General features: G+C 33.6%; 5 protein-coding genes and 1 pseudogene across 7 annotated transcripts; 4 read left to right on the top strand and 2 right to left on the bottom strand.

The window, feature by feature from the left end:
- Positions 1–6,682: 6,682 nt before the first annotated feature.
- On the bottom strand, positions 6,683–10,367 carry LPAT5 (lysophosphatidyl acyltransferase 5). 2 transcript variants are annotated; one of them, XM_085702467.1, is made up of 4 exons: positions 10,069–10,367; positions 8,024–8,786; positions 7,520–7,650; positions 6,683–7,209 (listed from the first exon to the last, which is right to left on the bottom strand). In XM_085702467.1, the coding sequence occupies exons 2-4, from the start codon at positions 8,593–8,595 to the stop codon at positions 6,794–6,796; spliced, it is 1,119 nt and encodes a 372-aa protein (XP_085558593.1). In that variant the 5' UTR covers positions 8,596–8,786; positions 10,069–10,367; the 3' UTR covers positions 6,683–6,793. The 2 variants fall into 2 exon arrangements, with proteins under 2 accessions (XP_085558593.1, XP_085558595.1); XM_085702469.1 differs by having other exon boundaries at positions 8,024–8,806; positions 10,069–10,263.
- A 17,572-nt stretch (positions 10,368–27,939) lies between these two features.
- Positions 27,940–28,602, top strand: LOC146930975 (AT-hook motif nuclear-localized protein 17-like). The gene has a single exon (XM_085707625.1). The coding sequence runs from the start codon at positions 27,940–27,942 to the stop codon at positions 28,600–28,602; it is 663 nt and encodes a 220-aa protein (XP_085563751.1).
- Positions 28,603–30,532: 1,930 nt separating this feature from the next.
- On the top strand, positions 30,533–30,907 carry LOC146930974 (AT-hook motif nuclear-localized protein 28-like). The gene has a single exon (XM_085707624.1). The coding sequence runs from the start codon at positions 30,533–30,535 to the stop codon at positions 30,905–30,907; it is 375 nt and encodes a 124-aa protein (XP_085563750.1).
- A 3,553-nt stretch (positions 30,908–34,460) lies between these two features.
- On the top strand, positions 34,461–47,360 carry LOC146930973 (transducin family protein / WD-40 repeat family protein). Its single transcript, XM_085702466.1, has 21 exons — positions 34,461–34,951; positions 35,873–35,976; positions 36,113–36,181; positions 36,516–36,576; positions 36,683–36,822; positions 38,160–38,349; positions 38,650–38,711; positions 38,848–38,936; positions 39,052–39,121; positions 39,211–39,270; positions 40,191–40,337; positions 40,449–40,487; positions 40,599–40,636; positions 41,455–41,541; positions 42,324–42,489; positions 42,653–42,730; positions 43,355–43,491; positions 43,882–43,958; positions 45,155–45,224; positions 46,137–46,202; positions 46,811–47,360. The coding sequence occupies exons 1-21, from the start codon at positions 34,563–34,565 to the stop codon at positions 46,943–46,945; spliced, it is 2,274 nt and encodes a 757-aa protein (XP_085558592.1). The 5' UTR covers positions 34,461–34,562; the 3' UTR covers positions 46,946–47,360.
- Positions 47,361–53,760: 6,400 nt separating this feature from the next.
- Positions 53,761–58,267, top strand: LOC146930972 (cytochrome c biogenesis protein family). The gene is made up of 8 exons (XM_085702465.1): positions 53,761–54,198; positions 55,322–55,541; positions 55,627–55,738; positions 55,896–56,168; positions 56,336–56,601; positions 57,184–57,340; positions 57,437–57,520; positions 57,755–58,267. Exons 1-8 carry the CDS (start codon positions 53,820–53,822, stop codon positions 57,911–57,913), a joined length of 1,650 nt encoding a protein of 549 aa, XP_085558591.1. The 5' UTR covers positions 53,761–53,819; the 3' UTR covers positions 57,914–58,267.
- Positions 58,268–58,387: 120 nt separating this feature from the next.
- LOC146930971 (4-hydroxy-3-methylbut-2-enyl diphosphate reductase, chloroplastic-like) lies at positions 58,388–63,536 on the bottom strand (annotated as a pseudogene). The gene is made up of 11 exons (XR_015006547.1): positions 63,262–63,536; positions 62,604–62,804; positions 62,041–62,220; positions 61,795–61,926; positions 61,619–61,693; positions 61,432–61,537; positions 61,235–61,329; positions 60,378–60,565; positions 60,203–60,288; positions 59,816–59,910; positions 58,388–58,613 (listed from the first exon to the last, which is right to left on the bottom strand). The product of XR_015006547.1 is annotated as a 4-hydroxy-3-methylbut-2-enyl diphosphate reductase, chloroplastic-like (transcript).
- Between the last annotated feature and the right edge of the window lie 8,553 nt (positions 63,537–72,089).

The following is a 72,089-nucleotide window of genomic DNA, read 5'->3' as shown; positions in this document are numbered from 1 at the left end:
CTTGTCCCTAGTTGAAAAAATATAATTTTTTTGTGTAAAGTCATATTTTAACATCCTTAACATATCTGGAAAAAATCATGAAAAAATCCAACCTCTATGTCACTTTTTTGGACTACGCGTATATTATAGGTCAAAAATAAGAATAATATCAAATTACAAGGCTAGAATATATGTTTTTTATTTTATAGAGTCATTTTTCAAACATAGTGTATATTACAGGTCAATTTGAAGAGGTTAGTTGAGTTACTCAATCCACTTAACACAGTTGTATATCTCCCCGCTAATTTTAACAAGGCCTGTCATTTTTATTTTTATTTTTTTGAGTTCGCAAGAGAAATAAAATTTTTCTAAAAATGCATCTTCAATGGCAAAAATAGATTGAGCAATGTTATATATCAAAAAAGATTTTATCAAGAAATAGTCTCGAAATTAATGTTAGCCAATAAAACCTTAATCCGGCCGAAAATCATGAGGTGTGGATGTTATGTATTTTTTTTTTTTTATGATGAAACGTTAATAAATAAGACTAAAATCTAAGGGTGATTATTTTGTCATGTCTGTTTTATCTTGGTTTTCGGGTGTCAAACATTGATTACGTTTGAACCTTTTTAACCGGTGATATCTCATTTTTTCTTGGGAAGGGAAAAATAAGCAAAACCCTTGAGAATCGAGGTCCGGGAGTTGTTTTCGCTACGGGAAGGTGTTAGGCACCCATAACGACTATAGTATCTTATAGGAACCGTCTTTAATTTCTACGCGCGCGCTTTATTTTTACATGCTATTTTGAAAATGATATTTACACCTAAGGGTTTACTAAGTCAAGAATTGGAGGGAGAAGAAAGTGTTTGAATTTTGATTTTATTTGAATTGAAGGAATTTTGTTCCTTGCCTACGTACCCGTTTAAGGGATCAAATCCACCGTAGTTCTCTTCCAAAAATGTTTTTGTTTTTGTTGGTTGATTTTAAGTTTGAAAATGGGAGTTTGAAGAATGGAGATTGAGAGGCCTCAAGGGCATGGGATTATGAAATTGTGAGGTTGAATTAGTCACTTGCAAAATGTGGTCTAAGTATTATTAAGATTCATTAAGATTTTTGTTTAAGAAAAGAAAAGGAAAATTCAATGGGATTTTGATCCCAAGGTTTATTAAGAAAAAATGTTTGAGTGAAGTTGTTCATATTTTTTGGAAAATGATTTTTCTAAGTATAAAGCCTAAACATTCATCTAAACATACAATCCTAAACATACATCTAAACATGCATATTCTAGCTATATACCTAAAGTGATGTGTGTGCATGTGTCGGTGCTTGTGTCGGTGTACATCATTAGAGTCCATTGTCCTTTACATCATTGGCCTAGATACATTCTATGGTCTTGCAAGAAATTTAAAGACATAAAGTAAAATATTACAAAATTCCTAAGTCTTTACATTCTAAACTTTGCATGAATTGAAGTGCAAGAATTTATAATGCAAGAAATAAGAGATGGAGATATGATGTGAGATGCTATGGAAATGAGACATGAAAAAAAAAGAGTTAGTAGTACCAATGATATAGAAACAAAATGACAAATGCATAGTAAAACAAATATAATTTGCAAGTAAAGTAAACTAACAATTTTAGTAAAAAAAAAGTGACAAAGGGACTTGAAATTCAATATACTTCTAGAGCAAGTTTGAGACCTAAATCCTCACAACATTGGAAATTTTAGGTGACTTATTTCAAGGAAAGAAATATGAAAATCAAGGAAAATCGACATGCTAAAGATTATAAGATTTTCAAGTCCTTTATGCACTTTACTTCACAAGAGTATTTCACATTATTTACAACACAAAGTTCACAAAAATCTAACTCAAAACAGCAAGCACATACCACATTTAATAGGCAAATTCACTCCAAGAAATCACATGTTCAAAGCCACAATTATGTAACAAAATTTCAAGTTCAAAACCACATCAAAACTTCACAAAAATGTTGATAAGGAGCAAGCAAAAACAAGAATATATCCTACATGTTTTTGAAATGAATTTTTTACATGTAATTGCCTTCCAAAAGATAGTCTTCAAACACCAAAATTACTTACAAGAAAAGTCCACAAAATCTTCAAAGATTTTTACAAGTTTTTAGCAACATTTTAACAATAAAAAAAAAATGAACAAAATATTTTTCCCATACGTTCTTAACCAAAATTTAACATACAAGAATTATCACGAATCAAAATATCAAAGTAAACTAATAGGCATTTTTTTTTAGGATTTTTATTATGCAAGATTAACATGGCAGGCGGTGCAATTCACAGTTTACAGTATGCAAGTAGCAAAAAAAAGTCACAAAAAACGAAATTGACAACACACAAGGGCCCAAGCCCATATCTAAGGGAACAACTGGGTCATCAGGAGGCACCGGGATCGTTAGATCGATCCAATTGGATTGGATCCAAGATCCAACGCTCAAAACATGCGCAGGCGCCCAGGACAGCACACAAAACCATGGGAGGGCTCACAGTAGCCGTTAGATCAAAGATCTAACGGCTCGATTCAAAGAGGTGCATAATAAGCGAAACACGTACGCACACCGAAACAAACAGGGGTATATAAGCCTACTAACACACAGATTGTTCAATCTAAACCTAATTCTCTAAACGGTCGTTCATACTCTCTTCTTCCAATCGTTCCTTTCTTTCTTCTAAACACACAACACCATAGCACATACACACACAAACCTCACATCACTTTTCTTCTTCTATCGAAAATACCATCACATAGGAACAAAACGCAGACCTAAGTGCCAACACATATGCTTCCACCAAGACTCGACGTCGAATCAAGAAAATGACGAAATCAGACACATACACCAGCAACAAATTGGACTTAAAACACGTTCATGAGCGCAAAACAGATGGTAGATCGGAGAAAAGGAGAACAACGATGATACCTGAGTTAAAGGTAGTGAACACGATGAAGCTTAAGCCGAAAAGCTTCTAGCCAAACCTCTGTGTCGAACTTGCTTCACGTCGTTGCTGAACGAATCGATCTGGTTCTTCTTCACCATTTCATGCCGTAGTTCCTCGCGAATCTGGATCCAAATCGATCCCTCAGTTATGAATGGAGACAGAGTGATTCTGTTCCAAAAAGCTTCGATCTGTTTCCAAATGGCTTCGATATGAATACGTCCTGCTCTGACCTGCTTCTCCTCGATTGAACTGGATTTGTTCCTGTTTGTGTGTTTAGATCGTTTTTGGATGAGGTGAATTCGATTTCCAGTGTTTTTTTTTCAGTTTAAGGTGCACAGAATCCGAATTGAATGTGGTGATGATGAATTGGTCGTGGATTGGAGATTGGTGATGAAGATTGAAGGTGGTTTAGGTTGGTTAGGGTGGAGAATTGGTGGTTGGAGGTAGTTGGGAGGGTTGGTTACGGCGGAGAAATGGTTGGTTACGGTGGAGAGAGGATTGGTTACGGTGGGGAGGGTTGAAGAGAGAGAGAGAGAAAGTTGTTAGAGGTGATGGGGTGATGTGTCAGAAGAGGAGTGGGAAAAATGGAAGAAATGAATAGTGATTGGTGACTTGGATTGTGATGACTGGAATTTATAGCTGACACTTGTGCACCCTGGACCAATGGCTGACTGCCACGTGGACTGTAAATGTAACAAACTTTGACCAACTTTGACCTGTAAAAATAACAAACTAAAAGGACCAAAATGCAAATAACAAAAAGGACTAAAAATGTAATTAAAATAAAATTGGTAAAAAACGTAATTTGAAAATAACGTAAAGTGAAACGATTAAAATTGACAAAACGGACTAAAATGAACCAACTACTTAAATGAGGTACTTTAAAGTAACCTCTCTCTGTCAAAATTTCGTGTGAAATGACCAAAATGCCCCTGGGGCTAAAACGACTAAAAATGACTCAGATGCAAATTTTAAAATGGATTTTTAACAGAGATTTGAAACAAAAGTTTATTTAAACCAACTTGAAAGACTCAGAGACAATTTTCAAGATTTGAACAGAGTTTTAACACATGAAAAGACTAAAATGCCCCTAGGGGCAAAACTGACTCAAAATGACTTCAAATGCAATCTTTGAAATGGATTTTGACATAGATTGAATCAAGGACTTATACAAACCAATTGAAGAGACTCAAACAATTTTCAAATATTGAAAGAAATTTTAACATAGGAAATGACTAAAATACCCTTTTTCATGAATTTTGCAAATAATATTGAAATAAAATGCAGAGAAAAAATGCAACTGATCAGAGACATATCAAATGACTTGAAATGCAAGAAAAGAAGAATTGAGCTAGTATTTTTAGGTCCAAAATTAGGGTATAACAATGTCATTCTTGAATCCATTGTGATTTTAAATTCGCTATACATAGCATTATGCAAATAGATTATGCATTTGATAACAACTTGTGTGTGTATGTCTCTGCCTCGTGTGCATGTGTGTAGACCAACATTGTCCAAATGTGATATTTGAATAGGATTGATTTCCAAAATTATTTTGGTTAAAATTGATTTTAAACAAAACTCATTATTATGTTAGATGTTTTTACTCTAAATTAAAAGTGCAAATGAATTCCCTTTCAAGTTGATCAAGTCCAGTATAATAACTTGAAGAATTGATGTAAGGATTTCTTAGGATTATTACTTCAAGAGACTCAAATTTTGATAATCAGTCTAAATTAAACAAGTTAAATACTTCATTTGATGTTAAGAAATTGCTATCTAAAAGGATAAAATCTATTGCCAAGGAATAGTAATCATTTACCATGTATATGTAGAAAATCACAATTTTAGCTACTTGTTCTTCATATTTCATAAAACTATATATGAATGAAAGTAATCAATTATGCAAATAAAACAATTAAACATCTATAATGTAGATGCTTAATTATCTATAGCTGCTTAAAGGAGCCAAGAGTTAGTGCACTTGGACTATCTCCAATCCATTGCATGACAGTTGAGAGCACTAATTAGGTGGATCATACATTACCCACATAGGACAAAAATATTTCATTGCAATAAAATAAAGTTTAAGAATAGTCCTTGCATAAAAAATGTGACAACTAGATATGAGAGATAAACATAACATGTTCTTTTGGGATATCAGTTCTAATGGCAATGGGGCGGGGTGGGGATGGGTTTTACCTTCCCTATCCCCATACCCTATTCTCATGTACTTACCCGTACCCTACCCATATCCAACGGAGATGAGAAATCGAACCTCATCCCCGTCCCTGACGGGTTCGGGGATCCCATCCCCATCCCCATACCCGTAGTGAATTATTTTTTAATAAAAAAAAGTTTTTTTTCCAACCCCAATGGCAATTTTGTAAAGCATTATGTTCCCTTTAACATTTCCTTAACATAATGATTTGGTTGCTCCTTTAAAAATCAAAGGCAATTTTTATAACATGGGAATTATTAAACCAAATAACATAAAATGATCTAGGGTTGTGCTTCTATTTATATAAAAAGGGGTAAAAAAAAAATTACATTTGGGACGGGTATGGGTATGGGTTCGGGGTGGGTACATATAATCCCGTTACCCGTCTCATACCCGTGTTTTGAAATCGGAGAAAACCCAAACTCGTACCCAAACCCAGTCAAAGCGGGGAAAACCCGTCAAATCGGGGTGGGTTTGGGCGGGTACCCATTGGGACGGGTATTGTTGCCATGTCTAGGCTACTCCAACTCAACATACTTCAACATATATCTCATTACTATATTTAAGAAACATCCAATCAAGATTCTCTTGCATGAGGAACCAACAAGAAGTGGGGTCTTCTTCTTGGTATTATCTTACTGGTTCTATTCTTTGTTTCATGGATAACTATGTTATTGTTTATGCTAATTACTTGAACTTTTTGTGCTTGTACATTAGCTATAAATTACAAAATAAATTCAACGTGTTTTTAGAAAAGGTAATGATATTTAGACACCTCATTCCTCCATTCTACACCTCAGGTGGATTCTACATTCCCGTTCTCTAAGACAAAACAGAAGGAGAGAGAAGAGGTGTGAATAAGGTGGATGTGGCGTCTACTAAACTTCTCCCTTTTGAAAATAAGGAATCAATCAATTGCCTTGTCTAAAACTTGCGGAATTGGATTAAGTGCAGTCAGGTGCAGCCAACATCTCAGATCCGTCCGATCAAGATCGGATGGTTCAACAATTTTTATTTTTGTTTAACATAAAATTCCAAAATTAAAATTTGGACCGTTTAATCTTGATCGGACACCTCAAACTTACCGACCGCATGACTGCACCGATTTTTGACAGCACCGAAACCTGATCCAAAAGTTGCATTTTTTAAACTTCTGATGAAGACAAACACTCATCCAAACACCACATGGTGTGTATTTTTCAACTTATAGGCAAAGTTAACTTTTATAATTTCTTCTCAAAATAAGAAGAAGCTCAACATAAAAGGCAAGTTTGGGAAGCTCCAACACTCCTCTAAACTGATGCAAATGCATAAGAAAAATAAACTCCAATTGTTCTAGTTCATTTTCCAGAGAATTGATGCCTTTTTCGAATTCATGTTTGGCGGTTGGGGCATATGGTTGAGCATAATAGAGAGACAAAACCAATATTTCGAGTCTTAACCTCGAACTCATACGGATTGCATGATTCAAAAATCACAACATTTGATGAAACATTCTCCAACATCAGGGCTAAGGAAACAATCTTCGGAACAGATATTATTACAATGTTAATATTACAACTAAAATCAGACATAAATCTCAAACTCATCGTATATTCAAGTATTTGAGATGTGCAATTCAATCACATCTTAAAAACTCCAAGAATGGGTTGTGGCCGAATGTTGAAATATGTAGCCGGAACCAAATAAGCGACGACTACAGACACGTAAAGTTTAAACCAGACAGAGGAAAAAGTGAAGTACATGCATAAGCCAGTCAATATAATCACTGTCACACAATTTAAAATGCCCTTCACAGCAGGGAGGTCCCTCTCTTTTGCTTGATCAGGAAACTGGCCTTGAAATTGAAAATTGTAAAGCAACTTGTCCTTAAATCGGAATCTATCCATCAACCACGTAGAAATTTCATCTTCAGATGTTGGGATACAGTGGATGGGAAAGCGGCAGATATGGATATGAACTTCGGAAGGATCCACTCCAAATACATTGTCCAAGAAAGACGGGCAGCGGTATTTGTAGCCAATGGTAACATCGTAAACTGAAAATTTAAAATTAAAAGCATCTTAAATGATAAGATAATATGAATTTTGAGAATTCTACCTTTTTAACCTTCTATCAATCTGATATCATTACAAGTAACAAACTATACATAAAGTTATTTATCAATCTGATATCATTACAAGTAACAAACTATACATAAAGTTATTTTCTCTAAAATGAAAAATAAAAGTGCATGCAATGATGCATAATCCTTGGTTGAGTATAAGGTCTAACAAGAGATAAAACTACTGTGACATAATTAACCAATAATTGCATATACATGGAAATCAACGACAGAGAGAACCAACCTGCATTTAGAGAGCCTCGCAACTCTTGCAAACAGGTACAAAAGCCCTTGGTTTTCGGCAGTAAAACATTTTTCAGAATCGGTAACCCGTGTTCAGCCGCATATTTTTGACTTCGAAGGCACTTCTGCTCACTACAAGAAGAAAATGATAGATGGCTAAGAATCAGCAAAAGGATATACACAAACAGTAAAAGTTACATATGCTACATCAACTCGAACTGAAGATAAAGAAAGTTGTGCTACAAAGTCACCATTCGAAGTATGGGTGATAGCATGTTCTTTTACATCATATTAACATTTCCGTGACAAAATCATATGATTCCAAATACAAGAAACCTGACTACTTCTCCAGCATCACGATGATCATAAGCAAAGATAATAACGAATAAAAGTTTTACCTCATTAACTATTTGAATTGTGTTAACTACTTAAAAAATTGTCTGAATTTGGTTGTATAAAAATCATTTCTCAATGTAAAATGAAAATCTATTAAAAAGTGGCTTACGTAAAATCAGTGCCTTCAGGGAAAATAGCAAGCCAGAGAGGATCTTGGGGATCATTGAATGTAGAAAGCATTCGACGCATATTTGACTCATCAGCTTCCCACTTCCTTTCCACTGGGATGAACTCTAGTATGTGAAATGCCCAACCAAAAATTGGAAGTCTCATCAAGCTGCTCTTAAGTACATATTTAATGTATCCAATGCATCCCTTCCGCAACGCAAGGTCCCATAAATACATCCAGTCGACTTCAGTTCGGTGATTTGCGATCAGCACAATCCGTTCTCTCGAAGGAACAATATCTCCAGAGAACACAACTTTAGTCTTGTTGATTTTTTCAAATAGAAAGGGCCACAAAGTTAGCCAAGTACCAAAGAAAAACGACGTTGTTTTCCTGCTGTAACTGATGCTAAAAAATCGCATTATAACAGAACTAATAAAACCGAAGAACACCAATGTTACAAATGCTGATGAAACCAGCACCAATAGACACACCAAACCCCTTAGAAATCTAAAAGGAGCTAGAGCACGATACTTTGCTCCAAGTTTTGAAGTTACACGCGTAAGAACCGCCATATATGCTATCAGAAACAAGCGTAGAACGACATACAATATATTAACAAGCCTGGATTGACAGAACGGAATATCTTCTATGAAAAATTGGTCTAGCCTTGGAGTTTGTTCTGCATATCACTCTGCCAGTGGCTTTGTCCTTGTACATGATACGATAGATCGCACCTAGGGGAAAGTAGACTGGATGAGTCACCCTGAAAAATGTAATGAAGGACTGAATGGTATTAAGTATCATGAAACATAAGAGTTGAACAAAATATTGTATTTGTTTAAGAAAGCCTAAGCATACATAATAGGAGAAGAAGGGAAAAATATTTGTCAAATATATCAGCACATAATAAATGAAAACTGAAAAGCTATCATTGCTTATAATAAAGGGTACAACATCATTGAACTCCAAAAGGATCGAAGAGTGAGTAAATTTTGTTCGATATTCTTAAGAAAACCAACATTTTTGCGATATTATGTATCATGGAAGGCTATTGCAATTCAGAGGTGTGATATCAGAGTTATCATTTTTATTTTTTCTTCTGGGTTAAAACCATTCAATTGTTTGACATTGGCACATAAGATCAGAGTATTTTGCATCATGTGTCAAAGTTGTAGTGAAATTGGAATTGTTACCTCAAAATTCAAAAGGGATTTCCAGTAGTAAGAATCAAACAGCATTGCTATCATGAATCAAGATAATTCTACCATTTACTGGATTATTAGGAACATGAAATTAACATCTCTTCCACATCCTAAAAACATGCAACAACAATAAAAACCACCAAAGTCCTTTTCCATTAAGTGAGGTGAACTTTTATATCCTAAAGACATGATAGACTAGAATGTGGATTTCACTGCCAACTGAATTACATACAAAGTAAGCGCTAACACAGACACAAACACCAAACATCACCAATAATAATCCGAGAAAGTAAAAGGATTGAATGTAACTATGTATGTTGGACTCCGACACATGTCAAAACCTAGATATGTCTTCGATCTGAAGTGTCGGACTGTCGGTACTACATAGGTTACAAACATCTATTCAAAATTATGACTATGAAGCATCTTTCCCTATCATTTTTCAAGTGATCCATCCCAAAAGACATCACATAAGTCTATATGTATCATATAAAAAGCTATGCATTCAGCATCCTAACAAGACATAGAAATCTGATTCCATGTGTGATCACACAGAAAAAAAAAATGCTCACTTGTGACAAAACAAAACCACATTATGCAAATGACAAGGTTTTTTATTTTTCCCTTTTTTTCTTTCTGGGGTTTACCATATAAGGAAAAAAAATGGAAGAAGAAACCCCAGTTCCAAAAACATCATAGTTACTTCCAAAGCTCGGATCTTTAGTCTTTACCACAGAAAAAAAAAGGTTTGAACATTACAGCATTGAAAAAACAACAACCCCAATAAAGCATTCATCAAGCAATGAGAAAGCAATAAAATACAACGAGTTTAAGCATCATCACCTTTGATCAAGCTTGTAGCATTTTCTGTGCCGCAAACAAACATTGAGATCAACAACAAGAGCTTGATGAGAGATTGGAAAATGAGATTTTAAGGAAAATAGTGAAGCCTCGTTTTGATGAATAGTGAATGTGTATTAGAAGATAGAATTAAGAAAGTGAGGTGTAGGTTTTGGTGGATACTTTTTGAGCTGTAATAATGATGATAGTCATAGACATAGTAGTATTGGTACCCTCCACAACTGTTTCAAAGTTGCACGAACATAACTACTAGCACCTTCTTTTGCGTTACGGTGTTTCATGTGTTTCAACGGTGTTTCGTGTGTTTCAACGTTACACTTGTTAAACTAACTTGTCATTTCTTAACTTTCCTATGCCACTTCATTGAATTCATTATTTTATAGTATTATTGTTCGATAGCGTTATTATGCAATTTATAAAATGAAAATAACTACGGTATATTAATTATGGGTCATGTTAACTTGTGCATTCAATGCTTTAAAAGTTTAACAACCTATTTTTTCAATACAAAACTTATGTTTTATTTCCTTTTTTAGATCCTTAACTTGTGCCCTAAGGGCACAAGTTAACATGACCCATAATTAATATATGGTAGGCACAAGTTAACATTTCCGATTAATTATAAATTATTATAAAAATTAGTTACGAGAGAAATGTCTTTTGCTAAAAAAAATTACTTGCAAGAAGTGTTTTTTTTAATATTTGATCATGTTGGACTTGAGATCCTTGATTGATGACGTTGAATGTCCTCGGAGTAGAGTTCTTTCGACAACAACTCTGACGGTCAAGTCGGTAAACACAGTAAAATGATAGATATTTTAGGGAAAAAGTTAGTGTTCCGACCCAATGTCCATGAGTTAGTTTTTATAGTGTAGGTTTAGGGCTTTTGGTCCTTGAAGCTTTACTTGGGCAACTGTCCTCAAAGGGCAGTTGTGGGCAAATTAAGGGAAGATGGTCTCGAATCTGAACTGAAGGGTCCAGAGGTCATTATTCATGTGCGGTCTTGTGTAAGTGAAGTCGATATAATAGTCACAAGAAAGGGAGTTTGAATTGTGACCCTTTTGAAATTAAACATGTAACTTAAAATTGATTCTCAAGTTGTGAACTTGGAATGGTTAAGTTAGGAGACTGACTTCAGAACGTTCTGAAGTATTAGTGCAAAAACAGTTTAAATAAATAAATGTGTTTGTGTGTGTAGTGTATACTGTAAATAAAGAGTATGGAGAAGAGAAGAAAAAAACACATAAATTTATAGTAGTTCGCCCAATGTGGGTTAGTCCACTCCTCACAATCTTCTAACAAAATTGTTGGAACATGTGTGGAAATTGAGTAAAAAGACTATAAACACAAATTCCCATGTTGGGTAGAACTAGTGTTGTGTGAATTGAAAAAAAGTGAAAGTCCCACATCGGATGGAACACACACATTAGTAGTGTTTATATAGTGGGGGTGTATCTCTAATTAATGGGGGTACATAAGCACTAGAGAAAAATATATATTGATATATATTTTATTATTTGGAAATGATAAATTAAATAATTAATTTAATCATTATTAGAAAGTGCTTTCTTAGTCCCCAAGTTTTGCTAAAATATTTTGGTACATAATATAATATATTTTTGTACTAAATTTAATATATTTTAGTACTCAATTAAGATATTTTTGTACTAGATCTAATATGTGAATTACTTAATCGCAAAGTAATATGTTACTTGTTCCCAAAGTTTCTCATATTACTTGTTCCCAAAGTTTCTCACTTATTAGTTGTGAATTTTCCCTATAAATAGAGAACTCACATAGTGCATTCCACACACCGAAAAGAATTTCATTGAGTTGTCGGGAATTCTTTTCTTCTCTTCTCCCTCCGACTTGTGTTAACAAGTTTCTTCTGCTTCTACTCCTTTCTGTCCCTTTCGGTTTCAAATAGAGCGGTTACGTACCGTATCGAGTGGCTTCGATCAATCGATTGAACCTTCGATCAATCGATTGAACCATATTTTAAGAGTGTTCTTAAGACCATAGTCCCTTCTTCGGTTTAATGTCCCTTCGGAATTAAGAGTGGTCTTAAGTTCATAGTCCCTTCGGAATATAGAGTACTATTAAGATCATAGTCCCTTTTCGTAATACTAATGTCCCGTCGGAATTAAGAATGATCTTAACAGTATATAAATTATTTCAATAATTTTCTATTTAATTAGAATGGTGGTAACATCATATTTGAGTGGTCGTAGTGCCATATTGATGTTTTGGAGAAGTTAAAGTTAGAATGGTGGTAACACCATATTTGAGTGGTCTCAGCACCATAATAGAATGGTAATAATACCATATTAATTTGAGTGGTTTCAATATTAAAGAGTGGTCTTAGAACCATATTTGAAGGTGTAATTCTCGAACGATTTTCTACAGTGCAGTAGTTAATCGAATAGTTGTAGCTGGGCTTGTTTTATCCTGGAGGCGGCGTGGTTGATAGTCTACCTTGCACAACTTTGGGTAGTGCCACGAAACGTCTTAAAGAGAGCGACCTGGTCGTGACTCAACCTAGTAACAACTTCGGTATATAATAGAATTTAGAAATCCAAATACAATAGTTTGGAAATCCAAAAACAACAAAAATAGTTAAGGCTAGTTTCTTGGCTTACAACTCTTTTCTTTGATCACAACACTCGAATGTCTTAGGTGAGTTTGTGATTATTAAAGGTTTAACTGAACAATAATTATTTGTATCACAATGAGACAATCCGATATTTCTAAAGCTATTATCAATTGATAAGATATGTTGGGCCAAGTTTCAAAAGCTAGGGCAAGTAATCATTAGATACTTGAAATCAATTCATATACTCATCAACAAAGAAAGAGTATTATGCGTAAATATAACTAAATAATACTAGGAATTCAATTGCATCAAAGTACTCAATGATTATGGTTTAAGTAGATCCAAATATGTTTATCTACTGATATAATATAAGAAATTTAGCTGCTCATAATCAAAATAGACATAACAATAAGATTAAGAAGTTACACATAGATTGATGATGATAAAATGTCTTTAATATTGTTTCTAAGTTGGATCTTCAACTTTGACCTCCTATAAATTGTGTTTCTTAACTCTCTCCCTAGTGTATGTATTTTCGACCCCTGGGTCTCAAGTGGGCGTTACTTTATATAGAAAACGCAAAAACTTGACTTTTAGAACGACCATGTGTGTTGTGCAGATCCTTCTGCATGATGTGCAATACCACGGGCTTGTTCTCTTATTTCTCGTCACCTATGCACGATACACAACCCCCAATAGCTTGTATCATTATTTTTCTTCATTCTTTATCCCATTGCTGTCACCTTAACTTCTCTATAGTGACCATACCCAAAGATAATATTTGATATATCTTAGAAAAATCAAGGAACGATTACACAGTTCTCTGCTTAAGGAGATTCTGATGTGGTTCAAAGGTCTTCAATGCATATTCTTATTACATTTGCAATTTCTTCAACTTATTGCAAAACCCGACTAAAACACTCCTAATATTAACTCAAATGACTATAATAGAACTCCAAAAAGACACTAAAACATTGTTATGATCGGGAGTCGTGACAAACCTAAACTTGAATTGTTGTTTATCCTCAAGTGTTGGAACATGTGTGGAAATTGAGTAAAAAGACTAAACACAAATTCCCATGTTGGGTAGAACTAGTGTTGTGTGAATTGAAAAAAGTGGAGGTCCCACATCGGATGGAACACACACATTAGTAGTGTTTATATAGTGGGGGTGTACCTCTAATTAATTGGGGTACATAAGCACTAGAGAAAAATATATATTGATATATATTTTATTATTTGGAAATGATAAATTAAATAATTAATTTAATCATTATTAGAAAGTGCTTTCTTAGTCCCCAAGTTTTGCTAAAATATTTTTGTACTAAATATAATATATTTTGGTACTCAATTGAGATATTTTTGCACTAGATCTAATATGTGAATTACTTAATCGCAAAGTAATATGTTACTTGTTCCCAAAGTTTCTCATATTACTTGTTCCCAAAGTTTCTCACTTATTAGTTGTGAATTTTTTCTATAAATAGAGAGCTCACACAGTGCATTCTACACACCGAAAAGAATTTCATTGAGTTGTCGGGAATTCTTTTCTTCTCTTCTCCCTCCGACTTGTGTTAACAAGTTTCTTCTGCTTCTACTCCTTTCTGTCCCTTTCGATTTCAAATAGAGCGGTTACGTACCGTATCGAGTGGCTTCGATCAATCGATTGAACCATATTTTAAGAATGTTCTTAAGACCATAGTCCCTTTTTCGGTTTAATGTCCCTTCGGAATTAAGAATGGTTTTAAGTTCATAGTCCCTTCGGTAATATACGTCCCTTCGGAATAAAGAGTACTTTTAAGATCATAGTCCCTATTTGGAATAAACAATGTCCCGTCGGAATTAAGAATGATCTTAACGGTATATAAAAATTATTTCAATAATTTTCTATTTGATGAGAAATGGTGGTATCACCATATTTGAGTGGTTGTAGTGCCATATTGATGTTTTGGAGAAGTTAAAATTAGAATGGTGGTAACACCATATTTGAGTGGTCTCAACACCATAATAGAATGGTAATAATACCATATTAATTTGAGTGGTTTCAATATTAAAGAGTGGTCTTAGTACCATATTTGAAGGTGTAAATCTCGAACGATTTTCTACAGTGCAGTAGTTAATCGAACAGTTGTAGCTGGGCTTGTTTTATCCTGGAGGCGGCGTGGTTGATAGTCTACCTTGCACAATTTTGGGTAGTGCCACGAAACGTCTTAAAGAGAGCGACCTGGTCGTGACTCAACCTAGTAACAACTTCGGTAGATAATAGAATTTGGAAATTCAAATATTTGGAATCCAAAAACAACAATTTTAAGACGTTTCGATCTACTATGTTTACCGAAGAAGTTACTTATTAAGGTTAAGTTGTCCCTAAATATATTAAGGATAAATCAAGCTATAGAAATACATCTTTTGACTGAAACGATGAAGTGATTGTTGTTTTAAATAACAAACACTAAAAATTCAATTTGTTTGAAATATGGTTTCAAAATCAGAGCCATATAGTGAAACAATAATTTGTTACAAAACAAATCATTTGTTACAGAACCAAACAATTTTAGTTTATTACTAAACATAAGAAAAATGTAATGTTTGGAGCTCAAAAGAAAACAAGTTTAGCTTGTTACGTTTGTCACTAAAATAGCAACCAGAATTGAAAAATCTGTCACGTAAAGGTGATGTTTTTTCAAACCGTAAGAAGAATGGCCATAACTAATGCAACAAATTATACAAATGGTATAGGTAGTTTTATGGCATATTGTTGGGTATACAGAGTCGCAAGTTAGCATATTAAAATGCAAGAATTTAGAATACCCATTTTCCCATGATGCTAATGCTAAGGTTTGAACTTGTGGCATGTTATAAAAATAAGAAAGAATATGAATTTCAGATTTCTATTGAATAAGACTGAGTTGACTCAGACTTAAAGAGAGACTTGTGTGCTATGCACTCTTGTTGAAAAAGATGGCATGTTCAAAATTAAAATTCTCCTTCTATTTTATTAGTTGTGTGATTTTAATATTTGACATATCAAAATTTATTGTCTGAACAAGCGTTTAATTTTAAACTTGAGTAACTTGGACTTAATTCCAACGTTATATGATTAGACAATTTTATTTATTGCAGTCAAGATATATGAACCAAAAGTTCATATAAATCAGAATTAGAGAATATGAATCTCTAAACATAATAAATTATGATATGTGTGAATTTGATGACACATAAATTAGAAATGATAAAATGATATTTTATCATATTTATTGATGACTGTGAATTTTGGAAAATAAAATTGATACGCTTGATATGTTCAATTTTTATAACAAAAATTGAAATTTATGTTGTATAGAGAACCCAAGTCTAAGAACAAAAATTCTAATTAAGAAATTTTTGAAGAAAAGACAACTCAACTTGTCTTATTTTTTGAACTTGGGATTGTCTGACATAAGTTCGGACTTTGAACCCAAGAGAGTTAAACTCACTAGTAGAGCCTATGAATGTGTATTCATTAGGTATGTTATAAATAACGAAGCATATAGGTTTTATGACCTAAATGTTAAAGTGATCATAGAATTAAAAGATGTTGATTTCTATGAAGTAAGTACCCCTGTAAATTAAAGAATAATGGGGCACTAGTGGGGGTAAACTAAATTCCCCTTGTATATTAAGAACTAGTGGGGGCACTATATCTGATCATATTTCAGTAATCAGAATTAGTTATGAAAACATCATACGAGATGTTATAGAACCTCAAGGAGGTAAGAAAGCTAAAATTGCTAAAGAGTATGAACTTGGTTTATACATTGGAAGAAGATCCATTAAGCCTTAAAGAAGCTATATCCTCATTGGAAGCTGAATTATGGCAAGAAGCAATAAACGATGAAATGGATTATCTAGAGTCTAACAAAACATGACACTTGGTTGACTTGTCTCATAGTTGCAAAATCAATCGGTTGTATTTGGATTTTGGAAAAAGGAACTAAAACCTGATGGAACGGTTGATGAATACAAGGCTCTCCTTGTAGTCAAAGGTTTTAGACAGAGAAAAATATAGACTTCTTCCACATTCATTCACCAGTCACGAAAATCATATCCATAAGAGTACTACTCCCTTTAGCCGCCGTTCATAACTCGATAGTACTCCAAATGGATGTGAAAGTTGCCTCTTTTTTATGGTGAACTAGAAGAAGAAATCTATATGAAACAACCTGAAAGTTTTGCGATTCATGGACAAGAAAACAAGGTCTGTAAGTTAGATAATTCTTTGTGAGGTCTAAAAAGGAATGACATAAATTTTTTGACATTCTAATGCTATCGAATGAGTATAAAGTGAATGAAAGTGACAAATAATATTTGCACGATCATATTTCTTTATGAAGACAACTTACTCATATTTGGTTTAAAGATTCATGTTATGAATTATGTGAAATCATTGTTTATCAACAACATTGATAAGAAAGACCTAGACAAAGTTGAAGTAATTCTTGATTTCAAGATTACTAGATCAGAAAAGATAACTTTTTTGATAAATCTCACAAAGTTGAGAAGTTCTTAAGGAAATATTATTATTTCATCGTAAACTTGCAATCATATTATGATCCAAGTGTAAGAACGCTTGAGATGGAGTTAGAAAAACAGAATATGCGAGCATCATTGGCTGTACTTAGGTATGCCACTGAATGTATTAGATCCGACATTGCCGATGTCATGAAACTCTTGTGCAAGTTTACTAGTAGACGGATGAGAAGCATTGCCATGCTATAGAAAGAGTCATGAGGTGCCTTAAGAAAAATATGACTCTAAGATTACTTCACTAGGAGTAACCTATTGTACTTAAATGGTACAAGATATAAAATAGAACATCTTTCAGATGAATATTTAGCGACTAGTGTTTGCACATTGAGCATCACTAGAGAAGTTGTTTGTTAAAACAAATGATATTGAATCAGTCCACTATGGAATGAATCTGAGATGAGAACACTAGAGAAAACTAGTGGAGAAGCAAGTTGACAAGATGCTTGCTAGTTGAAATCCCTTAGTGGATAAAACAGGTTCCAGAAGTGTTAATTTATTGTGATAGTCTGCAGCTATTACAAAATTGAGAATCGTTACCACAATGGTAAGAGGCGATTATTAAGGCACGAACACAGAGAAATAGAGAGCTAGCTACTCTCAAAAAGAACGGTTAAAGTAGATCATGTACGTACTGATAAAGAATTAGTCAATCCTTTGACGAAAGGAATTACTAAAAAGAAAGTCCTAAACACATCCAATAGGATGGGACTAATGCCCAAAGGTCACAAGTGATGGTAACCCGACCTACATGACTGGAGATCCCAAGAAATAGGTTCAATGGGTAATAACAAGTCACAAGTGATAGAACATGCTATGTTAAAGGTAAGAAAGCATGATTCCTGCAGCGATAGAAGGATGAGATAATAGAAACTCTTAATGAGATCTATACTATATTTGGAGTGGAGTACATAGCTACAGGAGTACTCTTGATAGACTCACCTATACGAATGTGGAACTAAGGGCCGGTTCCTATGGGATTCGGGGCAGAATACCTAGAGCGTTTGTTAAACCGGGATACACGTGCAAGGCCATAAACGCACGGGCTTTTAGAATACACCTTATGAAAAGGTTTGTGTGTGGGTTCTATGTCTGAGATAGAGTTCAATGCTGTAAGCAACTCTTGTTAATCAGAATTTTACTCGCTATGCAGAGGTTCAAGTTGTAGGCGACACCTTTGTTTACTAGCAAATCTTATGGAGACGTTTTTGACGTTATTTATGAAACCATTTTTTAAATTCAAGTGGGGGATTGTTGGAACATGTGTGGAAATTGAGTAAAAAGACTAAACACAAATTCCCATGTTGGGTAGAACTAGTGTTGTGTGAATTGAAAAAAGTGGAGGTCCCACATCGGATGGAACACACACATTAGTAGTGTTTATATAGTGGGGGTGTACCTCTAATTAATTGGGGTACATAAGCACTAGAGAAAAATATATATTGATATATATTTTATTATTTGGAAATGATAAATTAAATAATTAATTTAATCATTATTAGAAAGTGCTTTCTTAGTCCCCAAGTTTTGCTAAAATATTTTTGTACTAAATATAATATATTTTGGTACTCAATTGAGATATTTTTGCACTAGATCTAATATGTGAATTACTTAATCGCAAAGTAATATGTTACTTGTTCCCAAAGTTTCTCATATTACTTGTTCCCAAAGTTTCTCACTTATTAGTTGTGAATTTTTTCTATAAATAGAGAGCTCACACAGTGCATTCTACACACCGAAAAGAATTTCATTGAGTTGTCGGGAATTCTTTTCTTCTCTTCTCCCTCCGACTTGTGTTAACAAGTTTCTTCTGCTTCCACTCCTTTCTGTCCCTTTCGATTTCAAATAGAGCGGTTACGTACCGTATCGAGTGGCTTCGATCAATCGATTGAACCATATTTTAAGAATGTTCTTAAGACCATAGTCCCTTTTTCGGTTTAATGTCCCTTCGGAATTAAGAATGGTTTTAAGTTCATAGTCCCTTCGGTAATATACGTCCCTTCGGAATAAAGAGTACTTTTAAGATCATAGTCCCTATTTGGAATAAACAATGTCCCGTCGGAATTAAGAATGATCTTAACGGTATATAAAAATTATTTCAATAATTTTCTATTTGATGAGAAATGGTGGTATCACCATATTTGAGTGGTTGTAGTGCCATATTGATGTTTTGGAGAAGTTAAAATTAGAATGGTGGTAACACCATATTTGAGTGGTCTCAACACCATAATAGAATGGTAATAATACCATATTAATTTGAGTGGTTTCAATATTAAAGAGTGGTCTTAGTACCATATTTGAAGGTGTAAATCTCGAACGATTTTCTACAGTGCAGTAGTTAATCGAACAGTTGTAGCTGGGCTTGTTTTATCCTGGAGGCGGCGTGGTTGATAGTCTACCTTGCACAATTTTGGGTAGTGCCACGAAACGTCTTAAAGAGAGCGACCTGGTCGTGACTCAACCTAGTAACAACTTCGGTAGATAATAGAATTTGGAAATTCAAATATTTGGAATCCAAAAACAACATCAAGTAACATAATTGCTACAAAAATTATAGTAAGGTATCGAATCTCCTTAGGTGACAACAATCTTAAAGTCTTTCTTTCATTTGTCAATGCAAATACCAATTTCACATCAATTTTCATACTTAATAAACATTTTCACTGTCAAAACTTCAATTAAAACAAGTCCAAGGGGATCTCACAAAATGCTAACCAAGCTCAACTTTTTCTCTCAAGCTCGTTGATTCTCTCAAGTATTTGATTGGTTAAACACTTAATGAACACGCAAAATTCATTTTATCATAGGTTTGAGAATATTGTAAACAATTGATCAAAGTTGATAAAAAAAAACATGCATAGTAAGTCTTTAAATGTTAACTTCACTTAGATAGACGTTTGATTTTTTTGGGAAGTAGGCTAACATTGAAGTTAAGTATCCAATAATTTTTCATTATTTAGGGTACCAATAGTTTCCAAGCATCATACCATTTAAAAACAATACTTAGAAAACTACTTTTTTTTTCTTGTTTTTTCTATTTTCTCTTTTTTTTTTTTTTTAAGAAACCATAGTTTTTTAGACTAATGGTTATTTTCTTTAAAAGAGACCATTTATCAAAGTCATTTGTAACTGATGGCTCAATTTGGAATGTGCACCAAATTATTTTCAAAAAATAATGTAAGTAAAATCGTGTTCACAAGGATTGTCGTTCAACAAGGCAACTAGTTAAACTTATTAAAAGTTGTAAATAAAATGGGGGGAGTTCCCAAGTTTGATTTGATTACGCAAAACAGTTGAATTTAGTAGAGGGTTTTGTTTGAGAGTTTTAGTGGCGACTTGGATTCTTTGGATCCACTCTATCTATTTATTGGGATTAATGCAAACAAGTATCAATTATGAAACGAGAGTAATTATTCAAGTGGTTAGTTCAAGGGTATCAAAGCATCCATCTGAATGTCATGTTGCTCCTGAATCGCCCTAAACTTCATACATGTTATACGGGGTAAAGGTTTGTCATTCCTCTAGAATTTTGTATGCAATCAAATAGTTATTAAGTTTGGGACTTACACTCTCACATGTAATAATAGATATTCCTAAATTATTATCTAAACGAACCGCTTTTGCCTATGAATATTATAATTTCACCACATATCCTTGGTTTTCCTTAATGGATTAAATGGATAGGCTTAACCCTATCTTACTAGAGAAGCAAGAATAACATTCATATACAACGAATTTGTTGTAAGCTAGATGCCAATGTGCACCTACTTTAGGTTCATTCATACTTCTTATGTATGTCACACACGCTAGGGTTACAAAGACATTAAGGGTGATGCATACAAAAATTAAATAGATCTTAGAACATAACTGAATAAAAGACTTGCATTAATCAATTCCAATAAAAAAATTGATATTCATCTTAGAACCCTAATCAATATGTGTTTAGTTACTCATGGTAACAAAAGACAAATTAGAAAAGAAATAAAACATACTAAGAACAAAGGTTTGGGAGAGAGACTCCTCTTGATGCTCCTAACACTTGCCTTCCTCTTGAACCGTCAAGTTATGAATGAGAAATTGTGAATAAAAACTCTTGTATTTATAAGCATATTTCCCAATGGGTTTGGGCTTAAAAACTGAGTTTTTTCTTCTAACCCGCAAAGAAAATACAACAAAAATATCTATTTTACCGGAACATCATGCACCTCGCACGTGGCAGCAAACAAAGAGCATTTTCTCTCTGTTTCACGCGCCTGGGGCACGCGTCTCGTGTGTGGCTTCTTTCTCCTGAGCCAATTTCGCCTTTTTCTTTGTCTTTTTGAAGTTTACCTTATCCTCTTTAGTCTTGGGACTTGGAACAGAATTTCCCCAACTTGTAATGTCTCCAGAGGCCTCTTGAATCTTCATTTCATGTCTTCCAAACTTCTTTACGGTGTCATTCTTAGCCGAATTACATGATTTTTCACTAAAAGACGCAAAAACACCCATGAAATTGTATGTTTAGGGAAGAAACGTAATTACATGACTCGATTTGAAAACTTTACAAAATATCTCTTAAACCATGAGCAATTTCTCTCAAAATCCTTTTTATTAACTCAATTATCTATTATAATGACCGAAAAATATGCTAAAAATAACATAAGATTATATGTCATCAGTAACTAGGCATCACAAACCACGAAGAAAGCCGCATGAGAAACTAAACAACAATCTTCAACTAATTATCAAATATCTAAAACAAAATAAAAATGTGTTTTTTTCTAAAGAGTTGATGGTCGGATTAGGCAAGTGTACCAAATCGTTTGCCAAGTAATTAAGTGATATATGAGTATCGTATCCACAGGGATTGTCGTTTCGTCCAAAAAATTCATGTTACTTATTTTAAGTTGATGATATAAAATAAAGAGTTAAGGGTTAAGAGATTGCAATTTTTATCTGTTTGCAGCAGAGCAAGTTACCTGTTTGTGGTTGCATAAATGTAACAGTGGTTAGAGGATTTTTAGAATCCTCCCTATTTACCTGTTGGATATTAAATTAACATATATGTCGTATCTAGTTATTCTAAGTGATCTATCTATGTGATGAGTCTGTGGGGCGTTACTACCCTAGTCGGTTGTCAAGTTGCACCTGGTGATCGCACGGTGATCCTTGCGTGCGGGGTCTTACTCTCTCAGTTGATTTAGGGCTATCCCTCCGATGGCTAATTGCACCTGCTGGTCACACGGTGATCTTTACGTGGGGGTCTTGTTATTTCAAACAAACTTAAATTGGCGTTCCAAGATTTCCAAAGGCAATGAAGGTTACGCTAAGGTTATACACGTGCTACGGTGTAAGGTTGTTAGTGTGGGTCCTTGATGTGCGGATTAGGCAAGTGAACCAAATCGTTTACCAAGTAATAAAGTGATAAGTAGAGTATCGTATCCACAGGGATTGCCATTTCGTCCAAACAATCCGCGTTACTTATTTTTGTAAGTTTGACGATATAAAAGATCAGGGTTAGAAATCATGCAATTTTTATATGTTTGCAACAGAGCAAGTTTACCTGTTTTTGGTTGCAGAAAAGTAATCAGCGGTTAGGATTCTTCAAATCTCCTCTGTTTATATTGTTGAATATTAAATAACAATCATGTCGCGTTTATTTATCTTAGGTAGACTAAACAAGTGATGAGGTCGTTGGGACGTGACTAACCTGGAAGGTATGAAGCTGAACCTACTGATCATACGGTGATCCTTACGTCTGGGGTCTATAAATCTCGGTTAACTAGGTATATCCCTCCTAAGTCTGGTTGCATCTGCTGATCGCAGGGTGATCCTTACGTGCAGGGTCATAAACTTAAATTGGCATTCCAGATTTTCCTAAGGCAATGAAGGCCAACGTTCCATTAGTTCGGTCCATCTATGAATCTTTGGACACTCATAGCACACTCTCTTTCTACTTTTAGTAGTTCTACCCACGGGCAGCCCTATCTCGTCTACCTTACCAAGGGTTTTAAGAGAATAGTTCTATCTAGGTTTATTCCCCGGAGTCGCTTGTTTCCTTAATTACTAACCAGTTACATCCTAGGTTCAGCAGAGTTACTACCTAGTCTTAGTAATGTCACCTCCTAAGTACTTACTACTAGGGTCAACTCTCTTTCGGTATCTTTCACTAGTTACTAACTAATTACATTTTAGACAAACAATTACTAGTATAATGCTATAAATATCAAGATATAAGCAGCAAGACGGTAATAACAACGTTAGGCGCCCTGTCACAACCTAAGTACCTAATCTATGGTTACACTACTTTGAAATAAATAACTAAATAAAACTTAATAGCAAACAAAAAATAAATAAAATATAAACGACATTAAATTAAATAAATATCCAACAAAAATAAATAGAGGTTCATCTTAGAACTTTAACCTAAAAAGATTTAGTTACACATGGTAACTAAAAACAAATTATTAAAGATAAAAACATACCCTAGAAAATCAAGGAGAAGATAGAAACTCTCCTGAAACTCCAAAGTTGCATTCCTCTTGAACTGCCACAGTTCTGAATGAGAAAATCTGAACGAGGAAGGCTAGTATTTATAGTGAGAGTTTCTACCGGGGTTTGGGTTAAAAGTGCAAGCTTTACCCAACACAGAAGCAGGAAAAGACGCTTGTGCCCCACATTTTTGGATGCACGGGGGTGCATGGCTAGCACCCTAGGCACATGGAAAATGCTCTAGGCGCATGGCTTGCAAAATCCATGCCCTAGGCAATTTTTTCATGCGCTAGGCGCATGGTGCTTCTTCCTGGGTCCAAATTCTCCGATTTTCCGTCATTTTAGGTCTTCGTCTTCAAATAACTTGCCTCGAAACTAGGGAACAAAATTCCTCCCTTTTGTAAGTCTTCTGAGATTTCTTGAATCTTCATTATTGGTGTACCTTCACAATTCTTCATATGTTCTTGATTTGCCGATTTGCATGACTTCCTCATGAATTAATTCAAAAACCCCCTAAAATTGATATGTTTTGGGAAAACTAGAATTACAGACTTAAATATAGAAAACATTACAAAAGTCCCGAAATCATAGACAATTGTTCTAATACTCCTCTTTTTTGTTGCTAAAACCTACTGAAAATAACTGAAAAACATGCTAAGAATAACGTAAGTTGATTTATCATCAGTTCTAACCAATGTTCATGTAGGTCAGCCCATCCATGAATCTTAGGTATCTCAACTCACACTCTCCCTCTCGGTCGTTCTACAAACGGGCAACCCTATCAGCGCCTACCTAACCAAGGGTCAAGAAGAATGGTTATGTTAAGTTTATTTCCTTCAAGCAGTGCTTGTTTCCCTAATCTCTAACTAGTTACCTCCTAGGTTCAGCAGAGTTACTACTCAGTCTTAGTAATGTCACCTCCCAAGTACTTACTATAAAGGTCAACTCGCTCTCGGTATCTTTCGCTAGTTAAAAATCACTTACTTCCTAGAAAGATAGTTATCAGTATAAGGATATAAATATCAAGATATAAGCACCCAGATAGTGATAACAATGTTAGGCCCTGTCATAACCGAAGTATCTAATCTGGGGTTGCGACTACTGCAAAAATAAACCTAGGTTAATAAAACTAAGGCTTAATTGCATGTTTGATCCCGTATGTTTATTTTAGTTTTCAACTTGGTCCCTTATGTTTTAAAAGTTTTAAGTTGGTCTCTTACGTTTTAAAAGTTTCAAGTTGGTCCAAAATGTTACTCACGTTGGAATAAGTTAGTCCCTTCAGTCACTTAACTTATTTAGAAAATCAGTTTTAAAAACATTATTTTAATTTTTTTGTTTTGTTAAACTCAATATCATGTCGCAGAATGGACTAACTTATTCCAATACGAGTAAAGTTTTGGACCAACTTGAAACTTTTAAAACGTAAGGGACCAACTTGAAACTTTCAGAACATAAGGGACCAAATTGAAAACTAAAATAAACATAAGGGATTAAACATGCAATTAAGCCTAAAACTAAGTAGCTAAAAGAAAATAACTAAATAAACGACGTATAATTAAATAATTATCCAAAAAAATAAATAGAGGTTCATCTTAGAACTCTAAAATATAACTACTTAGTTACACATGGTAACTAAAGACAAGATACAAACAGATAAAAACATACCCTAGAAAAGATAGGAGAAGATAGAATTCCTCCTTGACTCCTAGAATCACCTTCCTCTTGAACTACTATAAATTTGAAGAAGAAATTATGAATGAGGAAAGTGATATTTATTGGGAAAGTTTCAACCGGTTTTGGGCCAAAATAACAGGTTTTCCAGGGGCAAAAAAGTCACAAAAAGTGACTTTTTCGTAAGTCACCATGCGCGGGGCACATTTTCCATGCGCCTGAGCGCATTAGGCTTAGAAAGCCATGCTATGGCGCTTCTGTCATGGACCAGGCGCTTCAGTGCAATTCAGTGTTGAAACGTCTGTTTTCTTCGCCCGTCTTGGTGTTTTCTTCAAAGTAAGATCTTTTGGAACTTGGGAACAGAACTCCTCCCTCTTAAGGTCTTCTGAGGCATCTTGAATCTTCAATCTTTGTCTTCCCTAGGACCACATAAATCTTCAGATGTCTTGCTTTGCCGATTTGCATGATTTCTTCGTGAATTACATTAAGAACAACCTAAAATTTCTATGTTTCGGGAAAACTCTGATTACATATTCAAATATAGAAAACATTATAAATATCCTGAAATCATAAGCAATTACTCTAATACTCACCTGTTTTGCTGGTAAATCCTACTGAAAAACATGCTAAGAATAACGTAAGATGACTCGTCATCACAACCTTAAACTATTCCTTGTCCTCAAGTAACTAAAACAAAAAACATAAGTTATTCTTTGCATTTTTTTTAAAGAATAACATACCTTTCCGGGAATTGTGTTCAGGACGTCTTTCATCACATTCACAACAGAGCAACAACTAACTTACCAAGTTACATTCAAGCGGGACTGGCTAGAAGAAAGTACTATATTCTCAGCCACTCTTTTCTATGATACACATATGTATCACCTAAATCCAGTAGGGCTGGTCACGACATTTGCCCATTCCAGTCATCACATGAATGTACCTTGTTGTAATTTTGAGACAATTCTAAACAAACAGTCGAAGTTAAACTATATACACACTTTTAGGACTTTAAGGGTTTTAACTTGGCTTAGGTTAAGGGTGAATATATTTGGGAAAGCAGGCTAAGAAAGAAACTTTGAGTTAGTTCACTAACCTAGGGATTCCTACTAAACATTGATGTGTTGCCAACCTTTTCTTTCCTTGAATCAGTCAAGATGGGTAAAACAATAGAAATATTTGTCTTTTTATTTTTTGACAGAAATATACATTTTTTTAAGAGACCAAAATTTTTGGCTCTTGATTTTTTTTTCTTTCTATTTTTTGTTGCTTGTAGATCCATGGTCATCTACATTTTTTTATTTTTTATTTTTCAGACAAAATATGTTCTACTGTTACCCCACCCCAAACTTAAGATGTTGCTAATTCCAAAGAGCAACCCCAAACTTAGCTTCAAAGCATACGCAGTCAAAATAATTCATATCTAACTCCAAGTGAAATCAAACATGGTAAATATAAAGTTCAGGACTGTGACATGATTCATCACTAAGTAAAACAAAAGAAATTTTTATCTGGAGACTCAAAGTGGTTTCACAAAGGATAATAAGAATAATCAGGGTGGCTAGAAAGGCTCAAGGTACCAAAGAAAAATGCCTCGTCTGTATTATAATCTAACTGATCGTCCGTAAAGAACGGCCGCAAATTCGAGCAAAAATAACATTCATATGGAACACTCATATATTGGAAGTATTTAAGTATCTAAACAACCTATAATGGATATGGAAATATTTGGCTCTAAATCTCACCGGTTATGCTATTCGGAAAAGAGATGGTGATCCTATAAGTACCTTCACTAGCTAGTTCCAGAAAGTATCGTGCTCTTGAATGTAAGGGTCAACTAGCCTCCACCATAAATGCTTGAAATGACTTCCTAAGACTAAAACTGTAACACCCACGTCGTGGCTTTCGATATCCCGCTAGGTGGATACGAAAGGTTCCCGACCTAAGGGGAACGGTTTAAGCCGCAAGGGACCCCCACGACAATAGTAGGAACCGAAACACATCGGAATGAGAGGGATCCGGAGGCCGTGTAGGTATGGGACTACATGGTTGAAGGAAGGCTTATAAGAATTGTTAGGTACTACCCATATCAACAAGATGCATCTTCTTTTCGGGAGCTCAATCCATAGGAACTCCACAGTTAAGCGTGCTTGGCTTGGAGTAGTACTAGGATGGGTGACCTACCGTGAAGTTTCCCGGTAAGCATGTGAGTGAGGACAAAGCATGCTGAAAAGACTCGTGTTGGTTTGTGGGGTTAGTCGGCAGTCCTGTAAGCAGTCTGGGATGTTACAAAAACAAAAGTTAAAGCATAAAAGAAAAGGTTGTATATGTAAATGCAAAAGAATAAAATTTTATAAGATAATACTGAGGAATTGATTGATACATTCTAGAATGAAAAATAATAATTAAAAAATTGATTGATACCTTCTAGAATGAAAAATACATAAAATAATGCTGATTGGTTGACTTTCAACCAAAGACTCAATTCAGGACCACTATAAATACACCTTCTCATTGTTTGATTCTTCATCATCAAATACCTATCCCTAATAATGGCAAACAACAAAATCCCTCCCTCATTTTTCTCCCCTAACTCCAAGAACGAGTCCTCAATTAACAAGCACGTGAGATTTTCAACACATTCAGGCAACTCCTCTGCCATGGTGGGAGCCATGAGAGAAAACGTGGTTTCTCACGCCACTACCACAACCAACGACACCCCGATGGTGCTCATACCATCACCTGCACAAACTTCCACTAAAAAACGCAGGGGTAGACCCTTGGGGTCTAAGAACAGACCCAAACCACCAACCAATTTCAAGGAAGACAGAAATACCCGTATGGAAATTGTTTGCATTGAGATCCCAACTGGAAGAGATATTGTGGGGGCACTAGTCAAGTATGCTCGACGTCGTCAAGTCGACATGACAGTGCTGAGGGGTAATGGGTTTGTCTCTCATGTTACCTTTCTCCGCCCAGAATCTCGTGCCCATGTTCCCCCCATGGTAGGACCATTCGAGATGACGTCTCTGTTTGGAACATATTGCGGTCATGTTCCCTCCCAGTCCATCAATGATCCACCATGTTCCTCTTTTTCTATTTTCCTATCTGGCAATGGTGCACGAGTGTATGGTGGAATTGTTGGAGGGGAGGTCATTGTTGCTAAACCTATTTGGATTACAGCCGCTCTTTTCAAGACACCTAAGTGCTATTAGGCAATCTTTAGCAATGGACGTGATGGTGAACACAACAACAACACCATATCGTTCATGTGCTGGACAATGATAACTACTAGATAGTCAAAGTCTCTTGTTTGTGTTCCATTTGTTGTTTTCCGAGTCCCGTCAAAGTTTGAATAAAATAGACTTAATTTATTGTTTTTATATCTTATTTATAATGAGAGTAATAATTTAAAATTTGAAAGTCGTATACTAATAATTTATTCTATACCCATTCATTAAATTGTCAAAATTACGCACCTACGTGCATGAATGTAACAATATTTCAAACCAAAATTTATTTTTAGTTGGGGTTGTGTATTATGTGGTCACCATTTCTAATTTTTCTTTCTTTCTAGAATTGCACTATGTGGCATAATCTCATTAGGTCTCTTTTTACAATTTTAAGAACGAATTTTTTTATGCATCTAACATGGCTCATAAATAAACCCTTTTGAGACAATTCTAAACAAACAGTCGAAGTTAAACTATATACACACTTTTAGGACTTTAAGGGTTTTAACTTGGCTTAGGTTAAGGGTGAATATATTTGGGAAAGCAGGCTAAGAAAGAAACTTTGAGTTAGTTCACTAACCTAGGGATTCCTACTAAACATTGATGTGTTGCCATCCTTTTCTTTCCTTAAATCTGTCAAGATGGGTAAAACAATAGAAATATTTGTCTTTTTATTTTTTGACAGAAACATACATTTTTTTTAAGAGACCAAAATTTTTGACTCTTGATTTTTTTTTCTTTCTATTTTTTTGTTGCGTGTAGATCCATGGTCATCTACATTTTTTTATTTTTTATTTTTCAGACAAAATATGTTCTACTGTTACCCCACCCCAAACTTAAGATGTTGCTAATTCCAAAAGCAACCCCAAACTTAGCTTCAAAGCATACGCAGTCAAAATAATTCATATCTAACTCCAAGTGAAATCAAACATGGTAAATATAAAGTTCAGGACTGTGACATGATTCATCACTAAGTAAAACAAAAGAAATTTTTATCTGGAGACTCAAAGTGGTTTCACAAAGGATAATAAGAATAATCAGGGTGGCTAGAAAGGCTCAAGGTACCAAAGAAAAATGCCTCGTCTGTATTATAATCTAACTGATCGTCCGTAAAGAACGGCCGCAAATTCGAGCAAAAATAACATTCATATGGAACACTCATATATTGGAAGTATTTAAGTATCTAAACAACCTATAATGGATATGGAAATATTTGGCTCTAAATCTCACCGGTTATGCTATTCGGAAAAGAGATGGTGATCCTATAAGTACCTTCACTAGCTAGTTCCAGAAAGTATCGTGCTCTTGAATGTAAGGGTCAACTAGCCTCCACCATAAATGCTTGAAATGACTTCCTAAGACTAAAACAAAAGTTAAAGCATAAAAGAAAAGGTTGTATATGTAAATGCAAAAGAATAAAATTTTATAAGATAATACTGAGGAATTGATTGATACATTCTAGAATGAAAAATAATAATTAAAAAATTGATTGATACCTTCTAGAATGAAAAATACATAAAATAATGCTCATTGGTTGACTTTCAACCAACGACTCAATTCAGGACCACTATAAATACACCTTCTCATTGTTTGATTCTTCATCATCAAATACCTATCCCTAATAATGGCAAACAACAAAATCCCTCCCTCATTTTTCTCCCCTAACTCCAAGAACGAGTCCTCAATTAACAAGCACGTGAGATTTTCAACACATTCAGGCAACTCCTCTGCCATGGTGGGAGCCATGAGAGAAAACGTGGTTTCTCACGCCACTACCACAACCAACGACACCCCGATGGTGCTCATACCATCACCTGCATAAACTTCCACTAAAAAACGTAGGGGTAGACCCTTGGGGTCTAAGAACAGACCCAAACCACCAACCAATTTCAAGGAAGACAGAAATACCCGTATGGAAATTGTTTGCATTGAGATCCCAACTGGAAGAGATATTGTGGGGGCACTAGTCAAGTATGCTCGACGTCGTCAAGTCGACATGACAGTGCTGAGGGGTAATGGGTTTGTCTCTCATGTTACCTTTCTCCGCCCAGAATCTCGTGCCCATGTTCCCCCCATGGTAGGACCATTCGAGATGACGTCTCTGTTTGGAACATATTGCGGTCATGTTCCCTCCCAGTCCATCAATGATCCACCATGTTCCTCTTTTTCTATTTTCCTATCTGGCAATGGTGCACGAGTGTATGGTGGAATTGTTGGAGGGGAGGTCATTGCTGCTAAACCTATTTGGATTACAGCCGCTCTTTTCAAGACACCTAAGTGCTATTAGGCAATCTTTAGCAATGGACGTGATGGTGAACACAACAACAACACCATATCGTTCATGTGCTGGACAATGATAACTACTAGATAGTCAAAGTCTCTTGTTTGTGTTCCATTTGTTGTTTTCCGAGTCCCGTCTAAGTTTGAATAAAATAGACTTAATTTATTGTTTTTATATCTTATTTATAATGAGAGTAATAATTTAAAATTTGAAAGTCGTATACTAATAATTTATTCTATACCCATTCATTAAATTGTCAAAATTATGCACCTACGTGCATGAATGTAACAATATTTCAAACCAAAATTTATTTTTAGTTGGGGTTGTGTATTATGTGGTCACCATTTCTAATTTTTCTTTCTTTCTAGAATTGCACTATGTAGCATAATCTCATTAGGTCTCTTTTTACAATTTTAAGAACAAATTTTTTTATGCATCTAACATGGCTCATAAATAAATAAAAATGTGATTACTATACCATTATATATTTCCTTGGAGCGATAATCAGAGAAAAACGAGGCTAACAGAAACCAACCAAAACATAATAGCTTGAAACCAAAACAGTTCCCTTTTGGAGAACACGACACCACCATGAAATACAACAACCCCCCCCCCCCCCCCCCCCATGTTCCCCCCATGGTAGGACCATTCGAGATGACGTCTCTGTTTGGAACATATTGCGGTCATGTTCCCTCCCAGTCCATCAATGATCCACCATGTTCCTCTTTTTCTATTTTCCTATCTGGCAATGGTGCACGAGTGTATGGTGGAATTGTTGGAGGGGAGGTCATTGCTGCTAAACCTATTTGGATTACAGCCGCTCTTTTCAAGACACCTAAGTGCTATTAGGCAATCTTTAGCAATGGACGTGATGGTGAACACAACAACAACACCATATCGTTCATGTGCTGGACAATGATAACTACTAGATAGTCAAAGTCTCTTGTTTGTGTTCCATTTGTTGTTTTCCGAGTCCCGTCTAAGTTTGAATAAAATAGACTTAATTTATTGTTTTTATATCTTATTTATAATGAGAGTAATAATTTAAAATTTGAAAGTCGTATACTAATAATTTATTCTATACCCATTCATTAAATTGTCAAAATTATGCACCTACGTGCATGAATGTAACAATATTTCAAACCAAAATTTATTTTTAGTTGGGGTTGTGTATTATGTGGTCACCATTTCTAATTTTTCTTTCTTTCTAGAATTGCACTATGTAGCATAATCTCATTAGGTCTCTTTTTAAAATTTTAAGAACAAATTTTTTTATGCATCTAACATGGCTCATAAATAAATAAAAATGTGATTACTATACCATTATATATTTCCTCGGAGCGATAATCAGAGAAAAACGAGGCTAACAGAAACCAACCAAAACATAATAGCTTGAAACCAAAACAGTTCCCTTTTGGAGAACACGACACCACCATGAAATACAACAACCCCCCCCCCCCCCCCCCCCCCCATGTTCCCCCCATGGTAGGACCATTCGAGATGACGTCTCTGTTTGGAACATATTGCGGTCATGTTCCCTCCCAGTCCATCAATGATCCACCATGTTCCTCTTTTTCTATTTTCCTATCTGGCAATGGTGCACGAGTGTATGGTGGAATTGTTGGAGGGGAGGTCATTCCTGCTAAACCTATTTGGATTACAGCCGCTCTTTCCAAGACACCTAAGTGCTATTAGGCAATCTTTAGCAATGGACGTGATGGTGAACACAACAACAACACCATATCGTTCATGTGCTGGACAATGATAACTACTAGATAGTCAAAGTCTCTTGTTTGTGTTCCATTTGTTGTTTTCCGAGTCCCGTCTAAGTTTGAATAAAATAGACTTAATTTATTGTTTTTATATCTTATTTATAATGAGAGTAATAATTTAAAATTTGAAAGTCGTATACTAATAATTTATTCTATACCCATTCATTAAATTGTCAAAATTATGCACCTACGTGCATGAATGTAACAATATTTCAAACCAAAATTTATTTTTAGTTGGGGTTGTGTATTATGTGGTCACCATTTCTAATTTTTCTTTCTTTCTAGAATTGCACTATGTAGCATAATCTCATTAGGTCTCTTTTTACAATTTTAAGAACAAATTTTTTTATGCATCTAACATGGCTCATAAATAAATAAAAATGTGATTACTATACCATTATATATTTCCTCGGAGCGATAATCAGAGAAAAACGAGGCTAACAGAAACCAACCAAAACATAATAGCTTGAAACCAAAACAGTTCCCTTTTGGAGAACACGACACCACCATGAAATACAACAACCCCCCCCCCCCCCCCCAAGGAGTTGTTACGAAAAAATATACTATTTAAAAGATATATGTATTAATATCTCTATCTTATTTCCTCAATTTTTGTTGTTGTTGATAAACTGCTCGTAGCAAATTCTCATTTGAAACTGTTTTCTAATTTTTTTTTAAGTGTGTAAGAGCAAATGCTAAACCTGTTTGGTGCACATGATATGATTAGAAAATGGGCAATGATAGAATATGATAGTGACATGATAAATATTTTCATGTCATGCATTTGGTGCACACATGATAAGAAAGTTGATAACATTATTTTGTCTTATCATGTGTTTGGTGGAACTTGTAATTGACATGATACTGTCTGACCCTTCATCATACCAAATTCATTGTCTTTGAGCACCATCGACAAACCTCCATTTCCAATCTTACGAAGCACCTCACCCTAAACTCTTGACCCCACCAACTACGAAAGCCATCGCCGCTGGCATAACAACCCACGTCTAGTGTTGCCGGCGTAGAAATAGTTCATGATGCAACAATCAAATCCCCAATTCACATGCAGCATCCAATTAAAATTGATTGGGAATAAAAAAATCATATCCTTTAATTAAAATTATGTTTGATGTCGTTAAAACAGTTTGGGAACAAAAAATTGAAATAAAAAAACCCAATAGTACTGCGACTCTGATTGAATTGAAATAAAAAAATTGAAAACGAAAAAATTGCTATTGAAGAGAGGAAAGAGATATGAGTGAAGACCGACGAAAGAAAATGGAGGTATAGAAGAAGATCAAGAAAATGGAGGTAGAGTTTGCTATCAGGTTAAAAAAAAAATAATCTCATTTAGTTATAACAAATTTATTAAATCAATAACTTTTTTTAAAACTCGTGATTTTTACAAAATTCTTATAAAATTAGTATAAAAAATATAAAATTGGTAGAGTATTTAAAATAAAATAAAATCTATATCAATCGATCGATATATATAAAAGAAGAGATAATTAAGTTTTTAGTCCCTATAAATATTGACAGTTTTGTTTTTAGTCCCTACAAAATAAAATCACACTTTTTGGTCCCTGTGGCATTTTCTTTAAGCATTTTAGGGACCAAAAATGTTAATGGAAAAATTTTATAGGGACTAAAAATGCTGATGGAAAATTTTATAGGGATTAAAAAATGTGATTTTATTTTATAAGGACTAAAAACAAAATTATAAATATTTACAGGGACCATTTACTTAATTAACCCTGTAAAAGAAAAGAAAAAGAGAATATATAGGGAAGGTGGTTGAAGAAGCAAAGGACTTTGGGTATATAGAAGTAGAGTGTAAAGCAGCTGCTACGTTCTGTTCATCTCTCTTTCTCTTTTTCTCTCTCTTTAGAATGGACATTGATTTCAAAGAATACCAATTACGCTGTGAACTCCACGGCCACGAAGACGACGTTCGCGGAATAACCATCTGCGGCGGCGACAACGGCGGAATAGCAACCTCATCGCGTGACAAAACGGTTAGGTTATGGACTCAAGATAATCGCAAATTCGTCTTGAACAAGGTTCTTGTAGGTCACACAAGTTTTGTGGGACCTATATCATGGATTCCACCGAACCCTGATTTGCCACACGGTGGTGTTGTTTCTGGTGGCATGGATACTCTTGTGTTGGTTTGGGACTTGAATAGTGGTGAGAAGGTGCAGAGTCTTAAAGGTCATCAATTGCAGGTTACTGGTATTGTGGTTGATGATGGTGATCTTGTTTCATCTTCTATTGATTGGTAGGGTTTTCAAATTCTATTTTAGTTTCAATTCTATGTTTACTTGATTTCTTGTTTTGTAATTTAATGTATTGAATCAAACATCGACAATTGTTTGGTCTTAGTAGTAAGGGATTCAGGTGCTTAAGTAAGTGGTGGGAGGTTCGATCATGTTTCTTGCGTAGGGTGAAAACTTGGTTCAATTTCGTTTCGGAGCTGAGAATTCACTTTCTGTGCTCCACAGGTTCAATGACGGAGATTAGTCACCATTATACGAAAGTGGAAATTGTTGGGTCATGAGGGGAGCCAACCTTTTTTGATTTAGATCGACTAAATTATTTAAATTTTATTGTACAACTGTAAGATCAGCGCTTTTGTGTGGGATAAAAGTGTTGTGCAGTAAAGAATAATAAGCCTAGTGGAGATGTGGATGTTATGAGAGAGAGAGAGAGAGAGAGAGGGAGGGAGGGAGGGAGGGAGGGAGGGAGGGAGGGAGGGAGGGAGGGAGGGAGGGAGAGAGAGAGAGAGAGAGAGAGAGAGAGAGAGAGTAGATAAGATGGTGGAAAATTTGGCTTAAGTGGTTTGGGCATGTAGCCGGAGGTTGTGTAGAATTTTTAGCAAGGAGAGTAGATCAGATGAAGAATAGTCAAATCACTAGAGATAGAAGAAGACTTTGAATAGCTATTAAGAAAGATCTAGAGATTAATGAATTGGATAGAGATTATATATGATAGAGCATTATAGTGTCGTTTTATCCATGTAGCCGACACTACTTAGTGGGACAAAGCTTAGTTGTTGTTGTAGATCAACTAAGTTATTGTTGTTTTTGTCATTATTTTGTAAGCATGATGATACACTTCTGAATGTTAGGTTGTCTATATGTAAAATTTTGCATCTTGATTTTTTAGTCTTAATAACGTAGTGCCTGAATTTCTTGTGTAGTACTTTGAGGAGGTGGAGGAATGGGCAATGCATAGAGACATGGGAGGCTCACAAGGGGCCGATTCAAGCAGTTATAAAGCTACCCACAGGAGAGCTTGTTACAGGTATTTATACATTTTCGGTAACAACTTTTCATTATCACTTGTTGGGTTACTCTCAGAGTCATGTGAAGTTCACACCATTTGAAATGTTATTGGACTGAAGTGAGTTTGTTAACTTATTTATATTCTCACATATTAGGTTCAAGTGACACTACTTTAAAGACCTGGAAGGGCAAAACATGTTTACATACTTTTCAAGGACATGCAGGTTTGCTTTCCCATCTTTAGACAGACATTTTAATTTTTGATTTTGTCATCGATTTATAATGGATAGCTTATAGTTTTTTGTTTGGTTTATTTCTCTCATATTTCTATGAGTGGCGAGGAATGGTAGACTTTGTTTTCTTTATATTTTGGTCCGTGCCTTCGATTTTAGGACATAAAGGTCTTAGCAATAATGTTTCCTTGTGAACATGATTTTGGCAGTCATATTATATTCTTTTATGCTGCCAGGGAGTGCGGCATATTTTTGCTGTTTTAGTGTCTTAACTCTCAATATAAACTAATAACACTACAAATGCTAACCTTTGAGGAATGTACAGATACTGTTCGTGGCTTGGCTGTGATGTCTGATCTTGGAATCCTATCTGCATCTCATGATGGGTGGGTTCATTTCTGCACATGCTCCTCTAGATTTAATAAATATTGAATGCCTTGCTCTGCATCAGGAAATATATATAACCTGCTTGACTTGTTTCTGTTACTACAGTTCTCTGAGATTATGGGCAGTAAGTGGTGAAGTGTTAATGGAGATGGTTGGCCATACTGCAATTGTTTATTCAGTTGATTCACATGCATCAGGACTTATTGTCAGTGGTAGCGAAGACCGTTTTGCAAAAATATGGAAAGGTGATGATTTCTTTTTATTTGATATTATCTGCATATATTGCTTTAGTGATGTACTCAATACTGTTGAGTTTCATGGCTTTTGTTCTTTTTTAGTGTCCTTAGGGAGCGTAAGAATTAATCTTGGTCTGTCTTCATTAAGTTTATGGGGGAATTTTTTGTTGTGGGGGTAGGGGGTGTCATCCCCGGCCAACAGTTGTAAGAATCTGCTTGATATTCTATTCTCTTTGGCCACAGCTCAGCTGCAACTTTCACAATCCGTAGCTTCAGGATTAACATTTTGGTTTTTTTTCCAATATCTACTGTTATTGCAACTTATTTCTATTTTATATCGAGGTATAACCATATAAACTAGTTTGTTTGTTTAATTTATTTTATAAGAAAAAGAAAATGGTCACACGTTTTGTTTCGTATATCATATGAATAGACCTGTCTCTTCCATTATCACTGATCAAATTGCCGTGCATGTGAGGCATCTAGGGTTTTAACTTTTTAGCCACTCGAACGCATCCGTTTTATTTAGCATTGCCGATAGTTTTAGTTTTTTTCGCCACATCTCAGGGACTTGTTGCTCGGAATTAGTGATGGCAAAAAAATCCGCACCCGTGGATATCCACGGATAAAATCCACCACGGACACAGCGGATACCTTAATGGATATCCATGGATAAAATAAACGGATTTTTTACCTACCCGCTAGTTAATGGACACGGATGCGGATTTAATGGTATCCACACCCGCGGATATCCATACCCGCTATTAAACCGAGTAAATTACATAAATAACCTTTATACCATTCAACTTCCTAAGAAAAAACCCTAGGTATTGTGAGTGTTATTAGTTATTACGCTCCTTTAAAAGAAAGTGAAAGTGGTTGGGATTGTTGATGCAAGAGCTTTGTTTTTGTTGAATATGATGAACTTTACTTATGCTTTTGTTAAATCAAAGAACTTTATTTTTATCAAATGTAAGGGACTTTATTTATGTTTTTGTTGGGTCAATGATCTTTGTTGTTTGTGTAATGTATGGATATTATGTTTTGCTAAAAAGAAAAGAAAATGCATGTGAAGAACCTTTGTTTCTAAATTTTACCTAAAAAAAATTAAACAAATTTTTTTTATTTTATTTTTATAAATGTTATCCATGGATATCTGTATAAACCCGCGGATACCTCAAAATCCGCGGATTACCCGCTAAACGGATATCCGCACGGATATGGATAGGGTACGGATTTCATATTTATCCAACGGAGCGGACACGGATATCACACTATCCGCATCCATGGATATCCATGTACATCCCTACTCGGAATTTTGAATTTTTTTTGTCTACATTTTTCAGATGGAGTTTGTGTTCAGAGCATAGAGCATCCTGGTTGTGTTTGGGATACAAAATTTATGGAAAATGGGGATATTGTGACAGCATGTTCCGATGGAATTGTACGCATTTGGACTGTAAATCAGGATTATTTTGCTGACCAGCTAGAGCTTGATTTATACACTTCGCAACTTTCTCAATACAAGTCTAGTAGGTATGCTTTTTTGTGGGCTGTCATAGTGCACTTGTTATGCCCGTTTCATCAGCTTCTCTTATCCGTCCATACTGTGAATTTCTTAACCCTAGTTTTCAGTCTGAAAAATGTGGTTCATTTGTCTTCCGTGAATAACTGATTTCATTTTCTTGGGAACTTTTACTTCATGTAAAGTAGATCCATATGTATTCCTGTTTTTGTTTTGTTTTTAAAATTTTATTCTATAGATTACTTCATACTTGAAAAAATTATGTCTTGCTATTACTGATGAACTCAGCTTCATCTGTTAATTTATGCTAGAAAGAGGGTTGGAGGATTGAAATTGGAGGAGTTACCAGGCTTGGATACACTGAAGATCCCAGGTTTGATTTGAACTCTTTTTTAAGATATAACTAGTGATATCTGATGATCTGATGATTTGGTTTGAGTGATTTTTTTCCTTTTGTATTGTGTTGATAATTTTATACATAATCCGACAACCCATCTGGTTGTGAACAGGAACTTCTGATGGCCAAACAAAAGTTGTCAGAGAGGGAGATAACGGAGTTGCGTATGCATGGAACATGGCAGAACAGAAATGGGATAAAGTAATTCCCTTAACCTCTGTAATTCTGTTCCCTTGATCAATCCCAAGTTCTGCAGTGCCAAATATAAAAGATTTTACAGTCGGTAATTTTACTAACAAATTATTTTTTCCTAAAGATTGGTGAAGTTGTTGATGGACCTGAAGAATCAAATCGCCCTCTCTTCGATGGTGTTCAGTATGATTATGGTCAGGTTCCTTATTTTTCTCTTGACATTTGATCACTTTGTTTACCTTCTTTACACTCATTCTAATAAAGTTTACTTTTGGCTATTCAGTGTTTGATGTGGATATTGGAGATGGTATGCCTATCAGGAAGTTGCCATACAACCGATCAGGTACAAAATTTACCCACGATGTTGCAACTTTAATTGATTTAATAATGTTGAGATTGACTATCTTGGGCTACGACAATTGATGTTACTGTCTGTTTGTTCACTTAAGTGCGTTGAAAAAATGAATTTATATGGTCTTTGGGAAGTCAGTTAAAAACATGTTATTGTTTATTGAATTATTTCAATAGTTTCTCACATTGTTCAAATTCATTCTAAGAACTTAGAACAGTGGATGAATTTATTCTTATAATCATTACAGTAGATATTAATATTCTGAAAATGAACTTTTGGGTCAAGTCAACCAACAACTGGTATGTTAGGCTGTTTTTATTTCCAAGAGGCAAATTGCATATGTATACGCATACATGCTTGCCTGCTCAATGTAATAAAAAAGAGAGTAGTTATTTGGCTCTATCTGTGAATAAAACTGGTGCGGACTATTCATATTTTTGTTTCTTTTGCATTTCAGTTTTGCTTATTCCTTGACGTCTTAAGTCACAGTACTTTAGATTGTAGAGAGAAATTTGTTAGGACTTTAGATTGCAGAGAGGAATTTGTCAAGCTATTCACATAATATTTTCATTTATTCTCTTGCGACGTGACATTAATATCATACCTTTTCTGACGAGTGTTTTCAATTTTAGGGCTTAGGAATGATGTGTTAGGTTTCAAAGACTTTATACTTGATGTACCAACCTATTTAGTCTGATCAGTTACTTTCTTGCTCAATTTCTGCTTTTGGTTTTCTTCTCACTTGCAATTGTTAATCTTGTATTTATATGCTGAGAATCAAACCTTTTGCCCTCGTTACGCAACCCTATGAATTTTGCTTTGCATTCTTTGTAGTTTGTATGCTCCAAAAGGTTTGTCTATGTTACTGATAATCTGCTAACTAATAAAGAAAATTGAAAAAATGTCTCCAGATAATGCATATGATGCTGCTGATAAATGGCTACTCAAGGAGGGTCTTCCTCTTTCTTTTCGTGAGCAAGTCGTACAGTTCATACTTCAAAATACTGGACAAAAAGATATTACTTTTGATGCTTCATTTCGTGATCCGTACACCGGCTGTAAGTACAATGTTATATAATAATAATAAATTGACGGTGATCAATGATGTCTATTATCTTTGCAATCATTCTTTTTCTACTTTATGGTTATTGTCATTTTTTTTCTTTCAGCCAATGCTTACGTACCAGGTCAACCTTCTCGCACATCTGGTAATTAAAACTCACCTTATTTTGTCCTGCATGAATTCCATCACATTAATGTTTTAATACGTGCTTGTGCAACTCAGTACCAATTAACCTTGTCTATTGTTTTAACAACAGATATCTCTGCAAAGCCTACTTTCAAGCATATTCCTAAGGTGTGCTTTCATTCACATTGTTTTGGAAGTTGCTGATATAGTCTGGAGGGATAATTTTTAGCTCTAGGAGTTCAAGGCCTAAAAAATGTGGATGATCTGATATGCCTTTTACTGTAGTTATACACTTCTATTTTGAATAAAATAAAATAAAGGAATGCATTGTTATTTACTTTTGCCCAATACGTTAGTCAAACCCAGGTTATGTCGCAAAGGCGCAATGTCCTTAGTCCTAACATGCTATATTTTGTCACGAGGGCTACAAAAATTTATAATCTGATTGGTATGTTCAATGTTAAAAAGATAGGAGATTGTAGATTTTGTACTTTGGTATAATTGTGGTCTATGTATTCTTGTGTATTGGAGGTAAGGATACCTTGATTCTGTTCAAGGCCAATATGGCTCTAGGTGGAGCTCAATAACAAAAAATTATTCTGATAGATCTTACTTGGTATAACCTTTGCTGCAAATTTGTTTTCTCTTCAGGAAAATTGCTTGACAACGCATGCATTTTTTTGCAGTCTGAATTTAATTTTACTACTACAGTAATTATTTTTATAAGATGGTCACCTAGGTCAATATATCATCTTTATAGAGCATTGCTCAATGTACAAGTGTTTGATCCAACTTGTGGAATTGATTACTGTTTAAAATCGTGTGATTTTTTGTATTTTTGTAAATGTCCAATGCTCAAACCTCCTTATTGCAGAGCTACATAGTTTTTTTTTTTTTTTGACAAAACAGAGCTACATAGTTATTCATTCTTCATGGCAATTGTTTAATTTGATAGCTAATGCCCAGTTTTTTACTTCCATTGTCAGAAAGGGATGCTTGTTTTTGATACTGCTCAATTTGATGGGATCCTTAAAAAAATTGCCGAGTTCAATAATGCCTTATTGTCCGACCAGGTTGGCTACATGATTGGTTATTTTTGTTCTTTTTTCCCATTAATTATTAATATGTAATATGTAATGTTAAAACGGCTCCTTTTGGTAGTAGAAACTTAGGGGGTGTTTGTTTCATGGACTCAAAAATTATTCCTAGGAATAACATACCGTGGAATATAAAGTCGGGAGTTTGATTCCTGGGTATTTCTAAAAAAATCTGTTTGGCACACTCTTTAACATTCTTAGGAAATTTGGAAGTTATTTTTATTTAAAAAAGTATTTAAAATTCCACAGGATTCCACTTTCCACCCTTAACATGGGAATAATTTCATGGGAATTTGGAAGTTATTTCATTCCCAGGAACCGTTATACCCAAGATTAATTGTTTCTCAATCTTGTAACAAACATGGGTATACTCATTGCCCACCCATGTATTCCCAGGAATGTAATTCACCTACAATGTTAAGGACTGGGGAACTTTTCTAAATCCAATGTACCTATTGATCATCCTAACTTCACATACGATAAATATGCCTTTTGCTGTTAGACACGGGACCTACATTTAATGTTTGATATACAGGATCTACATTTGATGACGCCCTTTGATATAAAATATAAACCCTAGTCAAGTGAATTGTGTTTGATATTATTAGTGCCAGGATTTTCTGTGTCTACGGATAATAGAGCTGCATGTTTTAGAAAGCATGCTTGTGTGCAGCATCATTATTTTTCTTACTGTTATGATGATATATGAATTCGCAATAAAATTTTCTGAGTATCTGGTGCTATTGTCAATCTCATAGGGAAATCAGAAGTTGTCTTTGACCGAGTTGGATGTTACCAGACTGGATGCCACTGTTAAAACACTGAAAGATACATCATATTATCATTCCAGTAAATTTGCAGAATCTGAAATAGCCTTGCTACTGAATATGCTATCATCATGGCCAACCACAATGATATTTCCTGGTTAGTTGAAGTTTCTGAATTTTATTTCTTGTGTTGTGCTGTTATCTCTGTAAAACCATTGGATCAAATTTATTTTTTAGTATGCCTGCTTCTTAATCAGTACACTTCCCTGGTCTTAAGGAAAATGGTTTTCTTACTTCAGTGTTGTGCTTTCTGTATGCAGTAATTGATATTACAAGGATGGTAGTTCTTCACCCAGACGGGGCTATTGCACTTCAGAAGCATTTTGAATCTGAAAAAGGTATCAGCATTTCCATCATTTTGTTGTAATGCAATATTATGACAATAATAAGTTTAATTCTGTCTTTGCAATATGAGACACTCTTTTTACTTTGAAACTTATCTTTCTTCCTGTGCATTGTTTAATATCATTGGCAATGTTGTATGAGATGAAGTGTTGGCCATTTGTATGAGATGAAGCGTTGGCCATAAAAATCAACACGAAAGTAAATCAATGTAGTGGAGATCGGAATGTTGTGCTAGAGGTGTGCTAATACTAGACGAGTTACGGTTAGGAATGATAGTATTGTTGTAGAAAAGATGGTTGCATCTCAACTTTGGTGGTTTGGACATGTCTGGAGTAGACTTGTAGATTCTGAGTAAGGAGAGAAAATTAGATGAAGGTCAGGGCAATCGCTCGAGGTAGAGGAAGGCCAAGAAAAGCTGTAGGAGAAACCATAAAAAAAGTTTTAAGGTCAATGGTTTGGCTAGAGAGATAATTCATGATAGAACAATCAAATTCCATTTGATCCTTGTAGCCAACCTCACCTAGTGGGATAAGACTTAGTTGTTGTTGTTGCATGTTTCTTTCTTGTACTTTGCTGATGAGGTGAATGTTTCATTGATTTTCTCCCGTTACACGCAGACATTTTAATGGAAGTGATTAAGAAAGTTACCATAAACCCAACGATTCCTGCAAATCTGTTGACTAGTATTCGTGCTGTCACCAATCTCTTTAAGAATTCATGCTTCTACAACTGGTTGCAGAAGCATCGCAGTGAGGTCAGTATCATCATCATCATCATTACTATTATTATTATTTTCACCTGGATTATTTAAAGTTTATAAGAATTGTTTAGAAAACCAACATATATGTAGAAAATTTGTTGTTAAACATTTTTGTTTGAAAAAAGTGCTTGAACTGATATTTTCTCTAATTAATAGAGCTTTTCATTGCTCTGGTTTCAAGTATTACTAGCATATATATTTATTTCAATATATACATTGGCTTTTAATTAACTAGATTAATTCAACTCTCTTATACATTTTATGCCCCTTTTCTTATTTAAAAACCATTTCTGAAGAATCATGTGAATTGAATTTGTCTATCTTTTTTTGGTTAATTCTGGTGGTGGATCTTGGTCATTTACTTGTGCTGTGTCTGAGTTGCAGATTCTTGATGCTTTCTCAAGTTGTAGTTCATCTACAAACAAAAATTTGCAGTTATCCTACTCTACATTGATACTCAAGTAAGTCATTCTTTTTAACGATCACCGAAGTCTTTTCTTGACCTAGGTTGAAGCAACTTTGTTTTGGAAAATACCAATACATGTTATTGGTATTTAGCTGCAGAATTTCACAAATAGCCCTTGCATTTATATTTACGTATTATAATTTTTTTGTTTAGCGTTTCAAAGTTCTTGTTGTTCTTTGTGTGTTAATTCTAAATAAAAGATAGTCTCCTTGAAGTGCTCCCGTGTTTTCCGGTTTTTTATAACCCAAAAAAGATTTTTTTGAAGAAGAATTGCCCAAAAGAGATTAAAAGATGGTTTGAATATACTTCACGCCAGCCCTTATGAGAAAAGGAATGTTAAAATAGTATTGCAATGGGTATGGGTTTTTTAAATAATAACTAGTTTTGTAAGTTCCTTTCAAAAAACTAATTTTACAAGTTGAAATTTGCTTTTACTTCTCTAATTTTTCATTTCTTTCATTTAACTTCTCCCTATATACCCTTAAGCTTAAAAAACTTTCATAATTGAAGAACTCTAAATCTTTAAAAAAATAATAATTGAAGAACCCTTGATGGGAAGGCAACTACTGATAAGGATATTATGGGAAACCCCATATGGACGGTTTATGAAAGGAAGGCTAAGAAGAGTAGTGGCTAAATTTACTAGCGAGTAGGAAAATAGTTTAAATGAAGGGTAAAATTGGAAAGGAAAAATCCAGCTCAAAAGGGTGTAACCCCTTTATATATTGTTATAGAATAGATTACCAATAAAATATTCCTATTACTTACACCCTATTAATTACTTACTAATTACTTAAACACCTCACGAGTAAACTTAGCCTTCCTTTCATAAACCCTCCATATTTTGGTTTTGCCCAAACTACCCTTATCAGTAGTTGCCTTCTCATCTACCCTAGACAAGCTAAAATTATTTTAACCGAGAAGCTATTCCAAACTGGGCCTAAATAAGTTGTTTCCTTGAATGTGGGTGCATTTGGATTTTTTTTTTTTGCTTGGTGTGCCACCCCACCTAACCTCACCACCCAGCTGCATTAAGTATAGACAGTAAAGCGGTGGTGGTGGCTGTAGATATTTTGTTATTAGTTCTTGCTTCATAATTTTCATCCTTGCAGTGATTTGCTTTCAGAACTGCAATTTTATTGGTCCACAATGTAAGCATGCAATAACCTTGACTTTTGATGCGATCCTCAGTTACGCAGTGCTATTGATTGAATCTAAGGATCAAGAAGGTCAATCTCATGTTCTATCAGCAGCACTTGAGGTATGTCGTACACTATTTTTACCTGGGTTCAAACAACTCATCACCAAAACTTAGCACACTTGGTAAACCGACTCCATCAATTGCAGTAGGCTGTATCAAAAGCCAAAATTTCAATAAATAATTTTGAACAAAATGATTTCTCATTAAGGATTTTTTCGGTATCGGCATAGAATGTGTATTCCAAGAGTACTCCTCTTGAGATAAAATGAAACTCTTAATGTTGCATTTGGCACATAGACAAAACTGAAGGTAGCTTATTCTGTTTTGTTTTGTCATATCACTTTCCCTACTTTTGTCATGTTCTGCTGTGCATTTTATATGCACCAAATATAGAACAAAACCTGTATGTTATGTTCTGTCTTGTTTTTGCGTGTCAAACTCATGAGCACCGAAGCACTTGGAAAACCCTATAATTAAGCTAGCTATCAAAGGGGGAAGAATCAAACCATTTAAGTATTCAATGAGCATCACATACTAATCATTGTGATACCCAGACCTCTATCATAGCACCCACCCAATCCCAAAAACTAATATCCTCAAATTAAAGAAAAATCGCATCCTAATAGTCCTCAAATTGAAGAAAAAGGACAATATAGAATTGTTAACAAGTAACAAAAGTAACAAAAGATAAACATATTTTATAGGGAAATGCTAACAAGTGCCCCACACTTGTTAAGAAAACTAATATAGAATTGTTGTGTTGGGAAGTGGTGAAAATCCATTATATGTAATCTCTAATTTTTACCCCTAAATATTGCTAATTTGAGACTAATGAAAAGCCATTATTCAAAACTAAAGCTCCTCAAGATGCAGAGGTGCATAGTATCTCTACATTATTTAAAATATTGAATTTGGGTACTTTTAGATGTTACATTTCTGAATAATACCAATATGCATTTTGTTTTTGTTCAGATTGTCGAGGATGAAAACGTGGCACCTGATTCCAAATTTCGTGCTTTAGTTGCTGTTGGATCACTGGTATGTTTAAGTTTCTGTATCTCATCGACTTTTTTGGGCAGATAGTTTCTATTTTAGTTTTTCTGTAAGTCAAGCTGGTCTGCATGTTTATAGCTGTAACTACTCATTTTTGCTTGTTTGTTATAATCTGCTTCAGTGAAGCCTGATTATCCAATTCATTTATTACCGTTCTACTGTTGCTAACGAGTTAAGATTCTCTCCATTTGCTTAAAATAAATGGACAATATCATTTGGTTAGAGATAGATACAAAAAAGTATGTAGTGGGTTCCACCACTAAGTGGGTCCCACCACTATTAATTATTTTCAAACTTTGTGTCTTTATCTCTCCAAATGGAAGAAATGGAGAGACTTAATAGATGGAGAGGATCTTAACTCGTTGCTGACCTATTAGCAAAAACTGCTGTGTTGATTAGAGTTTCATATCCTAGTCAGTGGAACACCTTTGTTTTGGTGCACATGATTTGCGTAAGGAATGACATCCCTTTGGACACTAAAAGTTGCAAGAATGAAATAATATTGTTTATTCAAAAATAAAAAACAATCAAATCATAATGTACATACTTATGTTTGTTACCAAAATTTTCGTTGTCAAATCCTTTTCAAACAGATGCTGGAGGGTCTTGTGAAAAAAATAGCACTCGACTTTGATGTTTTGAGTATTGCAAAAGCGGCAAAGGGTTCTAAGGACTCCAAGATTGCTGAAGTAGGATCTGACATCGAGCTAGTATCAAAGCAAAGCTGAATCCAATTACTTTTGGGTTATTAATCTCTTCTATCAAATTTCGAAAAAAAATGAAGAAAAAGGAAGATTCATGCTCAAGTTACTGAGTACTGCTTACTGACCCATAATCAGACACGTGCACACATGGTTCCCTTTCATTATTCAGTGCATTTTGTATCTGACTGTGGGGAAAGGTGAATGCATCAAATGCAGAGTTAATTGGAATTGGAAATGTATGCATTGTACAGCATTATGATCTTCAGATTCTTATGCAAATTTTTTCTCATATTGATTTTTCTTTAGTATTGGTAAATTTAATTTTATATGGGTAGTCGGTCAAAATCAATCTTGTGACATTTTTGGTTTGGTGGACAAAGAGCGAACCATCTCTGACAATCTATTTAACATTGAAAATTCAATATTATCTGTTGCTATATAGACGTGTGTTAATCAGTGGGAATTGGATTATATGCAGTCAAGGATTTGTGCAGACCTTAGAGCCGATCAAGATTGGACGGCTGTGGTCGTAAGAAAGTTTTTGATTTGTACTTAATATGAAATTCTGATGTTAAAATATGGTCCTTCCGATCTTGATGAGACAACTTTGAACTCACTGCACGACTGCACCATAGAAAGAAACCCAATCCTTAATTGACATTTACGATGGTAATTTTCATACTTTGTATTAGTTTTAAATTTAGACAGGTTAGCCAAGGCACAAGTTAACAGGTCAATGATGGAATGTAGGGGTGTTTGCGGTGCGGTTTGGTTCGGTTTTGAGCAAAAAAGTCATCCAAACCGCGAGATAAAAAAGCATGCGGTTTGGTTTGGTTCGGTTGATTTTTAAAAAGTCATTCAAACCAAACCAAACCAAACCAATGCGGTTTGGATTGGTTCGGTTTGTGCGGTTTATCGCGAGATAAAAAAAATATTACATTAACTCTAATATTGCCAACTTGTTACAAAATAAACATAGGACATTTTATTTTGATGTTTATATGATAAAATATTAGGTAAAACTTATATCAAAATAGGTAAAATTAAGAATATTGGGAAGTAAAGAAAACAAATTCATCACCGGAAATGAATTGAAAGATAAACATAGGACATTTTATTTTGATGTTTATATGATAAAATATTAGGTAAAACTTATATCAAAATAGGTAAAATTAAGAATATTGGGAAGTAAAGAAAACAAATTCATCACCGGAAATGAATTGAAAGAGATGGAAAGGAATTATAATCAAACCTGATGGTGCAACGATGGAAAAATCGAATCAAAAGAGATGATTTATGAGTTTTTTTTTCCTTCAATGTAGCTTGTAAAACAAGCAAATAGTGAAATTTACCCCTACCATGATGCACACGGTGCACCACAGGCATGCGCAGGGGTACACCAGACAGCCTCCATGTGGCGAATTCTGTTGTTTTTCGTCATTTTCGAGCGTTCTTCCGTCTTGAAATGTCTTGGAACTTGGATGAATTTTCTTCAATTTGTATTGTCTTCAAAAACCTTCAAATCATTTGATTCTCCATGCAGTGTCTTGATTTACCAAATTATATGATTTATGAATAAAAACTCTCAAAACAACTATTGAGTTGCATGATTAGGGAACAAACTGAATTACAATGACTCGAATGAAAATAATAAAAAATGTTCCTCTAACTGATCTCTTATTTGTCTTCAAATGCAAAGAAAATAACTAAAAACATAGTCTAAAACGTCATATGATGCTCCGTACGTCATCGGTCTTCAGAAAAGGCATCCACTTCACTCCAAGAAACTCAACCTATATTTTCTATGATTTCGCGAACACAGACAATCATAAACAACAAAATGATGAGTTTCGAAAACATGTAACAATATATTATAACTGAAAAACACAAGCAAGAAATCAAATTGAAACTATATCACATCACGAACATAATATTCAAAACTTTTAAGAGTATAATATATTAGTTAAATACACTTAGTCACAAAAATAATCACTACATAACATTCAAAATCTTCATGAATAAAATGTCACAACTCAATCTAGTGTTAAGAAAATTAATTAAATAAAACATTAAACTATAATTAATATATATTTAATTCTAAATTAAACTATCAATTTTGAATATTAGATAAATCACATACAACTGGTTTTCCCTTATTTTCATGAATTAAATATGACTCTTTGATTCATGCATTTCAATCAATAATTACGCCACCACTACATAAACACAACATGTGTATCTTGTAAGAAAATCATATCTCCTTCATTCTTCATATATTAAATATGACTCTTGAGTTGTGCATATCATGTAAGAATGAATGTTATATTAAAGTGATTGTAAATTTTAGATCCTATTATCTATTAAATAATTGCATATAATTTTGCAATGCTTTATTATTTTATGGACAAATTATAAATTATATCAGTTATCATTTTTTTTTAAAGATACATCAGTTATCATTTTGAACTTAGACAAAGAACATCATCAACATTAAATATTTGTTTGGTCTCTCATTTGTCTTCATCTATTTTTTTTGCATTTTCTTATTTCCTTAAATAATATGGTTTCAAGTTGGAGAAAGTGGGGGATGACAAAGGTGTGGGGGTGGTGTCAGGTTAATTTTTTGTTCCAGAATATCTCTCTGAATTGGTTTTTTCTTTCTTTCAATCAAACTACTAGGAAAAGAAAAATTAAGGAGGGAAATTAATATCTTAAAAAATAAAATTCCTCACATATTTTTTGGTCTCAAAATTTAGTGATAGAATGTCTCAAAATTTAGTGATAGAATTAGAGAGGGATTTCATCTTTTCCCTTACTAAATTTCCCTTACTAATTTTTGTTATTTTAGTAGTTGGTATAATGAATTCTTTTTTTGGTGGTGGTCGGGATTCGAACCTCAGACCTTGCATATATTATGCATTGTCCTTACCAACTGAGCTAAACTCACGGGGACAGTAGTGGTATAATGACTAGTACTAAGCACAAGGTGTCTCGTCAGTTTTGAATTATGTTTAATGATTATGTAAATAAATTTAAATGAAATTTAAAATTAATTCATTTTAAAAATATAAGAATATAAATATAATTGTTATTTGTGTCATATAATTAAATCAAATTGAATAAGTCTTTGTGAGTTAAGTTCAGTTTGTAAGAACAATGCATAATATATGCAAGGTTCGGGGTTCAAACCCCGGCCAAAAAAAAAAATCAAATTGAATAATTAGGTGAAAATAAATGTAAATATATCGTATAAAAAAAACTATATAAATTAATTGCACAAAAGTAATCAGATTAGAAGATAACTATAAAACACATATTTATGTTAACATATTATATATCCCTTCAATTTTTTTTAACATATTATAAAAATCAATAAAAAGACATCATGTTAATATTTATGGTGAAATAATCAAATATATATAATTTTAGAATTAAATATCATCTCTATAAATAGAAAGAATAATATTTATGGTGAAATAATCAAATATATATAATTTTAGAATTAAATATCATCTCTATAAATAGAAAGAATAAATATTGTCGATTTTCCTTAAAAAAAATATTGTCATTTCTCGTCAAGATGAATAGCTGAAAAGATACATTTCTCAAATATATATATATATATATATATATATATATATATATATATATATATATATATATATATATATATATATATATATTAGGAACGATTGAGATATTATTTGTTACCTAGTTGAACACTAGTTTGTATATTGGTTTGAATAAATATATTCAAAACATAAGACAAAAAATAAAATAAAATATATTCAAAACAAGCCCATATTGCTTTTACCCATGTTAATTCCGATGATCATTCGTCTCACACCCGGTGCGAACACTCGCCCTTTTTGCTACGTTTCCAAACTCTTCTTCCTTTCAATCACAAAAACAACAACGATTTAAACGAAACCCTATTTTCTACCGACGACTCTTTAAATTTCTCTCACGTCGGTGAAAATGCTCGACGATTTTCCTCGCTATATCCTTTTTCACCTCCAAACTCATCTTCCTCCCTCAAAAACAACGATGACAACAATGTTGATGCAACAACTAACTATCAGAATAACCCATCCACAAACACTACATCTTTCTCTATGGCGATCACACCACAACTATCTCGAAGTTTATAACTCATCTGCAACGACTAGCTCTCAGAAGTTTATAACCCAATTCTCAATCTCCATGTTGTTCTTGTTAGAATCAAAACGACAATCGCGGTCGCCTTCGCAACGTCACTCTACTGTATATAGAGAAATGCAAACATGTGTTTTAAGATACGGTTCAAGAAAATCAATGATATATTATAATTATATTAGAAAAATTGTGTTCAAACTTTTTAATATTTACAAATTGTTATTTCCAATGTAATGTTTATAATTTTACCTTAATCTTGTATATATTAGGTTCGACATGGTGTTTCTTTTAGGATGCAGTTCTTATGTTGATTTTTTTTAATGTAACCAAAAAAACAAGAGTAATATATTTGTACAACTATTATATGACAACATTGTTTTTCTTCTCTATTTTTATTGGTCAAAAATAATAAAGAGAGAAGAAGGAAGAGAAAACCACTTTGTGACAACTCTATCTCATAATCACATTATGTTTTTATTCTTTTTTTTCCTTTCTCTCCCTCTCTATTGTTTTTGACCAATAAAAAGAGAGAAAAATGAAGTTGTCACAAAAGTTGTCTCAAATGATTGTTCAAATATCACTACTCTTTGTTATAACATTGAATTTGTGTCCTAGAACCAAACTTGTTATAACACCTAAATCAATCAACTTTTTGACAGATGAAATGATTGAATTTCCATAAAACTTATGTGGTTCAAATCCTATTGGGCGCAAATTTTTCCACATCAAATTTATTGCAATTGCATATATATTAATTATATTTGCATCTCTCAAAAAATATATTCTGAATTTATTATCTTTATTATTATTATTATTATTATTATTATTATTATTATTATTATTATTATTATTATTATTATTATTATTATTATTATTATTATTATTATTATATTAATATAAAATTACTTCAAAAAGGCTTTTGCTTCTCCAATGAATGTCTTGATAGAAGATATGTTTTTGTTAAATTTAAGTTTATTCGTTTTTAAATAAGCCCTTAACTCAACATGAAATTTCCGCACCTCGTCAATTTCTAATGAATCAAGATAACCATTCGTTCGAGTATAAATAATGATTATCCATTCTTCCATAATGACAAGAGCTGATTGGGATTGTTTAAGCAACTCGTGCAATCGTTGACCTATTGCCATTTGATTTTGTGTAGCTTTATTGATCATATGTTAAATCACATAAGATTTGGGGGTTAATGGAAGGGATGGATGAAAGCTTTGCTTATCTTCGACCTCAATTTTTTATTATTGTTAAATGGGTCATTTACAACAACATTCTGTCTAGAGAGGAGACTTAGATGAAAATTTCTCTTCTCATTTATGAAATTGCTCAAAAACTACACCAACGACAAATACTCAAGCAATGCCCCATTTCCTTTTAGTACTAGCTTGAGGCTTTTAATATTATGATGAAGATATCATTGAGTCTTAATATAATTAAAGGTGTGAAGGTGGGAAAGGAAGTGGTATTTATAAACAACCTTCAATTTTCAATGGGACACGTTCTTTTGCTCGACTAGAGCCAACTGAGTTGTATATTTGAGAGCGTTAAAAAGATTGTTACTAACACTCCTCCTTAAAGAGAATTTTCGTCCCTAAACCCAACAAATAATAAACAAGGACACTAGGTGGGGGTGTAGACGCACCCCTAAAACCACTTGGTGATGAGGTTCATTGCACAAAAAAATTGATGAACTAAGTTCGCAGCCGATATTGACAAGAATATTCGCACATCGATTGACTTAATGGTAAACATGAGAGACTCTAATCTCCCAATCCGAAGCAAGAAGATCTTCAATCTTCTTCAAGAGTATAAGTTAATGACCATCCTCATTTTTACAATTGAAATAATGACTTCTAAAGAGTATTTTCAAAGAGTATTTTCAATTGTCGTTAGAATTTATGACAATTTTAAGCACGGGCCATGGCGGACCACTTAAGAAGGTGATCCACCGTAGCACTCACCTTCATTGTATTTGTCAAATATAATTTTGTAGGTTTTTTGAGTCAGTTATCTAGTTTGTTTCTTCAATTTGATGTTGGTTTTAAATTTATTTTGAATAAACTCTTCTTGAATTCAATAATATGATTATGCTTTCATTTTCTTGATTAACAAGACATTTTTTTCTTACCTTTGTTTTGTTTCATTGATTTAGCAAGTTTAGAAAAAGTAATTTTAAATGAGTTCAAATCGAAGGATATGATTAATGTTGGTTTTAAAGCTCACGGAGAACTTACCAAACTACTTACATAGTTTTCATACCAACAAATAGTGTTGACCTAATTCAAGAACGTTTATATGAGATATCACAAATCTTTTTTAACTTAAAGATTATAATTTAGATTTGTGAGGTAAAGTCAACTTCTTACCGAGAATATTATGATCCATTTGTTCAAAACCATTAGTTGATTTTCTTTTAATCAAAAACCATCAATTGATGAAAAAAGTAATTTTGCCTAAAAAGAAACCATTCCACAAAATTAATGAAATTCCTAGTATTTTTTTGTGAGGTAATGAAATTCCTAGTTTTTCTCCTTATCATATTATTATCACATTTTTTTTTAAATTATTATCTCTTTCCTTTCCTATTAATTAAATATCTATCTTTTTTTGTATTAAAAATATTAAAATATCTATCTACTCATAAGGATAAAGTAACTGCAACTGTGGTCGTTAATAGAGAGCTGACACAGTCCCTCAAACTGGAAACTGAAACTGAAACACAAACATTTGCATGTGTCACATGATGTCTTTGAGGACTCCTATGAATCAATGTCTTCTCAAAGTTCCCACTTTTCATCCCTTGTTCAAATTCAACAGAACTCATACTCATCATAACACCCTCTCATTCACCATCAACTGCTGCAATCTCAAAAACAAGGGAAAGAATAATAACTTGTTGTCACAGAAGATTGTCTTATCAGAATCTTCTCCTCCACCACTCACACAGGAGAATGATGATATCAACAGTGGAAATGTTCCAGCAAGCTCAAAGAACCAGAAAGGTCCTTATGGTGTGGTCAAGAAGTTGAGTAAAAAGGTGTTGCAGATTCTCTCTAATTTGCCTTTGGCTATTGGAGAAATGTTCACCATTGCTTTTTTAATGGGGTTGGGTATGTGCTTAAACTTTTCTTCTTTTCTCTACTTTTTGAGTATGAATTATTATTAAGTTGTTTTTCACCCTATTTAGTTCTTAAAATTTTACATAGGAATGTTTGAATTGATTCATTTGAGCTTATCTACTCACCTATTTGAGAGAGTTTATGAAAACAACTTGAGACTTGTTCAAACCCATTTGGGGTTGGCCTAGTGGTTGGCTTGGAATCTTGGAGTTTGCTCATCCATAGGTCTCAAGTTCGATTCCCTCTGGTGCCAATTTCGGTGGGCTAAGTCCATACAGAGCTTGCTCTGGCTTTAAACGGGCCCCCCGCAAGTGGGCGGTGGGACCCTCGGATTAGTCGATTTTTGGATTGGATACAACGTATGAAAACAACTTATAACTTAGATGAAAACTCAATTTGACTTTATTTTATCCTTTGATATGGAGATAACATAGGCACTTAATTAAGTTATTTATCAAAACAGGCCATAGTACTTTTGTTATTTAGAAGATAGATTTTGATGTAAATGCCCCTCAAGATTGTGAATTGTGGGTGAACTTTAAAATATTATGGCTAAAGAGATGTTATTTCAATTTTTGTGTCTGTAAATTTGCTTTAATAAAAGGGTCTTGCTAACAAGTGCCCTAAGGGCATTGTTTAAGGAACCCAAAAAAAGAAACTATGTCTTGAAAATACAAGTCAAACACTTTTTAAAGTCATAACCGTACAATTTCCAATGCAAAAATTGCTACTTTTAGATGCTTAAACAATGCCCTTAGGGCAGTTGTTAGCATTTTCCTTAATAAAACCATAAGATAAGTATATGTTTGCTTCTACGGTGGCAAATTTGATTTTGATTAAATTGATTTTAGGTAAAAGTGTGTTTACCGTAACATAATTTATTTTTGAATATTTTCACGTGAAAGTGAGGTGAACAATAAATTTGAGTCTAAAAATCACGATCGAAGGCAACAATTACAAACTTTAGCTTCAAGTTAGAATCAATTCTTGAGCAAAAATTAATTATACTCAAGAACCACCAAACATGTCTTGGTCATTTTTAACTCCTCAAAATCAATTTTAGCTCTCCCAAAAGCTAACGTAAATATGCACTAAAGAAAAATTTCTATGGCAGGCACTTTTATTGACCAAGGCGAGAAACCTGAGTTTTATTTCCAGAATTACCCCGAAGATCATCCTGTGTTAGGATTTTTTACTTGGAGATGGATTTTCTTCCTTGGTTTTGATCACATGTATTCAGCTCCTATATTTCTTGCAATGTTGGCCCTTCTTGGTGCATCCCTTATTGCCTGCACTTACACAACACAACTCCCACTCATCAAGGTTTCAAAAAGGTTTGGTTTGGTTGTCAGTTTTCTGTGTTCATAATGCTTGGTTTGCGACATTTCTTGATCACTGAGGGCCTTATTTGTTTCGTAGATGGTCATTTATGCACTCTGCCGAGGTTATACGTAAGCAAGAGTTTTCAGAATCATTGCCAAGAGCATCAATCCAAGATGTCGGTACTATATTAATGGGAGCTGGATATGAGGTTATAATGCTATGCCATGATTCACACTTGACTATTTTGTTGTAGAAATAGTTTATACACAAACACTTATATGATAAGCGCTTATTTGTAGTTACTGACCAACAATAGACTTGAATATTTTTTGTGCGCGCTAACAAAATGTAAATTTGGATTATAGGTATTTTTGAAAGGACCAACTTTGTATGCTTTTCGCGGACTTGCCGGTCGGCTAGCTCCTGTTGGCGTTCATATAGCACTGCTGTTGATAATGGGTGGAGGAACTTTAAGTGCTGCAGGGAGCTTTAAAGGTTCAGTCACTGTGCCTCAGGGGCTGAATTTTGTTGTAGGAGACGTTCTCGGTCCTACCGGCTTTCTTTCCTTTCCAACTGATGCTTTTAATACAGAGATTCATGTCAACAGATTCTCTATGGATTATTATGAAAGTGGGGAGGTAAATGTTGGTTTTTGTTTTATATGAAATTGGAGTATTGATACTTGCAATTGAATTCAAGAAATTACCACCAGAATAAGTCAAAGTGTATTTAATTTTCTGCAATTTTGACAGTCTTATTGTTTTGCTATTTTGTTGTAAAATTTGGTTTTCGATTTTTGTTACAGGTTTCACAGTTTCACACCGATCTTTCCCTCTTGAACATGGATGGAAAAGAAGTAATGAGGAAAACAATTAGTGTAAACGACCCTTTAAGATATGATGGTATCACCATATACCAGACGGATTGGAGTATTTCAGCTCTGCAAATTCTCAAGGACAATGAAGGACCTTATAACTTGGCTATGGCACCTCTAAAGATCAATGGAGATAAGAAACTTTATGGTACTTTTCTACCGGTTGGAGATGTTAACTCTCCTGATGTTAAAGGAATGTAAGTGTATATATTCACTGTCACACTAAAATATTTGTTTCAATATTTGGAAGCTTTGGAAACTGTTCATAAGAGCATTTCCTCAATGAATTTTAGTTTGTATTTGGGGTGACATAAACAACTTATTTGTACTTATCTACTAACAAACACTTGTGAGTGTTTACGAAAGCTTGTGGAAACAACTTATGAAATGTCTATAAACTTTTTTACAACAGCTTATGAAAAGAGATAATAACTTATACATATGCACTTGTATTGTGAATGCTTATCGATTAAGAACTTAATTAAGTTGTTCGTTTAAACGAGTCTTTAGTGTATGATTGGGGGAGAACAATCAGATAATTGAAGTAGTTAGGATCAGAGTTTAAGACTTAGATAATTGTAATAGTTTGAGGTTCCAATAAAAGAAAAAGATTTTTGTTTTATTATTAGCATATTCTTAAAATTATGTATATAAGATTAAATTACAAATTAAGTGCAAAGGACCACCATTACAGACTAGGACTTGATATGTCATTCTGGCATATACACATTGATATTCTGCTTGTCTCATTCTTTTTACTAACTTTTATCGAATTTTAGATCTATGCTTGCTCGTGACCTGCAGTCAATTGTCCTTTATGATAAGGAAGGGAAATTTGCAGGAGTTAGACGACCTAATTCAAAGCTCCCAATCAACATTGACGGCTCAGAAATTGTCGTTGTGGATGCAATAGGCAGTAGTGGCTTGGACTTGAAGGTGTGAGCTTAAGCCAAGTCTGGTTATTTTCCTTTAGATGCAATTAGTTGTGTTACCTTTGTCACTGACCTATTGCTTAATGCTTATGTTATGCAGACTGATCCTGGCGTGCCAGTTGTATATGCTGGATTTGGTGCTCTCATGCTCACTACTTGCATCAGCTATTTATCTCATTCACAGGTGAATCTCTACATTTACATTAACACTAAGTATATGAAATTATCATTTGCATATTTGTTTGTATCATTCTTTTTCCAATTTTGCTTTCATTTATAGATTTTCCAGACAAATGTCATATGCATAATTAGACGATTCCTAAAAATGAGCAAATAACACTGGTAGCTTAGTTGTGTTTTCATTATCCATGTTTAATTATATATTAAAATGTGAATTTAATTTTTGGTAAATTGAAAGATATGGGCCTTACAAGATGGCACAACAGTCGTTATTGGAGGGAAGACTAACAGAGCTAAGTTAGAGTTTCCGGACGAGATGAACCTCTTGCTTGACAAAATCCCTGAAATAGTTGAATCATCATCTCTATCTAAGCAAACTGATAGCATGGTTAGCTAGAGCTTATAGCTTTTGAGATATCAAGGTGAGAATTAAAAGACTCTTCAATTGGATGGGTGCATATATATGGATTATATAGAAATGATAGAGTACGTCGACATACAAACATACAAATTGGATGCGATGGATGAGTCAATCACCAAAACTTTTGCAGATCATCTTATAAGACATTGTTTACATACTAAGAGTATATTACATGTATATTTCGTTTATTTTTATTTTATTTGATAGGGCCAGATACCAAAGCTCTAATGTCTTGTATCATTTGATGAATAGTATCTTTGCTATTTGGTATGTCCATAATGTACAGTTTGCAGTTGAAAATATATAAAGATCGCGTCTCTTTTTATTGTATTGAGCTGTTCCTGTTTCTGTTTGAATGATAGTGTCGTCAATGGAGATATGTTTTCATCTCCTTGTAGCCATTCTGATACCAAAAATGCAATACTCATGTTAATGTTTAGAATGTTACACAATACACAACAGAAATGCATGTCGAAGATGTTTTGTTAAACAAAATGTTGGTAAGACCAACACACCAAGTGTCATACACTTTACAAAAGTACAAATAGTTCTGATAACTCAAAACACCAAGCCTCAATATGGGCATTACATAATAATACCATTTTAATCAAAATACATAAGATGATATGAATATAACATAAACAACTTCATTAGCATTCCGGCATTTGCTCCTCATCTGAAACAAAAAGAATCACATCTCAGAACATCATCGATGACACACACACACACACACACACATATAAGATAAGGAATAATAACTCATCGCATATCACATATAAATCACTCGTGAAAATATGAATTGTTATACATACCATCTCAGACATGTCACATGAGTAATCTGAGAAATATCTCACTGTAAGTGTTGTTAATGTACTTATTTGTTAGTACCAAGCGTCAATGAGTTATAACAGCGTATACCATAAGAAATTCATCATACTCACAATTAATGTCTTCATGTCATTCAACAATTTCAAAATAATCAACACAATGCATGTAGAAGGCATGAGATAAATAGTATAGATATTCATATCAAAGCTATTTCATCACATACCAAACTACCTATAATTTGCAGCAACTATATAAAAAGGTATAGTTAAACTGCCACAACCAATGCAATACATCTTCAATTATGGCAGCAAGTTAGACTCATTTTAAATTACTAATTACTATTTCATCATATGCCTTAACTGAAAAAAAAAAAAAAAGACTCTACTTTCCTATACCGCAAGAATCAATTAATTATAGGTTCCATGCGTAGTTATTTTCAAATTACTGCAGCAGGTCCTTACGAGTTTCAGGTAATCAGGTTACTACCTGAAACTTGCAATCCAAATTTCTCATACTAAATGAAATTGAGTGGTTCGAGTGACCATTGTGAGGAGTCAGTTATAGGAAAAACAAAGACAGTGCCAATACGGGTTTGAAGGATATTACCTCAAATCAATCCCTGACCCGTACACACAGTCTAATGTTTGATGACGATTAATTGGGTTGAGGGGTAAGGATGTAGGTTTCTATTGGCAACTCTCTTAGTTGTTTAATCCCGTCATTCTAAAAGTTCTACCATCTAACTAAAACAATTGTACTAAATAACAGTTTCAATAATTATACCAAATAATAGTTCATTAAACATAACTATGCACGTAAAATAATTTAATTAAACACTAATGAGGTGGATTTGAGATGTTAGGGCTTACAAATGCATGGATGATCCTAGTGCTAGATTATTGGTCTATAATGAAAACTAATACTAAACAATGCTGCAAAAGGAAAGATTTGGAAGAATTTTTTTAAATTAAATTAAGGTTTCTCATTGATAAAATCTACAAGTCAAACTGTAAATAATCCTGTAATTCAAATCCATCCTGTTAATTTTACCTTTAACAGTGTATATATGCAGACCTGCTTTATGAGAGTTGTAACCCTTCTTCCCTTTTCAAGTTAAACACCTTGATAAGCGCATCTCCCACAACCTGTGTGAAGTCCAATGATGCAAAATGTCATTACACGAACTTGAATTGGATATTATCATCGAAAACTGAAAGAAAGGATAGGAACACTATTTGAAATATAAATAAATACGACACGAGCCATTTGCACCAGTCACTTCCTGTGAAAGTAACTATCTGAATTGCAAGGTTTCCAAAGTATATTCATTACACCAGCAGAACTATACTGAGGAAATTTACAGCAAAAAAACGAACAAGAATATGGAAGGCCAGTTACAAGTTTTTATTACTTCACGCACAAGGTAAGAAAAAATACCTTGTCTGGTGTGGATGCACCAGATGTTACACCAATCTTTATGGACCCTTTGGCAGCCAGTTTTCTTTCTCGACAAGCTCGCCATGCTGAAAGATGAAAAGATAAAACATTATTATTAATAGTGAAAAAGAGATAATAGTAGATGAGGTATAAAATCTCTTTTATCGATGCTTACATTCAGCTTGTATTTTATTTTGTTTCCTGGACCAATTCTTTGCTCACTGTCAATCCAGTAAGAAGGAATTCCACGTTCCTCAGCTATCTCTTGTAGGTGCGAAGTATTGCTCGAGTTCCAGCCACCAACTACTAACATGAGATCCATATCTTTATCTACCAGCTTGTAAATAGCATATCTTGTCGCACCTGAAAGGAAATTCAATACAAATGTTTGATTATATATCATAGAATTGGGGAATATTTTTCTGAATGTTATTTCAAAAGTAAGTGGGGCGCCTGTGCACTGTGCAGGTTAGTGTGTGACCTTCATTCACCCGTGAACTATCTGGAGAGAAGCTGCACGTGAGTGGGGCACCCGAGACATGCTTTTGAGCTCTGGCTGGTTTTTGGCCATTAGTCCAGATGGCAGGGACGGGGATGCTTGACTTGCAATGGAAAGTGGTGAAATGGTTGATATAGTGCTGCTGGTGTAAAACAGAAAATTCCCAGTAACAAACGTTGATGAAGGAAATGAGACACAATAAAACTGCCCAAAAAAATATGGTTTATGTGGAAGCATGGAGCCCATAACCGGGAGCTCGTGATACCATGTAGAATCGGTGAATTCTTTTCTGATTAGTCTACCAAAAGTAACGACAGTACAATTGCTAAAATGTTTAAATAGGTTGTGTTATATCCAATGAGCCTAACTAACGGGGTAAATACAATATGTACAAATTATTACATAAGAAAATATTTCATATAAAGTTACAACATATGCATAATAGTGCTAACTTGATAACCAGCTACAAGAACTGCAATCACATATTATCCAAAATAAGCAAGAACATATAGGGACTAGAGAAGTGAAAATACCTGAGTAGCATCACAAATTGTGTTGAAGCTTATGAATTGCTCATTAACGTTTTCCACGCCAAATTTGCGCATCAAAGTCCTCTGCACAAGTTTCTCTGTGATCCTATCAGCAAAATACATATTACTATTTTTATAATTTATGAATAGAGCACAAGAGAATCCCTCTGCCGCTAACTCCAAAAAATGTAAAAGCTAACCAATCTCTTCAGTCTCTCCCTTGAGCATTGTTGTCTGATTTGCAATGCCAAGCTTTATCAGGTCATTGTCTGGATCAAAGCCCTTAGAAACTGCAAATTTAAATTTCTGGACAAGAAGAATTAAATAAACGGCATCGAATACTAAAGGGTTTTGAAAGCAAGATCGATAACAGGACAAATGCTGTACCTCGAAAAATGCCTCTCTGGTTGAGCTAGATCCATTAAGCTCACCACCAAGAATATAATCGCAAACATATTTAGCCTGGATAAGTTTGTCAGTTATGCAAAAGTTAATACAAATTTCTTCAAGTTAAGACATTCAACACAAATTAAATCAAATACTAGCAGCAGCTTAGGACAAACCTCTGCCTTATTTTTCACAATTATGTACTTTCCTGCAAAAGACGCAGTTGCGACAGTTTCCTCATGGGCATATTTACCATGAATTATCGAGGTATAATCTCCTTTTTTGTGCTTCTTGACAACATTCCATACCTTAAAAACAATTCATAGGAGACAAATAATCTGAGTATTTGTTGGTGCATATTGATATATGAACTGAATACATGTAAACCAGCAAAGCAGAAAGCCACCCTCATATGTAGATACCTTTGAAACCCACTCGCAAGTTGTATCAACGATTTGAACTTTTTTCTCACTCAAAGTCAACATCTCATCGACTGCGGCTCCAAAAGCAGGCAATATGACTACATCACCCTTGTTGACAACCTCAAATTGTTTCTTTCCTTCTGCAATAGGAATGTTCTCCACTTTCATCTCCTCTAGCCGCTGCATCAATAATTTATCAAAGCTCAACAATCAACAAATTAATCATGTAAAAGGATGGATGTGGAAGAAACACAAGGCAGTGATCAATTAAGTTCATAACAAGCATCAAGTTTTACCAACTTTCATCAACTGTATGATATAACTAATAAATAAGAGTTTAGTTTGGATACACCATCTATGTAAAAAAAAAAAAGTACCATATCAGCAAATCACAGTCAATTACATCTGTGATTTTAGAAGTAGTTATGATGCAAGTCAAATATTTTTAATGATATACGATAAGATTGACAGTGTAAAGAAAATCTATACTGGCGGTGTATATGAATTAAATTAATCAATTAAAAAATTCAGAGATCATTGAAGGTAATAGGAAATGTATATACCTTATTAACCGTTGGGTTGTGGATGATTTCATTGGTAATCCAAATTTTGTGATTAGGAAACTGTTCTCTGGCCTCATACGCAATCTGAACAGCCTTCTCAACTCCCCAACAAAAGCCAAAAGCTTCAGCTAGCATCACAGTGATATTGCCCCATGTATACTCATGAGTTCCCATTTTCCTTTAATGTCTCAATGATCTCACCTGCATTTACAAAAAAGGATACACACAATCACAGTGATTTGGTACCTAACAATGGTTAGATATTCTTACTTAGCAGTTCCTTACCCTATTATGACTACTCGATAATCTTTATAGTCGTTTCTAGGAACAATTTCTCCTACAAATTAAGCTCGATCATGCAGTCTAAATATTTGATACTAAACATGTACCAAAGTGTAAGAATTTTTAACAGACACAATACTTATACGTTAGATACGGATAATAATTTGAAAAATAGAATAACAAAAATGTAATATGTGCCAGTGTCATGTTGGACACGTCTTTAATAGAAAGTGTTTGTGATACAAAATAAGCACATTCCCAACTAGAAAGTAATAAGCATACAAAAAGAAGCTAAACATGATTTTTTTTTTCTCAGCTGAATTCCCATCAAAAACTGATGAGAGACCGAAATCAAAGAAGAAACATAACAACATACTGGTGTACTCGCGATTCATGAGTTTGAGAGGCTCTTCCTTGCGTCCAAAGCCTTTGCGGTTATAATTCTCACCCCCTGGTGAGATTCTTTCGGAACACCTTAGGATCAAAATCAGAGTCAGCTGAACAATGGACCAAAAACACTTTCCTGCACCGGATTCTATCCGGAGAAGGAACGTCGATGAGAGTGGTGGGAAGACGGCAAAAGTTGGCACGGAAAGCCATTAGAAGATACAGTCAAGACAAGACAGCGGTCCTAAGTTCTCTTGTTGTGTATTTTAATGATCATTTTAGTTTATTTAATTCAAAAGTAGTAGAAATATTAGAATACAAGGTGAAGCTGTCACGTTTTTGCATGTTATTTTTTAAGGTTGATTCGAAAACCGTTGCAGCTCATTCTTTCAAAGCCTCTGTTGTGGACTTTTTGAATGGTATCTTTGCGTTTGCTTAACTACCACACCACTATATAAAAGATTTCCGTGATTTTATCAAAAGGGTCCGATATTACGGAAGTAGTAGTTCTACTTTGACAACTTAATTTTTAGTGCATCATTCATGTAGGTAATATTTATGTTTAAGTATTATAATATTTTGATAATTTTACCAATTTACTAATAGATACAAATACCACCTTTATATCCATTAACTATTTTTTCATTAGTGGGTATCTCTTAAACTCGTCGGATGTCATCCCTACTGTGAAAGCTTCACTAGTTTATTTAAAAGGGAGTAAATGCAATCTCTTTATAGTTATTCTTTAAGCCTAGAGGTATTTCCTACCTCTAGATAAGCATCATCCCTTCACCCTAAATTTATATTGAAAAATAAAACAAAAATTAATCTTACAAGATAATTATAGTATACTTAAATAATTAAAATCAAGTTAAAAAGTTAAACATTTAAAGACTTTGTTATCTATCAATTATGACACAAAAATCCTGATAAAAATAATTAACTTCAATTTTTTTTATTAATTATGATGATTTTTTTTTTGACAAAATGATAATTAATATTCTTGATCTCGTAAAAATATGTGTATTTTCAAAAATATTATTTGATAAGTAGTTTTTAAAAAGATATTCTTCATGGAATTTTTCTTAGGAAAATAAATGAATCATTGAAAATAAAATTTATATTAATTGAGGAGTAATTTAAGAATGACGTTATTAAATAAAGAGTAAATTACACTCTCCTCCCCTCAAAGATACTTGAATTACACTCCCCTCCCATCTTATGTTATAATATACACTTTCCTCCCCTCTTATTCAAAACATATTAGAAAACATTTCAATCTGCTCCCCTAAGAGAAGCATGAATTACATTCCCCTCTCCTCTTATGTTAAAATCTACACTTTACTCCCTCAATACTTTTTTTTATTTCTAATAATATAGCAAAAAAATAATAATCTAACAACTTCGGAAAAAATAGAGTATTGCAGGTCTATTTTAATATAATCAAAATTTGAATACATAGTTTTTGCTATTTTTTATTCACAATTTCATTAACATATAGCATTAAACCCTATTATAAAATATGAAACAACTCAAAATAAAATTAAAATATGTGAAAAATTACTAAAGAATATAAAATATGGTTATTTAAAAGTTAAATTTATACTCTAAATTAAAAAATTAATAGAAAAATATTTAAATTTCATATCATTGACATTTAAATTATAAAGAAATGAATAATTTTCTAAAATGGTGGTTCAAAATCAGTATATATCATAAAAATATTTATTTATGTTAAATTAGATTAAAGTTTAGTGCATATTTAATTATTAGGGGGGGTTGTAATTCAAGCATCTTATAGGGGAGGGGAGTATAAATTTTACTTTTCAACGGAGGGGAGTGTATATTTTAACATAAGAGGGGAGGAGAGTGTAATTCAAGCATCTTTGAGGGGATATGACTGTAATTAACTCTTAAATAAATTGTAGTTATTTTTTTCTTAAATGCAATTTTGATCCCCTATTTTTAAAATTGTTAACTTTTGATACCCCTATTTTCAAAACCAACTTTCTCATCCCCTAGTTAGAAAGTCTAACAAAAAATTTTGGTCTCCCTCCTCTGTGTGTGGCAAGCTCATTAACAACGTGGATCCTACTTGACATTATCTATGTGCCACATCATTTCCACTTCATTAAATATAATCATAAAATTAAATAACAAATTAATATTAAAATAAAAAAGAATTGGAGAATAAAATTAGAAACCCTAAACTATTCTTTTATCCCCAAATTCTCAAATCGAAAAATGGGGAGATTAGTCACTTTAGTCTTTGAATAGGAAAGGAGTCGTCACTTTAATCCTTGAATGCAGATAAATTGCAAAATAGTCCCTGAATGTATACTCTGTTAGTCAATTTAGTCTCTGAATGCAGACTTCGTTAGTCAATTTAGTCCCTGAATGTAAACTCTGTTAGTCACTTTAGTCCTTTTACAATTTCTCGATTTAAACAAGATGAAAGGGGGAGGAAGTGGAATTTGAAAATTGAAACCAATAAACGTTTAGATTTTGTTAAATTAAATATCGACATAATATATCCATCATGACTTTAGTTTTATAAAATGCAAGAACTCCCAACTAAGATTGTTTCGTAGTTTCCTATATGTCAGCCTTGTATTTAATCATATAAGACATCATAGCAGAAAGCGCCTTTATATTGTAATAATGAAGATCATACAAAATCAATAAAATATTTGATCAAATACAGCAGCAACAACAACCAAGCAAGCGAAGCGACTACTCATTTCCCATTCAGGGACTAAAGTGACTAATCCACTCGCATTATATGAAAACAGAATACTACCATTATTACTTTACTACCCATACCTAATTTTCTTTCAAACTTTTGTTGGATTAATTATTTAATTAATCAATTATGGATTGACAATAATCAATTATTATAAGTTAATCTTATAATATAAATTATGGTATATTGTGTTAAGCACTAATTAATTGATGAATATGTGTGATTGGGCTATTGTTTCTAAATGGACCGTGATGGGTTGGACTATTTAGCTAAGCCCAATGAGAGGTCCCTGCCCTCAGCCGTTTAGCTATTTAAACGTCATCCCATCAGACGGTTAATTATTCTAAACAGTATTGAAAATCTAAAGCTAAACGGAATTAGGGTAGTTATCCCCTCATAGTTGTCGACGGTTATCCTTCATCAACTTAATTCAAGGTACACAATTCTTTATTCACTCTTTATTATTGATGATATGCTATAACTTGTATCTAGTGATCCATGGCTAAGTCCTAAACTTTCATCAATTGGTATCAGAGCCGAATAGATACAATTTATGGTTATTGTTGTTTGCCTTGTATATCGTATGAATTGAATATGAATCATCCAAATTGAATCGGTTATTCTGTATATGCCATATTTTTGTTTTCCATCATCGTGGCTATTATGTATTATCTAATTCGTATGATTTATAGTTAGTCACCATATTCATATGATAAATACTTGACTGTGATCCTAATGATTTATAGTTAGTCACCATATTCATATGATAAAATATAAGTCTTGTGTATTTCCGCTGCTTGTAACCTAATTTTTTTTTTCTCTCAAATGTGTGGAAGTATAATTGTAGCATTTGAGTTTTGAGTGAGTTACTAAAATTGTGAATAGAGTCTTATATCTTATTTTATAATAATAAGAGACTTATCTCATATGATGATAAACTTTTTATATAATCATCATACTCTGTCATATAAAGGTTACTATATTTATAAAATTCTTTGGAATTTTAATTGTGAAAAGGAGATCTTGTGTTATAAAATTCTTAAATGAAAATTTACATTCTCCTTAATTCCAAATGCAGAATATGTGGTTAACTATGAAACTCAATTCTTGATGATATCTGCCATAAATAAAATATGTATTTAAGGGGTTTTATATTATCCTTGAGTTACCATTTGTGTTAATAATTCTGCTATGCTTATGTGCAAAATATGCGGTTGAGTTCATGAAACTCTGTTAGTTAAAATTATATAACCACTTATGTTAATAATTTTGCACAAGCAACTAAGTATCCCACTATTGAATATTACATTATTGTAATATTTTTATATCAGTGATCACTAATGAGAATCCCTCTTACTCTTGTTTATATATATGTGGGATCAGTGGGAGTGTGTACACAACACTATATATTATGAGCTCAAATGAGAAATCTCACTCTTGTTTATATATATGTGAGATCAAGAGAAATGTGTACACAATATTATTCTCGTCATTGCCATATACTCTTGTGCACACTATTTAGCTAAGCCCAATGAGAGGTCCCTGCCCTCAGCCGTTTAGCTATTTAAACGTCATCCCATCAGACGGTTAATTATTCTAAACAGTATTGAAAATCTAAAGCTAAACGGAATTAGGGTAGTTATCCCCTCATAGTTGTCGACGGTTATCCTTCATCAACTTAATTCAAGGTACACAATTCTTTATTCACTCTTTATTATTGATGATATGCTATAACTTGTATCTAGTGATCCATGGCTAAGTCCTAAACTTTCATCAATTGGTATCAGAGCCGAATAGATACAATTTATGGTTATTGTTGTTTGCCTTGTATATCGTATGAATTGAATATGAATCATCCAAATTGAATCGGTTATTCTGTATATGCCATATTTTTGTTTTCCATCATCGTGGCTATTATGTATTATCTAATTCGTATGATTTATAGTTAGTCACCATATTCATATGATAAATACTTGACTGTGATCCGTACATATGAAATTGCATACCTTATTGAAATCACCGTTGAATCGAAATTTTTACGGAGTAATCAATCAGATTTTGAGTGGAATCATGGTTATTCTAAATCTAGTAACCTACACTATTTTTTATATACTTATTCAAAAACTATACTGCTGAATCAAAGAATCAATTTTCATGGGGCTTCTCAAAATCATTGATTCGAATATTTATGCCTCAAAACTCAGTTAAATGTTCAAAGCACGTAAACAAGAGGAAAACCGGGTATTTGCAACCCCTTTTTTTTTTATTAAATTTTATTTATTTTTGCCTATGTCCACTTGTGCTTTAGGCTCGTGTCAGGTCTAGATAATTCCAATATTTTTTTTTATATTTTTTATATGCCAAATATTATTATTATTATTCTGATTATTCGGGCATAAATTTTGGAATTATTTTGACAACTATAAATATTTTTTATATTATTATTTGGGAAATAAATTGTTTTCTAAAAATATCATATTCTATTATAGGAAGATTTCTTACTCTTATTTGACACTCATGAGAAATCTCACTCTCTTAAACTTGAGATTAATGTGTCACTAAGAAATTTTGCATCCCCAATTAATTAGTAAATACTATATTATTTTGAGATAAAAATATATTTTTCTAGCACCCAAAATATTCTTAAGAATATTTGATTTATCTTATACCCATAAAAATTGGGATTTAAATTAGTGTATGAGATCTCTAAATATTTGATGTATACTAAAATGAGAATCATATGTTCTTTTAAATCATGCATTCTTTAGATTTGAGTCTAAAATATAACACTTATGTAAATTTATTCTTTTTAAAGTGTTATAATTGTGAAAAATTCTTAGACTTAGACGTATATTCTTGCATCAAATATTCTATATTAATATATATTTTGAGATTTGTTGATACCCTCAAAATTATTTGTCGTGTCAAGAATAACTTGACTATTATACTATTCTTGATTTATGGGTTTCAAAATTTTGTCAAATCTTGAATAGATCATATATTAATTAAACTGAGAATAATTTATTTCAAATCATATATTCTCAATATTTGAGCCTAAACTATTTTGAAAATTCACTCTTATATTAGTAACACTAACTATCTAATCAATTAAAATGTTACTATGTGAATTTATAAAAGGCTCAATTTTATTTATTTAAAAAAAAGAAGGCTCAATTTTATTTATTTTAATGCCAAATATAATTAATTTAAATTTTACGATTTTAAATATTCTTGGCATTATAAATATTCTAATATAATATATTCTTTAATTCATATTATTTTAGCATATAGATCCAAAATTAACTAATTGATCATTTTTTTTGGCGACATGTTTAAACTAAGACATTTGTCTTTGATTCTTGTCACAAATTGTTTTGAAGGGTCCTCATAATATTTTGTTTTCAAAATGAGTATAGTGAGTTGTATATATATGTCATTTATATTAATTGAATCTAAAATTGGCATATTTCTCTTTAATATACATTATGCTTTCTACTATACTCTCTAATCTAGACCCGTAGTTTATTACTCTAAATTTTGTGACAAACACCATTAACTATATATAATTATGTGTCTTGTCGCAATTAAATATTTGGATTACAATAATATTAAACTATATATTTTATATATAGTACATAATGCATTGTTGCATTTTTTATGCTAAAATTCTAATTATGAATTAAAATTTGTACGCCTCCTTGTTGTTTATCCATTAACTATTATCAAAACAACTTATTAAAATTTGTACGCCTCCTTGAATTTTGTGCTATCTTTAGGAAAGGATTCCTCTAGAACCCTCCGTCGTTCTCCATTTGATCTCTACAGCCGTCAACCTTCCACTACCACCCTCTCCAAAATTCAAACCCTCTCAGATGTAACCACGGTCAACAGTGATGCGATGAGGTACGACCTCCGCATCACTCATAGGCGGCCTTCCGGCGTTATTCAAACGTCGGCGGCGCCGTCGAGTTACCGCTCAGATCGGAGTTGTCTGCTTCGATCCTGTTTGTTCCGAGATCGAGAGTTCGTTCCAGAAATGGTTTTCGTTCTTATCGATGGTTTCTTCAATCTATCATGTCGCCGCAACGACGATGGTCGTCATGCAGATATGTTTCGGTTCCTGCAACAAGGCAGATCTGCGGTTGTGGTGGTTTGTTCTTCGAAAAAGATTACAGATAACATGATTGTGTTCATGTCTGGCTTTCTCTGCTGTTGAAACTGTCGCTGCCTTGGTAGTGGCGGTTATGTGCAGAATAGGGAAAAACAATGGGTATTGGCTAAAACTCAAGAATTTGAAGCTGCAAAGAAAAGCTGAGAAGAGTTGAGAACCGTAAGTTGTTGTACAACAACCACGTGTTGGTTTGGCTCTTAAAACCCAAAAGGGTCTGCATTACTTGATGATTGTTTTGGTTCTTTATCCGAGACGTTTCTTGATGTCTTGGACGGTTAGACTAGAAATGGTCGTGGCTAGAAATAGCTGTGAGTTTGCTGTCTTTCGGCAGTAGACTGAGGTGATTGGAATCATGGACGTGTTGGCGTTGGATTCACTCACCGTAAAGATCAAGATTTGGTGCGCATACGCCTACACACCTCCGTAATTTGGTTTCGCATCAGTATCCGTATGTGCCGGATTGTGCCGGTAGTGTGTGACTGATTGAATTTTGTTTGTGGTTATCTATCCCAGTCATCCTTAAAATGACAAGGGACTGTATGGACTCGAAAGAGTCGTCAAGGCTTGTTGTCGTTGTTGCAGGGAGTTGATGGTACGTGATTCGATTTCGTGTTGACGATCGTTTCATTCACCGAAATTTAGACATGCGCTTAATTGTTAGATTTGTTTAGGGTTGGATCCACTTTGTGGATCTTTATTTTATTTTATATTTGTTTTGCCCGTTAGGGTTGTTAACTGGGTTAGGTTTTATGTCCCCCCAGTTTTTATTATGTAATTTTTCCTTTTTTTAATAATATATATGAGCAATTGACAATAGATTAGAGTATGGTACCAACCTAGTTGGACTCTATTCTATTGTATGTCACTTTGCTCTTGGCTTATCAAAAAAAAAAGGCAATTTTTTAAAATATGTATCATCCTTACATCTGAATTCTTATATAAATCATATTGATTTATAATTAGAGTCTCACATATGCTTATTTATAATTGCTCATTCTCTATTGATGAATATTTTGAGATGACTATATTATAAGATATTCTCTTTAAGTCATCAAAGGTCATTGGCTCTAAGTATAAGGATGAATGTCACACTCTGCGAGGTAAGTTGTTATTTAATTATTTTATCCTCTTGTGACTTATTGCTTATTATTGCACATATGAAGAAATTTAGTTCTTCTTCTCTTTTGTTGTGCAATTATGATATCCTATATAGAAGTGAAATCCTTTTTTCAGAATATTCTAAACAGAACTCTGTTGTTATATACTATTTTCTTACTATAATGCTCCATTTTGTATTTATGTTCTTTCTAATTGATAGTGGGAGTATTGAAAAATTTTATTCTAAGAATTCTATTCTGGATAAATTAGAAAACTATTTGACACATTTGTATTACAAATAATAACTTTTGTTATTATACTACTTCATATAAAAGAAATTCTAAAGTCATATTTATGATGTGCTAATTTAAATATTATTAAGCACATTTTTCTATCATTTGAATATGACCGAAGTTGAGTAAATTAAGTACAATTTTTTATGCATGATATTATTGTATCATATTCTCTTAAGCATAAAAATTATTTATTTGTATAATTGTAATCTCACCTATCGTGGGTACAATTATGTGAATTTTGTTAAATAGATTAGCATTATATTGGTAACAGTCATACCCTATCGGTGTGTTGTTATTAATATAATTGTTATTATTCAATGTACCTAAAATGTTTATACTTATCTCAATTATAATACTCTATCAATGTTTAAATTTTGAGACATAAGAATTGTACATTGTGATGATATAGTTCTTACTTATTATTATCCTTAAGGTTCTTGAATGAGATTACAATAAGTAAGTTACTCTATTAACAGACATGTAGAAAATTGTATGAATTTTGCAATCCA

This window comes from Medicago sativa, chromosome 4 (assembly GCF_051527215.1).
Source record: "Medicago sativa cultivar Bolivia chromosome 4, Bolivia_mono, whole genome shotgun sequence".
Taxonomy (NCBI): Eukaryota; Viridiplantae; Streptophyta; class Magnoliopsida; order Fabales; family Fabaceae; genus Medicago; species Medicago sativa.
The sequence above is the reverse complement of the archived record's forward strand: the minus strand, read 5'-3'. Positions and strand labels throughout refer to the sequence as shown.

What these genes read in the sequence shown, in the direction of transcription:
- LPAT5 (XM_085702467.1), bottom strand. Translation starts at nt 8,595, where the DNA reads ATGGCGGTTCTTACGCGTGTAACTTCAAAACTTGGAGCAAAGTATCGT. An exon ending in CCTGAAGGCACTGATTTTAC is followed by an intron (nt 7,651 to 8,023) that starts GTAAGCCACTTT and finishes TTCTTCTTGTAG; the next exon opens with TGAGCAGAAGTGCCTTCGAA. An exon ending in GCGAGGCTCTCTAAATGCAG is followed by an intron (nt 7,210 to 7,519) that starts GTTGGTTCTCTC and finishes TTAAATTTTCAG; the next exon opens with TTTACGATGTTACCATTGGC.
- LOC146930975 (XM_085707625.1), top strand. Translation starts at nt 27,940, where the DNA reads ATGGCAAACAACAAAATCCCTCCCTCATTTTTCTCCCCTAACTCCAAG.
- LOC146930972 (XM_085702465.1), top strand. Translation starts at nt 53,820, where the DNA reads ATGTGTCACATGATGTCTTTGAGGACTCCTATGAATCAATGTCTTCTC. An exon ending in TAATGGGAGCTGGATATGAG is followed by an intron (nt 55,739 to 55,895) that starts GTTATAATGCTA and finishes TTTGGATTATAG; the next exon opens with GTATTTTTGAAAGGACCAAC. An exon ending in GTAGTGGCTTGGACTTGAAG is followed by an intron (nt 57,341 to 57,436) that starts GTGTGAGCTTAA and finishes TATGTTATGCAG; the next exon opens with ACTGATCCTGGCGTGCCAGT.
- LOC146930974 (XM_085707624.1), top strand. Translation starts at nt 30,533, where the DNA reads ATGGAAATTGTTTGCATTGAGATCCCAACTGGAAGAGATATTGTGGGG.
- LOC146930973 (XM_085702466.1), top strand. Translation starts at nt 34,563, where the DNA reads ATGGACATTGATTTCAAAGAATACCAATTACGCTGTGAACTCCACGGC. An exon ending in CTTTCAAGCATATTCCTAAG is followed by an intron (nt 40,637 to 41,454) that starts GTGTGCTTTCAT and finishes TTCCATTGTCAG; the next exon opens with AAAGGGATGCTTGTTTTTGA. An exon ending in GCATTTTGAATCTGAAAAAG is followed by an intron (nt 42,731 to 43,354) that starts GTATCAGCATTT and finishes CGTTACACGCAG; the next exon opens with ACATTTTAATGGAAGTGATT.